We start from the raw sequence: 72,089 nt of genomic DNA on the forward strand, positions 1-72,089 counted from the left end.
TCACTCCCTGACTTCTTGATGAATATTATTTTTGATAGAGTCTCGAAATTCAGAGTGAACTAAGAAGATGATTCAAATAAAGAGATTAGTTTTTCAGTAAAAATAAGCTTGACAGGTATGCCTTTTTGACTATCAAATTTGATATGAGTATATTCAGCATTATATGAGATGGTTACACCATGAATTTCAACTCTTTAAAAAATGCTGCATAGTCTTTAGTAAATAGTTCATTATTATTAAATTTCATGTATTTAGTAGATATTTTATGCATTGGTTTTCTAGGGCGACTTAGGTAGCTTAAAGATCAGAAATTCACTTTCTCACAGTTGAGAAGCCTCAAGTCCAAGATTAAGGTGTTCTCAGGCTTGGTTTCTCCTGAGGCAATACTCCTTGGTTTGCAGATAGCCACCCACTCCCTGTGTCCTCACATGGTCCTTCCTCTGTGTGGACACACTCATGCCCCTGGTGTCTCGCTGTGTGTCCAATTCTCCTCTTCTCAGCTGAAACGTCTACTCCGAAAAGCCTTCCCTGACCTCCTGTCTTTGTCCATTTGCTCACCGTGCCTCCTCCTCCTGCCCACTTGCACCCCAACTCCTCTTTCCCATAGACAGCACTACGAGAGCACAGACATTGTCTGTCTTGTTCACCGTTGTATCTCTGAAGTTTAAAAGCCAAGCGTGATACAGGATAGGTGTTCAGTTTCTATCTGTTGAGTAAATAAACTACAACATTTGTACCATGTAACCTCTGGGACAAAGGGGAAAATGAAAATAGTAAGGGAACGTGCTGATTGCTAATGAATTAGTTTTCAAAGTCTATTTGAGGAAAGGACAAAAATTCCTCTACTCATAATTGGTAAACATTTCCAGTAAAATTCTTCCCAGTGAAGACACAGCATATCCTATTGCCCACATTTCTTGCCCTTAAGTCTCAAGAGGTAAAACCCAATGTTGCTTCCTTTACTCCTGACTGCTCTAAACTGTTATTTTAGTCTTCTTAGGGACTGGGATCAGAAGAAAATCTCCCTTTACCGCATTCCCTTGTGACTAAAGTGAGAAGAGATCAGAGGCCAGGGTGAGAGGTGCATCTCCCTATACTTTTCCACTTTTGGGGAAACAAAGAAATCTCCCAGACAAAAGCCCCACCAGCACTCAAAAAGACCATCCTCAATGCTCAAACTCAACAGTCTTTCAAAAGATGTTTGTTAAATAAATGAGTCAATGACTGAATCTGAAGTCCAGCAAAGTCCATATCTCCATGACAAAGCGTCACAGGAATTCTGGACATGACTCAGTCAAAATTCTCACAATCTTATCATTCCTGGACTCATCCCCATTCAACTTTTTCTACTTAAAACCTTATAATCTCTGAAAATAAGCTGGAGAATGATGGAATGAACTGCGTTCCCTACTTTCTATGAAAGGATGAAGGGCTGATCTTCCTCCTTCTTATAGCATTTTTTCCTTGTGAAGTGATTTATACAATGAACTTAATTTACTCTCTTATTTAAATCATTTGCATTTCTTTTCTGATTTCTTACTACTTTCTCCATAGCTTTATTCATCATGTGCCCTTATGAGGATTTGGCATCACTAACACAGATTCCATTTAGCAGAACAACTTTTTCCTCAAAGTCTTACTCAGGGCAACTTGGACATCTTTGTTTCTCAAACTGTAGATGAAAGGATTCATCATTGGCCCCACAATGGTGTAAAACACTGTGGTCACTTTATCTTGATCCAGAGACCCGGCAGGAAAAGGCTTAAGATACATGAATGCTGATGATCCAAAGAAAAGAGAAACCACAATGATGTGGGAGCTGCAGGTACTGAAGGCTTTGGACCTGCCCTCTGTAGAACGGATGCGGAGGATGCTGGAGAGGATCAAGGTGTAAGAAATGGAGATGGTGAGACTGGGCACTATGACATTAATGCCCACCACGATGAACACCACCAGCTCATTGATGTAGGTGCTGGTGCAGGAGAGCCGAAGGAGAGGAGGTATGTCACACATGTAATGATTGATGATGTTGCCATCACAGAAGGACAGTCTCAGCATGCATCCAGTGTGGGCCGTGGCGCCCACAAGCCCCATCGCATATGAACCCACAGTCAGCAGGAGGCAGACCTGATGGGACATGGTGACCTTGTAAAGCAGGGACTTACAGATGGCCACATATCGGTCATAAGCCATTGATGTCAAAATGCAGCACTCATCAATAACAAAGAAGGAGAAGAAATAGAGCTGAGCCATGCACCCTGCATAAGAGATTACGTGCTGGTTTGCAAAACTCATCAGCATTTTGGGAGTTATGACAGAAGAGTAGCAGAGGTCAATGGAGGAAAGATTGAAAAGAAAGTAATACATGGGAGTGTGCAGGTGAGGATTCAGACCGATCAGAATAATCAAGCCAATGTTTCCCACCACAGTGACCATATATATTCCCAAGAAAATGAAAAAGAGGGGCAGCTGGAGTTCTGGCTCTTGTGTTAAACCCAGCAGGATAAACTCAGTCAGTGAAGAGTCATTCCCTAAGGCCATTCTTTCCTAGGACGTATCTGTGGGAACAGGACAAAGGGTAACATTAAAATGTATCAAAAACACTAACAGGCAAGTTCTGTAGGGACAAGATTCAGTAACTCTGCGACCACTCATAACTACAGCATCTCTGCTCCACTTCTGCTTCGACAGTTTTCCAGGCTCACCGAATGATCAACAGTCATCTCAGCAGAAAGAAGACATGTCACTTCAAGGAGTGCTTGGCTTCCATAAATGAGGTTTAGAAGAATAACAGGACAGATTAAATTCAACACTTACCCTTTTGCATGGGGACCTCAATCCTGCTGGGTTAACTGAGCTCAAAGAAAATAATTTCCATCCTCCCTGAATGTCACACAGAGGTCTTCCACGGGCTCTCAAAAAGTCCCTCTCTGCTAAATGCTGCAGAGACTCAGATCAAAACTCAAATCTGGATCAGTACTGAAAGCTTTCAAATGCCAAAACTGAGGTCAGCTTACCTCATTAACTCTCCTCCACTATTCACACAGACAGGCAAGTGACTGATGAATTTTAGGGGTGAACAATCCAAAACAGAGGTTTTTGTTATTGTTTGTGTTTTGAATGACTAAGGGAGCCAGAGCACAGACTTCAGTATCCCAGGCTCCGGGATGCCATGAGTTACAGATCATGATTTCTGATGGTGGCTATGCCCACAGTGTCCTCTCCAGTCTTGGGGGTAGTAAATACCCTCTACTGGTGCCAAGAGAGCCACCCGCTAATATGACCCATGGGTTTTTATGAGTTGGGAAAGCCTAGAGACCTGATTAAAAGTGGGAAAACATATGTTTTCTTAGTACCTTCCCCAGAGATCAGGTTTTGAGGCAAGAAGAAATTACCCACTTTTCCTATTCAGCTCAGATCATGATAACAACATGGACTTATTGAAGTGTACCATTTTACATACATTTTAATTTCCTACCAAATAAGGCACATCCCCAAATAGAAAAGCAGGATGATCTTTCCTGCATCCACATAGTTTCTTCCTAGCATCTACTATTGTATTAAATACTATACATTTATTTGTTTATTGCATGTTCCTACTACACATAAACACACATTTATGCACCCACATATATTTGAATCTAAGCTTTAAATAGATTGTCTCTTTTCTTCAGTGCAATTTCTGTAGCACCTTAGAGCAATGCTTGGCATATATTAGATACCAAATAAATATGAGCATAATAAAAGAATAAAGGAATGAGGAATTAAGGAATGAGGATCCCTCTATCTTTCTTGGAACCCATACTGGATACTACAACAATACTCTCGCCCTACAGGCAAAGGCTTATGCAGTGCCAACGTTCTTCTTTGTAGACCTGAGAATGGGATGAGGAGAACATCACTAAGGCACGTAAAGGTCACTGATAAACTCTGAGATGCCATCTAAGAGCGATTCAGATCAGTTACTGAGCTCAGAGAAAAGAAGTTAATTTCCATCGTCCCTGAATTTCACACAGAGGATTTTCACAGGCTCTCAAAAAGGTCCCAATGCCTCTTCCTGCAGGACTACAGCATAGACTCAGATAAAAAGACAGATTTGGATCAGTATAGGAAGCTCTCAAATGCCAAAATCAAGGTCAGTGCACTATGGGAGGCCAGTAGGAACCATTCAAGATTTTTATTTCTTTTTTACAGGATTGAAATAATCTACATGCACGCTTGGAAAGATTAATACAGCAAAGGCTGGCAGAATGGACTGGTATAAAAGAGATTGAAGGCAGGGTGAGCTGCAAGAGGTAATTACAATAGTCAATGGATGATAAAAGTGTCCTTAATCAAAAGTGCTACTGTGAGTAATTTCAAGAAATACATAGAAGAGACACTGAAAAGAAAGATTCATCAGAACTTCTCACAAAGTAGACAGAAATAGACCAAAAAAAATTTCCCAAAGATACTAGCCTAGGTGTTTGGTTACATTATGGGGTTACTAAAAACAGAGAACTCAGAAAGAACAGAAATAATCATAAACATTCTGCGTTCAGTTTTGAACATGGTGATCTTGAGTCACCAGCTGAACAACCAAGCAGAAGTACACAATCTAAATAAAGCGAAGTAATGCTCAAGAGGAAGACCCGGGTCTGAGAAAAGATTTGGGGATTATTCCAATAGAAGGCAAAGCCATGGAATCAGGCAGATTCAACGAGAGAAAATAAAAAGAAAAAAGGTAGAGAGTCAAGAGAAATACGTGAGAAATCTTTCATACGGGTTTTACACACAGGATAGTTGAAAATCTAATCGTTACTAAAATGAGTCCCAATTACTATTCTCAGACCCCTCAAAATTAAAAATTACAAGGAAGGGGAGTGGTAGAAAAATACTTGAAGATACAACAGCTGAAGACATTCACCTAAAATAAAACTGTACAGTAAATGCCCCCTGACCATGTAATCTAATTTGAGAAGAAAGTTGACTGAATAAGCCATTTAACAACCTTCACATCTGGTATTGTTGGGCTAGGCTGCTGGATCTAACTACCCACTCAAAACAGCTAAAAATACTGCATAAAATATTCTACCATATTCTATTTTATGAACTGGCTTGTGATTACATAAATTTAGCATTTATTAAACTGCAAATGTATGTTTTATGAACTTTTCAGGGTTATGTTACATTTGCTGGTAGAATCAGAAAAGTTGGTATATTCATTATATACCATTATAATGTAAATTATTTAAACATCAACAATATGTCTTAAATGAGATTTATGATTTTTTATTAAATAATAATCTGAAATAAAATATATTTGTAATTCTCAATGAAAATTTGTACTTGCTTCTGGAATATAATTTCTTTGTAACAGGCTTTGTGCTTGAAATAACTGTTTGCAATTCCTGATCAAGAATTTTTAATGACTATATCTCCAATAGCTGTTGTAATCATCATTAGTGAGAAATTTTGTATGCGTAAGTGATAAGAGTTTAAGTCATTTTTACCACCATTTAAAACTTTACAATTGAAATCATATGTAAGTAATGAGTTTTCTTTTATTTAAAAATTTAATGTTCAATCAATTTAGCACCAGCCTCACTTTTTCATTTCAATTATTTCAAATTAACAAAGAAGCTCTTATTTGCAGAAGGCTTGTGTATTCTTAGAGCAATCACACTGCAACTAGTTTAGATGTCACTAAAAGGATAAATTAGCTGGAGATGAACAGAAGTATCTGAAATGGGGAGACAGAGACTGAGACATCTGCTGGGAGCTATGAACATCAGAATTCCCTGCCTAGCCTGCCAGCACCACAGGTTGAGCACCTGAAACACAAACTCCTCCAGCAGCCCTATGGGACTCCTGTCCACAGTGGGCACTGCACATGGCTGCGGTAGCTGGTGTCCAGGTGGTGGAGGACGTCTTTGGTTGGGCTTTTGAAATAGAGCAGTGGATGCCTCACTTGGATGACCATTCTTGCCTCTGGCCAAAGCATGGTACGTGCCGCCACACTGGACACATCTGCCTCTTGCCCTCCCAAGAACACCTATCTAGGACATGATCTAGGCTCTGTGCCTTTAACATGTGTTCATATGGGAATTTCCCACGGATAAAACAAACTTTTTTCCCAGTTAAAATAGTATTTATGAAGTATATACAGAAGGATAATAAAGTCATATATGACACTACCCATATCTTGAAGAAATTCTCCATTTACGAGCATAATATTTCCAAGTACCCTAAAGTTGACTTGAAAATGCTTATTATATTGAAGTAATTTTTACTTCAAATTCCATAATTATAGTAATTTTTTAAAAAACTACATTTAAGTGTTTAGTCATTTCAGTTTTATGGGAATTGTGATTTTTAATTTCTTATAATGATCACTTTTGCCAGGTTGATCAAAAGAATTTAAAGTCAATTTGTAAAATAAGCCTGTTGATTCACAGACCACTCCAGGCACTATGCTGACTCATACTGCCGCCAGGGTGTGCTGGGGATTTGGATATCACATTGCAGGCACGTGTCATGACTGCAACTATATTTTGCCGAGACAGCATACTCCCAAAAAGTGTGTGAAACTGGTAAGTCAAGAATATACATGGCTTTTTATTTGCTTGGATGGGACCAACCATTCACGGAGGTGTGTCTCTCTTCCCACATTTTGTTTGCTTGGTTCTTCTACATTTTAACCTCAGATGAGCTCTCCTCATGTAGTGAAGATAGGACTTCTAGAATCTCTAGATTTAATCTTACCAATTCAGTAACTTCAATGAGAAGAGAAAAGTTTGTTAAAATAATTTTGGCAGAAAAGACTATAGCAAAATGACTATTTCTGACTAAATCACTGTCATCAGGGTTTGGCATGTGCTGATTAGATGGGATATGCCTTGTGAGATGGGCAAGTCAGCCCAACAATATCACATAAAATGTGTTTCCTGTTTCAAATTCTAGTCAAAAAATAGCTTATTTTGAACTTCCTATAAAGGATATTTAAAAAAGAGAATTGGAGATATATACATAGAAAGGAAAAAAGAGCAAAAGATGAACCAGAGAAAAATATAAAGACAAATGAACTATATAAAATAGCTACCACTCCCAGGACTGATGGAACAGAAAGAAAGAGGAAGAAGCATAACCAGATTCCAGAATCTTGGAGGAGAAACTCTACAGAATTGGTGTTTGGGTTGGTGGAGGGCTTGGAGATGCCCCACAGCTGGTGCTTGGATGCCTGAAATCTACCGAGAGGGTGCAGCGTCCAACATGGAGAGAGACCAAGAGGAAAGCCTGACAAGTGCTTGAGCTACTCAAGGGGCAGAGTCCGGGCAATGCAGTGAGGGAGGATGGTACAGCTGGTATGGGAGTGCTGTCCAGCTACTGACTATACAACTAAGGGGGTGCAGTAAGTTAGGCACATTTCCATGTGCTTGTTGGCCATTTGCACATGTTCCTTTGGGATATGTCTTTCAAATGACATGCCAGTACAAGAAATGGTCTTTTTATCAGAGATACATTTTAACTAAGAATATAGTGTTATATATATATTCTGGAAACTGTATCTTTATCAAATCTATGTATTGCAAATATTCTTCTAGTCTGTAGCTTGCCTATAAATATTTTTTGATAACTAGATGTTCTAATTCAAATGTTCATTTTATTTTTTTCCTTCTTTTAGTGCTTTCTAGAATATGTCTAAGAAATCTGTGCCTATACCAATATACGTTTCTGTTTTCTTCTAGAAGATTTATACTTAAGCATTAAGTGTATGGTTTTGATCTCCATTTAAAATTAATTTTTGTGTATGATGTGAAGTAGAAATCAAAGTTCACTGTTTCCCTCATGAACACATAGTACTTCCAGCATCAATTGCTTAGAAGATTTTTCTTTACCTATAGATTTACTTAGTTGTTCAGTCAAAAATCAATTAACTGTAAAAGTGAGGATCTGTTTCTGAATATTCTGTCTTGCCCCATGGATTTATCTGTCTGTATTTATAACAAAACTAACCAGTCTTGATTACCATATCCTGCAACTAAGTTATAAAATCAGTTAGTGTAAATCCTCTGCATCATTTAGAGTTCCCCAAGAAACAAATGCTAAGAAATGCTTAGATTTCCAAGACATTTATTGCGGTAAGTGTCTGTAAAGGATAAAATGGGAGGAAGTGGAGGTCAGTGGAAAACGCTTCAGACCAGGATGAATGTGTGATACCTACAAAAGGAGAGCGAGAAGGAAGGATTGGGTAAGAAAATCTTAAGACCACAGTGCAGTTCAAAAAGTCTATTAGGATGACAGGAAGTCCCCAGGCAAAGATCACCTATCAGAAGACTCATGTTACACAGAAACTGATGAGTTCCGGTATGACCCACTGTGCTAAGCCACTGGCTGAGGACATCTCAGAGTAAGCATGGGCTCTGCCTGAACACCATGGTGGATCCAAAGGAGTATCAGCTAGAGACAGTCAGTGATGCTCCCACAGCTGGTTCTACTGAAGGGGAGTTAACAGCACCTCTCTATGGCTGCTACATGCCACTCCCCAAAAGAAATTATACCCCAAAGTTCTTTCGGATTATTTGTTATTGCTACTTATTATTATATTTTATTAATCATCCCTTATAACATTAAATGTATTACTACTTTTCAAACAACGGGATCCAATACGAGAAGTTTTTGACCTAACGCTATATTTGATACGCCAAATATACGAATGGGAAATGCACTGGAGAAATGGGGAAATTATAGGGAAGAGCATCTAGGTAAATATATTTATTATCTTATTGGTGAGGCAACTTTTAAGTAATTTCACAAAATGCTGTTGATAGGAATATGGTTTACTGTCTTAACATGCACCTGTTTTTCATGATACATCACTGGAGAAGTAAAACATGGCTAAGATGTTTCTCCTAACCAAATGTGTAGTATTTTCCTTAAGCAATAAAAAACAAAATTTACAATAAGAATTATATGCTTCTTTCAAAACATTTGGTGTCATTTTAGATAGTAATGGATGCAGTTGTATAATAAACCACCCATCATGCTTATTGAGTCCTGAGATATGTATGTATTATTCCTCTAACCACCCTCTCTTAATGCTGTGTTGGCAATAAATGGTGGGCTTTTATGTGTTCTCTTGAATATTAAATGCATTTGGCTGAAAGAGGCTCTCAGAAGCAGGTGTCATGTAAAACAGATTTTGCCATTTTCAAAGGGAGTAAGAAAAGTAAGAATAATAAAAAGTAGTATGAAAAACAGAAAAGACAACATTAGGAGGATCTGAGCCTACTGCAAGCTGTCTACACAATTTGCAATGAAGACATTTCTTTGAATCCTCCTTGTGTATACCAGTAACAATATTGTTTAAAGACATTATAAACCTCTTAGAAGAAAACAGGCAAAACATCATCTGATATAAATCTCAGCAATGTTCTCCTAGGGAAGTCTACCCAGTCAATAGAAATAAAAGCAAAAATAAACAAATGGGACCTAATTATACTTACAAGCTTTTGTACAGCAAAGGAAACCATAAGCAAAACAAAAAGACAATCTACAGAATGGGAAAAATATTTGCAAAAGATGAGACTGACAAGGGCTTAATTTCCAGAATATATAAACAACTCATACAACTATAAAGGAAAAAACAAACACCCCAATCCAAAAATAGGCAGAAGACCTAAACAAGAAATTTTCCAGTGAAGACATACAAATGCCCAATAGGCACATAAAAAAATGCTCAATATTGCTAGTTATCAGAGAAATACAAATCAAAACTACAATGGGGTATCACCTCACACCAGTCAGAATGGCCATCATTCAAAAGTCCACAAAGGATAAATGCTGGAGAGGGTGTGGATAAAAGGGAATCCTCCTACACTGTTTGTGGAAATGTAGTTTGGCAGAGCTGTTATGGAAAACAGTATGGAGATTCCTCAAAAGACTAAAAACAGACTTACCAGATGATCCAGCAATCCCACTCCTGGGCATATATCCAGAGGGAACTTTAATTTGAAAAAATGCATGCACCCCAGTGTTCATAGCAGCATTATTTACAATAGCCAAGACATGGAAACAACCTAAATGTCCATCAACAGATAGTTGGATAAAGAAGTGGTGGTACATTTATACAATGGAATATTACTCAGCCATAAAATATAATAAAGCAATGACATTTGCAGCAACATGGATGGACCTGGAGATTGTCATTCTAAGTGAAGTAGGCCAGAAAAAGAAAGAAAAATACCATATAATACCACTTATATGAGGAATCTTAAAAAAAAACCAGGCAAACGAACTTATCTGCAAAACAGAAACTGACTCACAGACATAGAGAACAAACTTGTGGTTACCAGGGGAGGAGGGGGGTGGGAGGTGATAAATTAGAGTTTCATATTTCTAGATATTAACTGATAAATACAGAGTAAACGAGTTTCTACTTACTGTATAGTGCAGGGAACTATATTTGATATCTTGTAGTAGCTTACAGTGAAAAAGAATATGAAAATGAATATATGTATATTCATGTATGACTGAAGCACTGTGCTGTACACCAGAAATTGACACCACATTGTAAACTGACTATACTTAAATAAAAATACATTTATACCAAAAAAAAAAAAACCACAGAGAGAATTCTTTTCCAGTATTTGGCACTTTTGTATCTAGATCAGCAAGTTCTAATTTTAACTTCATGTACTTACAAAATTCACCATATTTGTCCTGATTAGGAATAGCCCAGGAGACAAAAAAGGAGTATGAAAAAAATCAGTTCATATTTCCTTTTATAAAAATGCTATTAGTATTTAGTAAACTGTTACAAGGTGCAAGAGATAGAGGAAAAAAATGAGACAAGATTGGCTATAAGGGAAATGATGACACAAATCCATTATACCACACATAATACAATCTGTAGAAGCAACATGGTTATGAATGAATTCTCACCTTGAAAATCATTAATAAAAATTAAGTACAAAATTGAATGTCTTTACATTATTGCTGTTTCTAATTAGAACATGTTTCTCCTCTGGATTTTAAACAGGGATTTCTTCAGTGCAACTTTGACATCCCTGTTCCTCAAACTGTAGATCAGGGGATTGAGCATGGGTCCCACATTAGTATAGAAAACAGAAGAAACTTTTCCCTGCTCCATAGATCCAGGAGAAGAATATTTAAGATACATAAATGCTGCTGAACCAAAAAAAAGGGAAAGAGCAATGACGTGGGAGCTACAGGTACTGAAAGCTTTTGATCTTCCTTGAGCAGATCTGATGTGAAGAATGCTAGTGAGGATGAAGAAACCAGGATGTAAGAAACCAGGATGGTGACACTGGGTACCGCAATATTAATACTTACCACAATAAGAACTACTAACTCGTTGACATAAGTGCTGGTGCAAGAGAGCTGGAGGAGTGGGAGGATGTCACACAAGTAATGGTTGATGATATTAACATTGCAGAAGGTTAGTCTGAGCATGCACCCGGTGTGGGCAGAGGCTCCGGCAAATCCCATCACATATGCAGCCAGAGACAGCACCACACAGACCCGACGGGACATGGTGACCTTATACAGCAACGGATTACAGATGGCCACATAGCGATCATAGGCCATTGAGGTCAACATATAACATTCAGAGATGACAAAAAAGAGAAAGAAAAACAGCTGAGTCATGCACCCAACATAGGAGATGATATTCTTCATGGACACAAAGTTCATCAGCATCTTGGGGGTGAAAACAGATGAGTAACAGAGATCAACGAAGGACAAGTTGAAGAGGAAATAGTACATGGGGGTGTGGAGGTGAGAATTCAGACCAATAAGAATGATCAAGCCAAGATTGCCCACCAAGGTGACAATGTAGATCATCAGAAACAAGCAAAAGAGGGGTTGCTGGAGCTCTGGACGGTCTGTTAACCCGGCAAGAATAAATTCAGTCACTAAGGAGTCATTTCTAGCCAGCATTCTCAACTTCGGAAATCTGTGAGAACAGAAGACAACTCCATTAATAGGAACACAGCTCTGTCCTGACAAACTGTCTTTTATATGAGCGTTATGAGAAACAGACTCAGACTGGCAGAAATCACAGAAGTCCTCCTTTGCTTCATAGGGTCTGAAGGTACTGCCACACACACCCCTCAGCACTGAAATCACTGCCTTTGGTTGCGTGAGCTGCGTGTTACAAAGAACTGCTCTATCTTTACCAGAAGACAGAGGGGCGGAGCCGACGAGGAACGAGCCTACCTGATGGTGAGCTTCAGGAGTGGGGATGCATCCCTGTCTCTCCCTCCTGTTCATCTGATCCCTCACTTCCTAGTTCCTGGTCATGTTTCCATTACCCTACGAGATAAACCTAAACCTATCCTGAAAGAAATACTGAAAGGTCTTCTCTAAATAAAAAGCAGGAATCTACAGAGCAGAGAAAACCACAATTGGAAATGCAGTAACTACAATAAACAGCAAGAGAATAAACATGAAGATGCAAAAGGGGACATCAGAATCAAAATGTGGGAGAGGGGAAGCAAGAAAATGGAGATTTTTAAAATTCTTTTTAGCATTTTGAGTCTATATCCTTACCAGCCTAAAGCAAATAAATACAGTAATGGGTTAACATACTTGAAAAACAGGGTATCCATCACCCTACTAGATACCTCAGTTCCCCTGTGATGACCTACAACAAAAGAGAGGATTTCTATGAGGCAGAGACCCATACACATACTTGCTGCCAGGAAGTCTCTCACAGTCTATAAGGTTTTCAGATGCTTAACTACAAGAATCCAGGAAGTCAATGATCAGTAACAGGTACTGAGGTGAACCCTTGGACCCTAAGCTTTGTACTTAATCGTACACTCCAGTGTTTCCTCACATTCTCCTCCTCCCTTCCATCCTAGCTGGACAGAGAATGAATAAAGGAAGGTGGGTGTGCTTTCCTTGGTTTTGTAGGACAGCATGGAAGAGAAACGTAATTAATTTAACTGCTGATTTAGTTAGTTGTTATGTTTGTGGAAATATGCCAAGCTGTACACTTATTACGTATGTCAAGTTTTCTATATGTATATTTCAACTAAGAAATTCTTAGAAACTGATTTCTTCTTCTTCTGACGTTGCTATGTTCTGGGTTTGTCACTTGGAACTGCTACCGTTCTCCTGCTACCAGAATGAGGATGCAGCCAACACAGAGGGTGTGCTGAGAACAATGCAGGCAGTCGCATCAGAGCTCCCGACTTCGGAGTTTCTTGTTTTTCAGTATCAATCCTTTCCCTCATTTTTCAGTAACAGAGAGAGTCAAAAACAGACACTTGGCTAACTCACTCTGTTTGCACTGAGGAGACTCAGTCCTGGCCCTGTCGGCGTGTTTCACCTCCACTGTCCTGGAAGAAGAATGGGCTTTGCAGATATCAAGGCTGAGCAGATGTAGTCACAGAGTCTTCTCCCTTTACTGGTAAAAGAATCATAGCCCAGATACCACGGTCTGAATCATAGCAGTCAGTCTATGGTTCAGAGTAATCTTGTGGTTATAAATTTATTAAGAGACTGTGAAGGGAAACCACAGACTTGGTATCTGAGCCACCGTGTCACACAGCACATGGCATCTGCTAAAGGCTTATAATTCTTCTGGACCTGATTAGAAATCCAGGTGTAGCTGTCCCCCTAGGATCTTCCCCTCATGGTAAGCTTTTCAGGGAAGAGCAGAGGGTGCGCATTTACACTATAATTGTGACAGTAAATGTTAATTTTCCATCAGAGATTATATATCCCCCAGAGCATAGAAGAAAGGATTCTCTCCTGTCCCTCATAAAGATGCAAGTAATTAATGTCATTGAAAATTCACTAATTATAAATCTAGGTTAACATTATTTTTAAGAATTTAAGTTCATAAATATATATGAACATTTCAGAAAAGTTTACTTATTATGGCCCTTTAAAATATTTGAGTCCCTTTAATCAGTTTTTATACAAATTTTACAGACAAAAATCAAAGGATCTTTTTATTTGATTTCAGAGATGATTGCCTAATAAAACATCTACTGGTAGAATAATTCCATGGAAATGGAATTACCTTAGGCCGTTCTGATGCTGTACGTATTTGCTTTTTATAGATTAAAATCAAATCTATAAGAAAAATCACTGTTAATCAGCTTCCATTACAAAGAAACATGACTTTATAATTTCCATGTATGTATTAACTTATAATCACGCTTGTGAGAAGTCGAATTTTTAAAATTTTCAAATTATTATAGATTCACAGGAAATTTCAAAACTTAGGGATAGAGTCCCTTGAAATCCACCCAGCCTCTTACCACGGTGACATGTTCTACAACCGCAGAACAGCAGCAAAACCAGGAATTTGACGTTGGTATAAGGTTAACAGGGTATGGGACTACGGATGTTATTCAGCATTAGGTAATTCTGCACGCAGCATGTGTTTGTGTTGTGTGTATGATCCTTTTAATGTGCTGTTGGATTGGTTTGTGAGATTTCCGTTGAGAATTTTTGCATCTATGTTTATCAGAGATACTGGCCTGTAGTTTTCAGTTCTCACCGTCTTTACCTGACATTGTTGTGAAGGCAATTCTGGTTGTAACTGAGTTTGATGGTGTTCCCTTTCTTCAATTGTTGGAAGCATTTTAGAAGTTTTGGTCTTACTCTTGCTTAAATGTTTGGTACAATTCACAAGTGAACCTTTCTGGTTTCTGGTCCTGGGCTTTTCTTTGCTGGGAGAATTTTTGATTATTGATTCAATCTCCCGAATTGTTATTGGTCTGTTCAGATTTTCTATTTCTTCATAATTCAGTCTTGGTAGATTGTTTCCAGGAACTTATCTGTTTCTTCTAGATTATCCAATTTGTTTGTGCATAGTTGTTCATAGTAGTCTTACGATCTTTGGTACTACTGTGGTATCAGCTGTAATGTTTCCTCTTCATCATATCATTACCGTCTTTGTTTCATGCTATAGCTGTCGAGTTAAAGTTAATTTTGTCTGATATAAGTATAGTTACTGTTACTGTTTTTTGGTTTCCACTTGTATAGAATATCTTTTTCACATCCCCACTTTCAGTCTATGTGCTAAAGCTAAAGTAAGTCTCTTGCGTGCAGCAGGCAACTAGGTCTCTTTTTCGTTCTGTTTTAATCCATTCAGCCACTCTATGCCTTTTGACTGAAGAATTTAAACCAATTACGTTTACAGTGATGATTGATAGGTAACGACTTACTAATGCCATCTTAATTGCTCTCTGGCTGTTTTATAATTCCCTTGTTCTTTTTTTCCTCTCTTGGTGTCTTCTTTTGTGACTTGATGAATTTCTCTAATGTTATGTTCCTATTCTCTTCTCTTTATCTTTTTGTATCTAATGTAGGCTTTTGCTTTGTGATTACCATGAGACTTACATAAAGTATTTCGCAGGTATAACACTATCTTAAGGTGATAACAGCTTAACTGTGATCACATACAAAAATATTACCCTTTTCCTCCCTCATTCTGATGTCACAATTTACCTCATTGCATGTTATGTATCCATTAGCAAATTATTGTAGCTATAGTTATTTTTAATAGTTTTGTCCTTTAACTTTTTCTTGAGTTGAGTGGTTAACACACCACCATCTTACATAGTATTGTATTCTGAAATTGACTAGATTTTTTTACTTACCAGTGTATTGTATATTTTATGTTCCATGTTACTAATTAGTATTCTTTTGTTTCAGCTTGAAGAGCTCCTTTCAGCATCTCTTTTACAGCAGGTCTAGTGCTGATTAATTCCCTCAACTTGTGTTTGTTTGGTAAAGTTTTATCTCACCTTCATTTTTTTTAACACTTTTTATTGAGTTATAATCATTTATTGAGTATATAATCATATAATAATTTTATTGAGTTATAATCATATAATCATTGTCAAATTCCAGTGAAGAGCACTATTTTTCATTTATACATGAACACATTTTTTTCTCTGTGAGCTACCATAAGATCTTGTATATATTTCCCTGTGCTATACATTATAATCTTGTTTATCTATTCCACATTTTGAAATCCCAGTTGTGTCCCTTCCCACCCCCCCGCCCCCTTGGCAACCACAAGTTTGTATTCTATGTCTATGAGTGTGTTTCTGATTTGTATTTATGTTCATCACCTTCATTTCTGAAAGACAACTCTGCTGGTAAAAGTATTTTTGGTTAGCAGGGCAGTTTTTCCCTTCAGCACTTGGAGTATATTATTTCACTCCCTTCCTGGGCTACAAGGTTTCTCCTGAGAAATCTGCTGATAGTCTAGTGGGGGGTTCCCTTGCAACTGAAGATTATTTTTCCTTTGGCTGCTCTTAAATTCTTTGATTTTAGACAGCTTAATTACAGTGTGTCTTGGAGAAGATTGTTTTGAGTTGTGATACTGGGTAACCTTTTAACTTCATGAAGCTGGATTCCAAAAATCTCCCCAGATTTGGGATGTTCTTAGCCATTACTCTTCTAAATAAGCTTTCTGCCCCTTTCTCCATCTTTCTCCTGCTGGGAAATAATGCCTACAATGTTTCTCTTAATGATATCCCATAGTAGGCTTATACATGCTTTTTAAAAAATTTTTTTTCTGGTTCTCTTCTAACTGAATAATTTCAAATGTCCAGTCTTCTACTTCACAGACTCATCCTTCTGCTTGATCTAACCTGATGCCAATGGTCTCTATCACATTTTTTTTTCATTTCATTCATTGTATTCTTTAGCTCCAAATTTCTATTTGGTTCTTTTTTATTTCTCTCTATTAAGCATCTCATTTTGTTTCTGTTTTGTTTTCATGATTTCTTTGAACCATCTTTCTGTGTTTTCTTGTAGCTTGCTGAGCTCCCATAAAATAGCTATTTTAAATTCTTATCAGGCAAATCACAGACCTCCATTTCTTTGGGGTCAGTTTCTGGAAAATTATTGTGTTCCTTTGGTGGTGTCACATTACACTGATTTTTCAAATTCCTTGAAGACTCTGTTGTTGTCTTCGTATCTGAAGAAGTAGTCATTGCCTCTAGTCTTTCTGACTGGCTTCAGGAGAGAATTACCTTCTGTCAGTCCTGCTAGTAATTCTGGCACTTTCTGATCTTCTCTAGGTGACATCTGCTCCACATTTCTTGTTCCAACTTACAGCAGAATTCTTAAGCTTGTATGATTAAGGTATAAGGTCTTTCAATCCTGTGAAATTAACTCAGTTGCTGATAGCTTCCTTTTTGCTTTCCCGAGGGTGGTGTTTCATGCTCAAGCTTGTCATTTCTCCCAGGCCTGCACAGTTGGGCCAGAATTTGACCTGGTCTTACAATTTGTCAAAATTTGATTTGGTCTTATAATTAGTCAAAGACAAGGGGAACACAGGGTATGTCCCACTGCTCCTCTTCATGAAAATGTACCACATCACCATTTGTGTGTGTAGGTGTACATTATGTTTTATTGCTAACACCAAAATATGTAGAGTCACACTTCAGGAGATATCTTATTCAGCAAGATGTGGGAGGATGCAGACAGGAGGCTCCGAGGGCCTTGGCTGAGCTCCCAGTCTTTGGCCTCTCCATGGGCAGTATGTTCCACCACCTGTTAAGATTCTTCCTTAGCAACAAACCTCAAATAGTCTGCTTAGAACAGTGACACACCACCCCATGTGAAAACAAACATGGCAGGAAACGCATTAAGGCCAAGAAACACTCCAGCTCACCCAGCTCCCCAGTGACCTTTTCCACCTGAACAAAAGTCCCTGCTGTCTCCACTCCCTGGGCAATGGCTTTGGTGGACAGAGAGCTGTCAAGGAGCACAAGTTGCCCCCAAGCCCCACCTCTCTCCCTTCTCCAGCTGCTGGGAGTCAGAACTGCTGCCTTTGCTTAGTGGCCTCATTTCTTAAATCCTTTTCCTCTTGGTGTTTCTTATACTTTATATATTTTAAAAAAACTATTTGAAATAGTAGAAAGACTCATTTCACAGTGCTAGCAACTACATTGAGGGGTTTTCTAAGCATTTGGCACCAAAAGGTATCATTCCAAATCAAAATTACTCTCTGGAGGTGAAAAGGACACAAGAAAGGTAAGAGGACAGATTTTGCAGGTAAGTAACAAAAAGGAAAGGCTCTGAGAAAGGGTGGAGTTGGAGTCTGCTGGGCACCTGCAGAGCAAGGACCACTCCCACCTCATGGGGCACGAGGACCCCTGTGAGCGGTGGATTGGGGCCCAGGAGCCACTATACACTCTCCTCTGCCTTCACCTGTTCCAGAAGTGCCCCACACTCAGCCCCTTTCCAGGCATGGCTGAGGGTGGTACCTGTGAAAATGTGTCTATAGGGCATGCCAGGGACTCTTCATGATGCTGGGGCATCATCCACCCAGACCAGGTTTTATCGTGGTGAGCAAAGCCTTGCTCTATCGAGTGAGAGCAAAGCCTAGTGCTCTCACTCCTAACCAGGTGCTGGCCAGAGCCTTGCTGGAGGAGCGGGCCAGGTCTGTTTCAGTTGGCCTGGGCAAGGCAGCCGCTCAGGGACCCTCCGCCCCCTGACTCCTTGCGAGCGGCCTGCCCCATTACACCTCTCAAGAGGCATCCTTTGGTTCTCCACCTCACCTCTACAAACTGCCTGCAACCAGCTCTGCTTCGTCATAACAAAAGGATGGGCCACCGAGAAAGGTGCCTGAAGGCAAGGAGGAAAGGGGAATACCAGCAGGACAAGAAGTGAGTCCCCAGCCACTTGAGATGCAGGTGGGAGAACGGGCCTGGGGAGGTGGGAGGCCCTGACAGAGAAGATGGGGAGGCAAGAGACAGCGAAGAGGCGGCAGAGTGAAGAGGCTGCATAGCCCAGAAGTCGTTAGCAGAGGCGGAACCCTGAGAATATGGAAGCCCCGAGACACCAGGACCCAAGAGAATGGGGTACTTAAGTACAAAAAGGTACCCCCTTCCCCGAAAAACGGGACCTAAAGTGAGTGAAGGTCCAGAGGGACCTAAAGCCCAGAGACAGAGACATAAATGCGCAAGAAGAGGAAGGCTGAGGGCCCAGAGACTAACCTGTGACAAGAGAGTTGGGGAAGGGAGGGCCCAAAGCCCCAAGACAGGAGAGGCGGCGGCGGGGCGAGGGGGCGGCGGGGCGAGGGGGCGGCGGGGCGAGGGGGCGGCGGGGCGAGGGGGCGGCGGGGCGAGGGGGCGGCGGGGCGAGGGGGCGGGACATCCACCAAGCGGAGCCGGAGCTGAGCTCAGCCGGGTCAGGGCTGCTCTGGCACCAGGGCCCCGCCTGCGACAAACTTGGCCCAAGCTGGTGACCAGATCTACTTCTTTGCAACGTACTCAGAATCTTGGGCGTGAACGTACTCACCCTGCTGTCCCTGCTGTCCTCCTCCGCCAGGCCCTCCCGGCCGGGCCGCGGCCGCCCGCCTCCTTTCTGCCGAAACCCTGCGCGTCGGCCTCGTGCGCGCGGCCCGTGCGCATGCTCCCCGCGCTCCACGCGGCGCCTCCGCCCATCAAGTCCTCAGCGCCAGGTGTGCGGCTCAGCCCACCTGGCGTCCTCAGACTGGCCCGGCGTTAGATGGCTGAACATTTGTCCCTGTGGGACGTGCCAGGGGCCAGGCTGCCGTCAGTTGGTGGATGGCCTCGCTCGGGGCCACTGTGGGCCAGGGCTGGGCCCGAGGCAGGAGCTCCACGGTGCTTCTGACGGTGGCTGATCTGCCCCAGGGTGGCTTCCGAGTCACCCCTGTCGAAGTTGCTGCCGAACGAGGTTTGGCCTGAGGGCCCCCATTCGTGTCCTGTGGCAGCCTCCGTGCTGTCACCCCGGCCCAGCGACGCTCACCTTCAGGCCCAGCACCTGCCGAGGTGCAGGGAGCCCGCGCGCAGGACCTCGCTGGGGCCGCCGGCCTCCGCCTCGCCGACTAAGTCTTCAGAGACTCCTCGGAGAAGGTAAGAGTGAGGCTGTCCCTGTGCTCAGGCCCAGGGCAGGGAGGCCGCTGGGCTGCCCGTGAGCCCCGGGCAGGATGCGGTGGGGCCCGCCTGGGCCCGCGCGTGCGGCGGCCGGGCTGTGGGAGGAGCCACGCAGGTGGGGCAGGCCGCTCCCCGCGGCATCATTGGGAATCATTGGGAATCATTAGCAAGTCAGCCAGGAAAAGGCAATTGAGTATAACATTTCCATTATCTACAATTTATTTATCATCCCGACGATCTCGGTACACATATAATGGAGTTTCAGAGTTGCAAACACATACTCCTTTGGGAAACAAATTTAGCAACTAGAGTACAGTATTTGTATACAGTTCTTTTTATCTTTAACCTTAAAATATCTAGTAAAAATTTTGCATTGGGAAGAGCCCTATACAAACTATCACAGACTCCCATTGTTCTTACGTAAAGTTCAACACTTTTCTGAAGCATCAGCATTTCTCAGATTGTTGCGTGCTTTGCTTGATTTCCAATGTGCTGAGTTCATTGTTTTTGCCAATTTTGTCCAAGTTTATAGATGTTATCGTGGAGATTTGCTGACCTTCTTACTCAACCATAGCTGGAAGTTCCAGTGAAAAAGGTCCTTTTGATTTGACATCTTTTTCAAGAAATATAAACTGTGTTTGCAACTTACTTCTGACAATTTTTGGTGGAAAAATCCAAAGTTGTATCAAGTGAGTTTATGTCACATGGAACAGGACTTACTGGGAAAACTAATAATGACTTGGTTTGCCAAAGAGGAAGCTAGAGTCTTCCCTTTTGAGAAGTGAGGTACAAAGATTACACAGATTTTGGTGATGAATTGTGAATTAAAACACCCTGAAATCTTGTACTGCAAAGTTTATTCGTATTTCTAACTTAGAATTTAACCCATTTGACAGATAATGTGTTTTGTCACTTAGTTTCTACTTTGGCTTATGTACGTGGGGGAAATTTACTGTGTCAGGGTTTTTGTGGACAAATAAGAAGTGACTCTAATTCAGTGCTGTCTGTCTGTTATACCTTAATAAAACTGGAGGAAAAATGACTCTAGCGCCTTTAAATAGAAAAGAGTTAAAAGAAAGAAGATTGGGAATTCAGACAATTGGTTTGAGGTTGGAGGACAGGCAGAACAAGGCATCTTACAGGTGTGGATATCAGCTTGGTAGACAGAGGTTCGGCAAGGGTGGGGCAGGCCAAAAGCTCGAGCAGCTGTGGTGCCACCCAGCTCACCCAGGTCTGAGCAGGAGGCAGCACCCACAGCAGGCAGCCCAGTCGTGGCTGTGTCACTCTCCCAGTGTCAGGAGAGCTGAGAGCATCAGTGATTCTACCAGCCTGAGGTTCTGGTTTGTTGTGGCAGAGTTTAAGGAAGTGGACCATCAAGTCAGACTGTCTGAAATGTAAGCCCAGAGGGATTCTCCACTTTCTAATTGTGAGATTTTAGGCAGTTTTTGTAACCTCTTCCACCCTTGGTATCCACATCTGTTAGATGAGAATTATTGTCTCTAAAATGAGAATAAATGTAAAGTAATGGAACACTGCCTGGAACATAGAAAGAGTCCAGTAAGTGTTTGTTCTCCTCCTCATTCATAGTCATCTATGCGTGTAGCTTGAACCTGTTCCCTGCCTGCCTCCTGGACAGTTCTATCTTATGTCTGTGTATGTGCCTCCAGTTAAAGTGCCCCAAACCGCATTTGACAGTTTCTTGTGATTCTCAGCGTTGATTCTCCTCTGGTCATCGTTGTCTAAGCTCTTGTCACTGCCATCTAGGCAGCAAACTAGAAGTAAGCAACTTCTCACTTAACTTCTTCACCCAGTCTCCAAGTCCCAGAGTACCTACCTGCTAGAAATCCTGGTGTGGCCTTCTCTCTCAGTTACACTGATTTTATAAGCTTCTCCTCATCTCATATTTAGATTACTCTAATAGTTTCCAATGTGGTTCCTATGGAATCTTTTTCACCTCCCTCTCATCACACACACGGACACATGGACACACAGACACACACATCTCTCTTGCAATACGGTTATAACTACATTTTTAGGTAAATACTGGCAGTCACATTATCAAACAGTTTTAAACACCATTTACAGATAATATATCAAGTACTATTATTGCTTTCATTTTCTTTTTTGTTTCCCTTGAAGTGAATATTTTAGGTGCTTTCATTTGTTTAATATTCTACAGATTTCTCTGATGTAATCTCTTGCCCATTTGTATAGATCTCCTCTCAGTACATACAGCTGTAGCTCTGTGATGTTAGCTGGTGTTCTAAAAATGTTATCTTCTTTAAGAAGTCTTTCCAAGAAATTTATGATCCGCTCCAGAGTTGATAGGATGCCCTCTCACTTTGCTGAAAATTTAACACCTTTTGATCCCCCTTCACCATCTCTCTGGGGTTCTCTTCATGCCTTATCTATGTTAAGCTCCCTACGGAGAAGGGCCATGGAGTCCCAAGCTAGTCCTGTGGTCTCATTGTAAGGCATTTTCCCCTGAGTTGTACCCCAGCTCTTAGTAAGGCCCATTTTGAAATTTCAGCTAAGATAAGATCAAGCAAAGGAGTGATCTGGTGATAAAGGTGGAGGTACATATTCATGAAGAGCTGAGTTGAGTCTTTGGGTCCACACATGGAGAAAAAGCCATGTAGAACCAAGCATATACAAGCAAATGAAAGAAAAAGACAGACACCACCTCCGTGACCCCTTGGATCCAGTCAAATCTGAAGCAAAATGCAGCCCTGGACTTGCCAGTTAAATGAACTTTTTTGTTTGTCTCAAGTTCATTTCACTTACAGTGAAAAGTAATTATTTTTTACAATGAAAAAGTTTTTAATTAATATGTGTCACTACTGTGCGTTGTACAAACTTCTGTGGCAGTACTTACTCCCTTTTGTCTGCATAACATTGTGAGAGAAATTAACTTTACGTTAATAAAGATCTGTGTTTAAATCTTGGCTCTGCCATAGTTGCTATGACTTTGGCAAAATTTTTTCAACCTCAGCTTTGGTTTCTTCAAATGTGAAACAAATACTTGTCTCAGTCATGAAGATTATTAAGGATAAGTTAATGAAAGAGTTTAGTACTGTGGCTAACACCAGTTATTTATAAACTATGCAATTACTACTTTCTTTTCTTACTTTGATTAGAATGAGAGAACCGAGGGGCAGGATCTGCATCTTATTCCTTTCTGTTCTCAGAGTACCTTGCAACTTAAATCCACTAAGACCATCATTTACCCTAGAGAGAACAGGGTTGTGAAGGAAAAGTAAGCAGCATGGCTTACTGCTTAGATTTGCAGAGCATTTACATCCTTATAATCATGTAAACACTGAATATTAATCTAATTTTAAAAATTAACTTTACTGGGAAGATGAACACATTAGGGAGTATGTTTGTGGTGGTGGCAGGTGAAAATTGACTAGATTTAATTTCCCAAATGTTAAGTCAATTGATGAGGCATACTACTGAAAAATCAAGAAACAACTGCGTGTTATTTAGAAATATAAAGACCAAAACACAAAAGAAGACACAGAAAGGAAGATAGACCTGTTAATAGCAGTATGAATAAAAAGTAAATAAGGGTGACTCTGCACCCTCTCGGATTTTACACATTAAATGAAGGCACCCAGGTAAACTCATTGTATTTAAATGGAAGAAGATAAGTGAGTAAGACTCTTTGGCAGCTTTCTGAGAAGGCACTCTGGGTTCTGGGAATAGAGACAGGAGAAGAGATGAGAGCAGATGTTCTATCAGAAATGATAGCAGGAAAAGTCTTAGAGAGTAAATGGTACCCAAGTGAAGAACAAGGGAGAAGGCATTTCAGGCAGATGAACTGATATAAAGCCAAGAAATCATCAGAACGTGTGAGAGGAATTTCAGGCTCTTCAGTATTACTACAGAGTAAAATTCGAGAAGTAAACCTTGGGAAGGAAGGCCAAAAGTTGGGGAATAGACCCTGAAAGTCTTTCTGTAATAGGCTGAGGGGTTTGCACCTGTATTGAGAGAGAAGCTGAAAGGTTTTAAACAAAGGCATGTTACATTTTCACAAGTAATGCTATATAAAATGTGTGAAGAATAGATTTCCAGGGAAGATAGATGTGGTAGGCAGAATTCTAGAATGCGATCCCTCCCCCGATGACTTTTTCCCTTGTATCATCCCCTCTTACTTGAGTTTGTATAGAGTGATCTACCGCTCTCGGGGTTTTGCTGTTTTATGTAATACAGTTGACCTTAAATTAGGGAGATTTTCAGAGCAGACCCAACCTAATCATGAGCATTTTAAAAGCAGAGAGTTTTTCTCAAGCTAGTGGTGAAAGGGGAGGTCATTGACGTGCTATTTACTGCCGGATTGAAGACAAGAGGGCCTCATGATGAGGAATGCAGGCAGCTCCTTGAAGCTGAGTCACCCCCAGCTGACAGCCAGCAAGGAAATCGAGCTCTCAATTCTGCAACCACAGGGACTGAATTCTTCCAACAACCTCAATGAGTTTGGAAACAGATTTTTCCCCAGAGCCCCCATAAGGGAATGCAGCCCACACCCCAATTTCGACCTGCACAAGGAATCTAGCCATGTCATTCCATACCAGACTTCTAACTTACAGAACTATGCCTAATAAGTGGGTGTTATTTTCAGCCACTAAGTTTATGGTAATTTATTACACATCGATTAAAAAAAGCATTTATAATTGGTGATGGTAGGACTCCAGGTTAAGGACAGAAAACATCTCAGACTTGAGGTAAGAGAGCTTTATCAAAGGCAGTACCATAAGGAGGAAGGATCAGAAACCTGGGATTTTAAGGAGATAGAGTCATGTGAACATTGAAGATTGGATGCTAATGGTTAGTGAGGAGGAGCCCAGAATGACAACCATTCATAGATTAGCTAATGAGGTAGAGGGTGGTGCCATTAACTTAGTAAAGGATGACAGGAGGAGAAACAGTTCTGGCACCACAAGGAGATGCTGAGTTCAATTTGAAGGGGGCTGTCTAGCAAACAGTTAGGTACAAAATTGTGAACTTAGGGAAGAGGACCATGCTATGGATACAGATAAGCATAAAGACAAAGGGGAACGAATACCAGCTCAGCACTTACCATCTGCCAAGCAGTGCTCTAAGTGCTCTAGAGGTTTCTAATCCTCAAAGCAGTCTTAGGAATTAGGAACTATTATTAAACTCATGTGTATGAGGCAAAATGCTCAGAGAGATCAAGTAACTTGTTCAAGATCACATTTGTAGTAAGTGGAAGAATTTAAACTCAAGCTCAGTCAGTCTGCCTCCAGAGCTCAATCTCTTAACATTTCTCTGTTATACTTCTCTATACATGTGAGAGGTACCAAAAGATGGGTGGTATTAAAGCTATGACGTATGCTTTATCAGTCACAGAAAAATGTAAAAAAATCTTGGAAATGGCAAATGATGCTGCCCTCAGCACTCCTTTTTTAGAATTGAGCATGAGCTCTGGGGGATAACTAGGAACATGGTGGAGGCTACTCCCTCCCAGTACAGACAATTGTAAATTCTTGGTGGGAACTGATCCTTGGAGAAGAATATTGAGTCCCAAAGGTATCAATATCAACTTATTGACAAAAGATGTAAACACTGGCTCAGTAATTTCTTCCCTGAGGGACCCAATCAAACTTTGATCTTAAATGAGGCTCATTTCCAAGCTTCCAAACAAGTTGCTGAGCTCCACAGAGAGTAAGGTGCATTCACACTGTTAGCCAGCTGTTGGTTTGGAGAAGCAAAGTTGATGCATTTACCTTGCTTTGAAGACATATGCAAGTCCGCAAACAGAAGGGATGTTGCCTCCTCCATTGTCAGAACCTTTGTCTCCTTCAGGACAGTGAAGGGAAAAGAACGCTTTAGGTCTGGTGAAAGTGAGGTCTTTATCAGTCACAGAAAAATGTAAAAAAATGCTTTATCAGTCACAGAAAAAATGTAAAAAAATCTTGGAAATGGCAAATGATGCTGCCCTCAGCACTCCTTTTTTAGAATTGAGCATGAGCTCTGGGGGATAACTAGGAACATGGTGGAGGCTACTCCCTCCCAGTACAGACAATTGTAAATTCTTGGTGGGAACTGATCCTTGGAGAAGGATCTTTTCTGTTCTGATGTTTTCATTCCCACTGCTGCAGCAGTGGAGAGATGTGGGGAGGGCACCTGCCCTTCTGAAACAATTCATTGTGATTTTGAGGTGAAACTAGATAAAAGGGATGGGTAGGAGGAATGCAGGATCATAGGGGACACTCCCAGCACTTTCATTAAGCCAGGACCTGAGTTTCTGAAAAGTATGAGGGAGACAGTGGGTTGAGCAGTGGGCACAGTGGGGTCACAGTGACCTCTCTGTCTCAAGCTTCAGGAATTTCGACAGAAAGGAGTCCAAGTACTCACTCTGGGCTTCCTTCTTGCTATATGACCTGGGTCAGCCTACTTGTATCTTCAAGATACTGTTTCCTTATCTCGCAAATGTGGACATCACTTTGGGCCCCTGCTGAAAGATTTTATCCTGCATTGTGTCATCCTAAGGTAGGTGAGAACTTGCAGCTGAGATTTGAAAACGTGGGAGGGAAGGACAGATGAGAGAAGAAAGTTAAAAGATAGGAAGTCATTGATCTGGCTCTTCTTCCAGAGCACCATCCCAACAGTCACACTTGAGCCCCCGTGGAACAGGCCCTCAGTCTAGGAGCAAAGGATCTGAGTCCCTTCCTAATGTGACATTCTTCTCTCATTTCCTCACAGATCACACCCCTGCAGATAATGGCTATGAAAAATGACTCTTCGGTAACTGAGTTCATCCTGGTAGGATTTACAGACCATGTGCAACTCCAGTTTCCCCTCTTCTTCCTCTTCTTATTGAACTATACAGTCACAGTGGTGGGGAATTTGATCCTAATTAACCTAATATACCTGAACTCTCACCTTCACACTCCAATGTATTTTTTCATCTTCAACCTGTCCTTCATAGATCTCTGCCACTCCTTGGTCATCACCCCTAAACTGCTGATGAGCTTTGTGTCAGAGAAGAACATCATCTCCTTTGCAGGCTGTATGGCTCAGCTGTTCTTTTTCTGTTTCTTTGTCCATTCTGAGTGCTATGTGTTGACAGCCATGGCCTATGATCGCTGTGTGGCCATCTGTAAGCCCCTGCGGTACACGGTCACTATGTCCCCTCAGGTCTGTTCTCTGCTCATGTCTGGTTCATATGTGATGGGGTTTGCTGGTGCCATGGTCCACACAGGGGACATGATCAGATTGTTCTTCTGTGATTCCAATATCATCAACCATTACATGTGTGACATCTTCCCCCTCCTCCAGCTGTCCTGCAGCAGCACCTATGCCAGTGAGCTGGTAGAATCCATTATTGTGAGCACAGTTGTCATAATATCTAGCTTCATTATTTTTGTTTCTTATGTTCTCATCCTCTCCAATATCCTCCACATCTCATCAGCTCAGGGTTGGTCCAAAGCCTTCAGTACATGTGGCTCCCACATAATAACTGTAGCCCTCTTCTATGGTTCTGGGTTATTCACACACCTCAAGGCCTCTTCTGATGGTTCTGTGGGCCAGGGGAAGTTCTTCTCAGTGTTTTATACCAATATAGTACCCATGTTGAACCCCTTCATCTATAGTCTAAGGAACAAGGATATCAAACTTGCTCTGAAGAAAACCCTGAAGAGAATTATAAACTAAGCAGGATTGTTGGGGTGTGTGTGTTGTGTCTGTATGTTTGTGTATGTGTGAGTGTGTTTTCCTGGAATTTTCTTCAGAATGAAGTTTTTGCTTTAGATGCTTTTTTCTCTCTAAGCATGCCACTTAAACATGCGAAAGTTATTGAATCTCATGGTTATTCTTGGTTCCATGCTTACTCACTGAACTGAACTTTATTCTTAACAGCAGCATTCTTAACTGAACTTTGTTCTTAACAGAACTTTATTCCTACTCCTTTTAGCACCACCTCCCACTTTGCCTCTTTTATGTGCTTCTCATACGTCAGTGTGCATGTGGGATCCGGTCTGATGAGGGCACCCCTCTTTGTTTTCCCTAAAAGCAATCTTAATATGGCCCTTTCTGTTTTTAAGCATTTGAGGAATTTCTGCTGTGTAAGTTACAAATTTTCTAGAATTTCAGCGTTCTTTTAGTTATGGTTTCTATAGTACTGCATTTCCTAACTCAACAAAGCTTCAGTAGTATCTGGGAGATGCTTATGCTTAGTCAACAGGGATCACGAATATTCAAGGCTAAGTATGGGATATGTTAATACCAACTAGGAACTGAGAGGAATACACTTAGTTAATTTAAACTAATTTTGCCTGACGTTATAATAGCATCAGGAATATGATGTAATATATGTGTATGTATATATGTGTGTGTGTGTATATATGTCTGTACATCAGACTATCATAATTTTGTTTACATCTCTGCTTAATCGAATAACCTTGACCACCTAGTGTTCACTTCTTTTTCCTCCTATGCATAGTTAGTCTCAGACTGGAATCTGGCAAAATAAATATTCATGAAATTAATAGCTTGAGCTGTTTGGTATGAGTTTTTCTCTAAAGCGAACTGAAATTTGATATAATTAAAAACTTTCACTTTCTTTCAGAAAATAAGTTTTCTTAAAATTCATGAATTTAAATCTTTGAGACTGAAAAATAGAGTTGGTTTGATACCATTGAAAGACATGCCATTCTTTTTTCAGTTGGAAGTACAACCTTCTGCATTTCTGATAAGGCAGGTCTAGTGGTGGTGGGATTTCCCAGCTTTTGCTTTTTTCTGAGTCTATTGTAACATAGGCATCTTTTAAATTGGCTAATGTTTTGAGTATCCAGCACTACTGTTTGCAAAGTAACATGTTCCTCCTGAAAAACTTGGATCTCCTTTGGAAAAAAAAAAAAAGGAACTGTTATGTTTGGTTACAACATAAATTAAGAAAAGCATGCAGTTTTACCTTCAGAAACTAAAATGAAATAGAGATGTGTTGTACTGCTTATTATGTACATGAAATTAAAAACTGTCTCCAAAATGTAACCTATGCCTGTCAGTAGAAGATAATAAAATCAAGTAACTAAATTAGCTGTGCATGCAAAGTGATTATGGCATTTTTAGAACACAAAAATTCATTATGGTAGGTAAAATCTTGTTTCTTGGGGTGGCAGCAGAGACATAGGAGAGGTGTCCCTGCTATTGTGCAGTCGTGCTGGACTTGAACCAGTAAAACCAGACTGCATTTCAGTTTCCTCACTAGGACTGACAGTTGCCTTGCCCTAAACTTTAGGCTCCTAGAATGCTAGGTGTCAAATACCACACTGAGAAAACTGCCATTCGTGATTTGGTATATTATCTTCAAGACTTCCCTCTTTGCATCTGCAGATATATTTAGGAAGAGATTCGTGTGGTATTATGCATAAAGTTATGCACTATTTTTCCCAGTTTTATTGTGATAAAAATGAACAATAAAAATCGCATGTATTTAAGGTGTACAGCATGATGATTTGATGTATGTCTACATTGTGAAATGATTACCACAATCAAGCTAATTAGCAGATCCCTCAGCTCACACAGTTACCATTTTGTGTATGCAATGAAAACGCTTAAGATTGACTACCTTAGTAAATTTCAAGTATAGGTCCCCAGAACTTATTTATATCATTGGAAATTTGTACCTTTAACTAACATCTCCCCATTTCCTTCACCCTCATAGCCTCTGGCCACCACCATTCTACTCTTTGCTTCTGTGAGTTTGACTTTCTTAGATTCCACAAAAAAGTGAGATCATGCAGTATTTGTCTTTCTGTGTCTGACTTGTTTCACCGAGCGTAATGTCCTCAAGGTCCATCCATGTTGTTGCAAATGGCAAGGTGTTCTTTTATGGCTGAGTAATATTCTGTTGTATATACATAACACATGTTCTTTGCCCATTCATCCAGTGATGGACACTTTAGTTCTTCCCGTATCTTGTCTATTGTAAATAATGTTGCAACGAATATGAAAGTGCAGATACTTCTTCAAAATCCTGCTGTCATTTCCTTTGGAAATGGAAGTGGAATTTCTGGATCATATGGTAATTCTATTTTTAATTTTTTGAGGGGTCTGCATACTCTGTTCCATAATGGCTGTACCAATTTATAGTTCTACCAACAGTGTACATGGATTCCCTTTCTTCACTTTCTTGCTAATACTTGTTGTTGCTTGTTTTTTGATAATAGCCATCCTAACAGGTAACAGATATCTCACTGTAATTTTGATTTGCATTTCCCTCATAGTTAGTGACGTTGAGAACTTTTCATATACCTGTTGGCCACTTGTATGTCTTCTTTGGGAAACGTCTATTCAGGTGCTTTGCCCATTTTTTACTCAGTTATTTCCTGTGTGTGTGTGTTTGCTATGGAGTAGTATGAGTCCCTTATATATTTTGAATATTAACCCCTTATCAGATGTATGGTTTGCAAATATTTTTTCTCATTTCATAGGCTGCCTTTTCAATATGTTGATTGTTTTCTTTGCTCTTACACTCTTTTTTTAATCCCTTGCCGTCATGAGCATTTTCCTATATCGGTGCACATTTCCTTCTCTGAAAGCTCTGTTCCTGAATCCATCCTCTCTCATGCCTCTTAGACTTCTTGCTGCTATTTTTCCTTCTTAGGAAACTATTTCCTCTGGACAGTTTTCTTTTACCACACTCTCTTACCACCATCACCATCTCCACCTAGATTTTTCTCCTTTCCTATGTGTATATATAGAATTAATAATCGCATATGAAGGAAATAGAGCTTCTTAGTATTGGGGTCCTTTTTATTATTTAGTTTTTGAATCCATAATGCATTCACATGGTTCAAAATTCAAAATGTACCAAAAGGGCATACAGTGAAGAGTCTCCGTTACAACCCTGTTCCCAGCCCCCCACCGGACTGTTCTCCCAGAAGGCAGCCAGTCCTGTCAGTTACTACCAGTGCTGTTAGTGACATTTTATTCATATATAATAAAGTTCATATTTGTTATCCCACTGATTTTATACAAATGGTAGCATTCTATACGCGCTGATTTTTTAACTTGCTTTTCATCGTATATGTGCTAGTTCTTGAGAAACAACTAGAGAATGAGTAAGACTTAGGAAAGTGTAGATTCAGAGGAGCAGTGAAGTCCCGGGTTGGCAGCTGTGCAGCTAGCCTGGAAGGGGCCCCCCTAGACTGGAACAGTAGTGCAAGAGAGTCTTTTCCACTTAATAATACATTTTGGAGATTATTTTATATTCATACATATAGATAATCTTAATTTTTAAGGCACCTACATGTTTTTGTACAAATGTTCAAAAATTCATATGATCTCTTTTTGAAAAACCATAACTAGGTTAATCCCAGTCTTTGTTATTACCAAAAAAAAAGTTACAATTAATAAACCAATACATAAATTATTAGAGTGCATTTATTAAGCCTAAGCATATGTGTGTATGTAAATTTGATGAACATTCTCCAGTTGCCCTCATAGAACCTATTTCTTTGATTCACTTACGTTTAAATTGCCTCTCGGTCCAAATCTGCCCTTCTGTACTTTTCTTCATGATATCGGGACTAAGCCTTCGGAGATTACATTTCTCCTTTGCCAGCTGGCTTATTGTTCAGTTCCACCAACGTTTAATGCTGCTGCCAGAGATGAAAAGCATCTTAAAAATATGAAAACAAGTTGAAACAAGTTATAGGATAATGACCTGAACTTTCTTGGCATCCATTTAATCATATCCAAGGGAAAAACAGCAAGTGTTCCACTCCCAAATGTCATATTTGAAATTATGTAAATAAACCAGTTACCAGACTTGAAAATATAAATTCACTCTTTCAATAAGTATGAAAAAAAATGTGTGGGCATGTACCTTTGAGGGATAATCTGCCATTCAGTCTCATATTAATGAGATTCAATGCCGAGCTTCCTACTACAGAATTCATATAGGAGAGAAAACCCTTTCCCCAAGCACATTGACCTGGGGCCAAAACAAGCAGTTCTTCAATGAAGACATACAAATGGCCAATAAGCACATGAAAAAATGCTCAGTATCGCTAATTATCAGAGAAATGCAAATCAAAACTATAATGAGGTGTCCCCTCCCACCAGTCAGAATGGCCATCATTCAAAAGTCCACAAATATTTCTGAACAGTAGGTGCAGCACCTGGGATATAATACAGAACAAAACAGAGTTCCCTACATTCATGGAACTCACACTATGGCAAGGAATTTTAGTTATGACTTAGTGGGGAAATATGCTATTTTCCTAATTTTTGTGATTGAGTATCAGACAGAAGGCAGTCAAAAATATGATTAAGAAAAATCAACCCATGAAGGGAATAATTTGTACAGCTGTACATTTGGGTTCACTCAGAGGAAAATGGTCCTTTTTCATTTCTGATTAATATTGCTCCTTTTTAATGGGGTTACGGTATAGCTCAAATGGTAGAGCACATGCTTAGCATGCATTAGGTCCTGGGCTGAATCCCCAGTACCTCCTCCAAATATAAATAAATAAGTAAACCTAATTACCTTCCCCTCATATATATATATATATATGTGTATATATACACACACACACACACACACACACACACACACACACACATCTCTCTCCTTTTTAAAGGAGAGAATTTTTTTTTGTATCAATCTTTCCCAAATGTCATCAGAATTACAATTGTAATTAACAAAGTTAAAGCACCAAATAATTCATTTCGTTATGAAAGCTAATGATAATAATGGGATTTACTCTGTCTCACAGTCTCCTAGAACCATAGAAGAGGAAGAGTAAACTCTTAGCTAAGATCACCAAGAAAGCCTGCCTGGAAGATTCTGATCTTCACCTGTTTCTGAAACTTTCTCTTCTAAGTAGGATAGATAGAGTTGAGGGTTAAGACCAAAACCCAGTAATGTTAATCTAATTTAGTTGGCTAAAAGAACACAGATTTGGGGAGAATCTTCAGGATCTAGAGCTTGGCATAAAACTTGACATCAAAAGCACAATCATAAAAGGGAAAATTTATAAATTTAGGTTCACTCAAAATTAAATATTTTGGCTCTGTCAAATACCCTGTTAAAAGGATAAAGACAGATAGGGAGAAAATAATTTCAAGCATATATCTGACAAAGGACTAGTATCAAGAATATATAAAGAACTCTCAAAACTTTTTTCTTTTTTCTTAAGTAATAAAAATTTATTAAGAATTCCCAGGGTGGTAGGAGGAACCAACATCAGAAAATCACTGAGAAATCACACACTGTCCCAACACAGGGAGGAAAGTCATTCCTCTGAAAATGGTCAGTCTTTGTAGAATATATAAAGAACTTTCAAAACTTAAAAGCAAAATTAAGTAACAATTAGAAAATGATAAAAAGACATGAATAGATATTTCACGGAACAGGACATGCAGGTGGTAAATAAGCACTTGAAAAGATGTTCAACGTTACTAGGGAAACACAATTAAAACCACAAATAAATAACACTACGTATCTATCAGAAAGGCTAAAATAAAATATAGTGCCAGCACCAAATGCTGACAGTGATACAGAAAAGCTGTGGGGGAATATAAAATATTACAGTCACTCTGGAAAACTGTCTGTTTCTTATAAAATAGTAACCAGCAATTGCACCCTTGGGAATATATCCCAAGCCAAGGAAAACTTATTTTCACACAGAAACTTGTACATAAATGTTTATACCAACTCTATTTGTAATAGCCCCAAACTGGAAACAATCCAGGTATCCTTCAATAAATAAATAAACTGTGTTTATTTATCCACACCATGACATATTATTCAGAAATTTAAAAAGGGAATGGACTATTGATACAGGCAGCAATCTGGATGAATTTCAAGGGAATTATGCAGAATGAAAAGAGCCGATCCCAAAATATTATGTACTGTACTGTTCCATTTATATAATCTTATATAATATGAATTAAATGAAAGAATAATCGAGATAGAGAACAGATTAGTGGTTTAAAGATTAGAGTTTAAGTCTGGGAATTAAGTTTAAGGAGGGAGATAGACAACACAAGTTAAGGATGGCGCAGGGCATCTTAGTGGTGATGAAACTGTCGTGCATAATGACTTTGTTGTTGAATACACACACCTACATATGTGACAAAATGATATAGCACTAAACACACACACAATACATAAAGGAGTAAAAGTTAAAAAATCTGAATAAGATCAATAATTGTATCAGTGTCAACATCCTGGTTGTGATAATATGCTGTAGTCTTAAGATGTTACCATTGGGGGAAATTGAATAAAGGATTCATGGGATTTCTCTGCATTAGTTTTAAAACTGCATGTGAACCAACTACTTTAAAAAGTTTAATTTAAAAAAGATAAAGGATATAGGCTTTTATCTCAGAAACAGAGAAATTGAAGAATTGAAGGGAATTTTAAAATTATATTCTCCTTGAAACAGAAATCTTAAACTATTGCCAATTTGGATTGATTTTATTATTATCTCAAATTTAACTTGAGATGAATAGTATCAGTGTAATCAATGTTGTGTGTACTAGGACAGCTTCCTTAAGCCTTGATGTGTTCTTAATACATATTGTTATGGGGCATCCTGTGTGCACGTTGCTGCTATGACAATAAATTTCCTCAACACACCAAGGGATTTCCAAGGTTCAGAATGGGCCCACTAGAAGTGTGTGTGTGTTAAATGCTTGTTTTGTCTCACCTCAGTACAGATTGGTGAAAATAAAGTTACACTCAAGCAACTTAGGCTCAATATTCAGAACCAAAGAGTTGATCATATGTCCCTAACCCCTATGTGTTTGTCTAACTCATTCCCTTTGCGTGTATGAGGTCACCCACGCCAAACACAGCCAAAATCCACCTTTCTTCCCTGCCCCTTCCACTACGTCTGCCTCCAGATGACTTTTTAGTTATTCTGCATCTGAACTGTGGTTCCACTCATTTCTCTTCTATTCTCTCCATTCCTAAAAACATCCACACTCTTCCTTTCCAGGGAAGACTTCTGCCAGCTTTGTAGCAATTATAACTTCATATAATCCTGAACACAGAGGAGAAAAAGGAAAACTTCAAAATACTGTTTCTGGGCTCCTTAAAGATTTAGGAACTCGCATCATCTCCATTATCTACATTTACATACGCGCGCGTGTGTGTGTAACACATATATATAAACATGGTATGGAAAATCACAATGATTCATGGTGTGTGAGTCACACAAGTGAATCACAGATTTTTGTTTTGTTTCTTACTTATTTTTATTGAAGTATAGTTGATTTACAATGTTGTGTTAGTTTCAAGTGTACAGCAAAGTGATTCAGTTATACATACATACTTTTTCAGATTCTTTTCCATTATAGGTTATTACAAGATATTGAATTTGGTTCCCTGTGCTAACTTGGACTTCTGTTGTTGTCTAGATTAAGCCTACAGTCTCATCTAAAACTCAATAAAAATTGTGTCACTTGCCAAAGCTAGTAAAATCAATAGTTATTGAACAGGAATTCAGGTAAGCCCAAAGAAGATTCATAATGTCTGATAAAGTAGTGGGCTTCATTAATTCATGGTGAGATGATCTGTTTTGTGTCCATATTTATTTGTTGGGATGGATGCTTCATGAGAACTAGGACCATATCTGTATAGTTCAGTGCTGCATCCCCAGTGCCACATGCAGGGCTTGCTACATCACAGATGCTCGTTTAATTGCTTCTTACATGGGTATGTGAAAAAGAAAAAAAGCAATGAAATTGGCCATCAACCAGAGCAGCAAATGTGTGCAGGAGGTGGGAAATGAAGGAAATGGAATTCTGTGTCAGGGGCTAGGAACAGAGCCTCAGAGAATGTGTCTATACTCTGATAGACTGGTCTCAAAGCTCTGGCGAGAGGGCAGCAGGCATATCTGACCGGAACTCAGGGGCCAGCAGCTCTCCGCCTCTGCAGAGCACAAATCCTGCAACTTTGGGGGAGGGGGAGGTCGCAGGAGAGAGTAGTGAGCTGCCAGTGTGACGGCTGCTTCCCGAGCACAAGGAGATCTTTCTGGAGAGTCCCAGAAATTCTTGAGGAAATTTCACAGGAGTTGAATTTCTGCATTAGTGAGTGGAAATACAAGCAGATAAAAACAATCTATTTTAATGAGTCATCAATAGTTTTAAAAATCTTATATTTAGGGGTCATGTAGTAGTGCAACTGCCCTCATCCATGGTGAAATATTTTTTAAAACCTTTCTGGCAAATGATCTTTCAGCTTTTTCCCAAATACTTGTAGTCATGATCATTTGGAGGAAGGGCCATCTCAGATTACAGATATCATGAATCTGACAAAAATCCCAGACTCCATAAAATGGGCATAAATCACCTGTAAAACCCGCAAACTCTTTAAAATGTTGCCAAGAAGTAAAACAATCATTTCTTTTTTTTTTTTTACATTTTTATTGATTTATAATCATTTTACAATGTTGTGTCAAATTCGAGTGTAGAGCACAATTTTCAGTTACACATGAACGTATATATATTCATTGTCACACTTTTTTCTCTGTGAGCTACCGATCATTTCTTTTATTTCACGCAGTATTAAGTTTCTATGAGGAGCAGGATTATAATTTAAAAATTTGTGACACACTTCTTGCCCTCTGGAAATAAATCAATTTTGAGAGGAGACAAATCATCCAATCACATTGATATTAGAGGACCAGTATGTATACAGTTTTGAAATACCTATATTTGTTTTACAAAAGTTGTGTAAATTTTCATTTAAATAGTTATAAATTTCTTAATGTGATTATATATATATAAAAAAAAGCCAGGTCCATACAAGAATGGAGGCATAACTCACAAGAGAAACTTTCGAACACTGAAACAAGTAGTTCATTTTAGCAGCCACCAGGTTGTGCTGGTGACTCAGTGAAGTTGTTTTTTTTTAAAAAAATTATATTTCTCTTAAAATTTATATTTTGCATCTTTCTTAGGCCCCTACATGTATAACCATGGATTTTATATAACTCCTTATGTAAAATATTCACTCCATTATTAAAACACCTAAACTTAAAAAAAGAGAGAGTTTTTGTCATTTCGGATATTCCCTGACAAAGGAATCTGAGCCAGCGTCTCGTTAAGTCATACGTATGCTTTCACCTCTACTCACCCCAGTGCCAATACGGGATGAATGTAAAGAAAGTTATTTTGGGGCGTTAATGCATTTATTTAATAGTTACCCCTTTCTACTCACATCCTTATGGTTCTGATTTATTCCTTATTTTCATTCATTTATACAAATGATAATTCTTCCCTTTATGCACATCAAATTATATTTGTTCTTATTCTTTCTTATTCTCAACTCTTCCTAATATCCCCAGATCCCCACATGCCTGGACCTAGACCTCTGGAGGGCAAGCTTCAGCTAAGTCCAGAGGACTGACCAGCAGTGTTTCAGAATGGCACTGACGCAATTCCAATAAGTGAGTTAATATATGCAAGGTACCAAACAGAGTGTCCAGCCACAGCCTGTATGCTCATTAAAGGTTAAGTATCATTGTCATCATAATCTAGATATAACCCAGGTATCAGATTTTTCTACCTTCAGAGATAGCCTCCCTTTAGCATTTTTGGAGAAGATAGGCTTTATTTCATGTCTCCTCCTTAGTCAGTTCCACGCTACAGGTGGCTTCTCTCTGCTGTTCTCAGCTCCATCGCAGGATGTCTTGTTTCTGGCCGTGACCTGGAACACTTGAACTACCTTTCTTCTCGGTATGATGCGGCCACTTCTGTGATGCTATGACTTCTGCCTCTGAGTATCAGCAGAGAGGTTAATTTGAGGAAGGTCTTGCTTCTCTTTGTTTCCTTGTCTCTCATACCAATACACACTGTGCAACTATCCAATTTGATAGATGAGTTGGAAAAATATAAGAAAAAGGAAATATCAAGCCTGAGTACTTGGTGTGACTCTCCCCATATCCAAAAGAAGAGTACCAGATGCTTTCACACGTGGTCTCCTCATGGACATCCCAAGTTCTGTCCTCTACACAGAGGGTGCCCCATTCTTCCGACCACACCATGAGGCCCCATCCGCCCATCTTTCCATATGGGCTGGTTTGGCCCTACGTCCACCTTCTGCTACACTCAGGGAAGTTCATGAGGGTGTACTCCTCACAATCTGGGCTATTTTAGAATAGCAGAATTTTCCACAGGTTAGTACAGACCAGTCTTTGATACTCAAAACTGGGATCCCTTCCAAGTCTTCCTACAAGTGAATAGTGTAATATGACTCCTCTTTTTTCCTAATTCTCTAATGGTTAACTGTAGTGTATACACACACACACACACACACACACACACACACACACACACACGTTCTCAGAGACAGTAAAATCTGAATCTACTGTAAAGAATAAGAATTGTCCTGGGGTTGGGGGTGGGTTTAGCTCAGTGGTAGAGCACATGCTTAGCATGCATAAGGTCCTGGGTTCAATCCCCAGTACCTCCATTAAAAACAAAGTAGTTAGAAAAAAAATTGTCCTAAATGCCTATGAATATGCACAGTGTCTCCAGGGCAGAATAGGGGTGGCCATTAACATAGTCATGTGAATCCATGGAATTTCTCCTTTGTTCTTTTGCTTTCAGCCTTGGAACCCAGAGCCCAAGAATCTGGCCCAATTATAAGACGACCTAACCCATGGTTACCAATCCAAGGCCTAAGAGTTTTGAAACTTGGAAAGAGATTTTAGTTTGATTTATCTTTACATTTCAGCAGGCCGTGTAAAGAACCCTTGGGTGGGGCCTTCTGTTGTGTGTACGTGGGTGTATATGAAAGAGATGATTTACAGTCTTCCTGGACAAGCAACCTCCCTAGGGGTTGGGAGACTATCTTACCTATGGCCCAAGGTGTATCTACCTTTTATCTTTGGTAAGGATGCTTCCGTAACTGAAGGAAAAAAAAATCACTCTCCTGGACCTTCATACTACCACTTGCCCTGTCTCCTAGCTGGAAAAGTTGCTTGGATAAACCCATTTAGCTCACAAAGAAAAGGATGGAAGGCATAGAGCCTTGAACTCTTGGACCTAGTATAGAGTCCAGTAAACAATAGGCACTTAATAGATGCTAAATTGCATGCAATGAGCCAATTTAAGTAGTATAAACCTCAGAAAGAGTGTAAGTAAGAGATTTGCAATTTTTAAATAGGGAGAAGATGCTACTTAAGAAAAAAGATTAAAATTCCTCCAGCTGTAGATAAAAAGATACTTGAAAACGATGCTCACCAGTAAGTAAGTGATACAAACAGAACTATCAAAAGAGCACTCTGTTCAGAGTCTTCCCCAGTGCAAGTTTAACATCCTTATTCCTCAAACTGTAGATCAAAGGGTTAAGCATGGGAACCACGTTGGTATAGAAGACTGAGGCAAATTTACCCTGGTCCTTAGCTCCAGGAAAAGAGGTTGTTAGATAGGTGAATGCCCCTGACCCAAAAAACAAAGCCACAGCAACTATGTGGGAGCCACACGTGCTGAAGGCTTTGGACCTGCCATGAGCAGAAGGAATGTGGAGGATATTGGAGAGAATTAAAGCGTAAGAGATTAAGATGCCAATACTAGATATTGTGATGACCGCTCCAACAACAGCAGAAAACACCAGCTTATTGACATGGGTGCTTGTGCAGGAGAGCTGCAGGAGGGGGAGGACTTCACACAGATAGTGGTCGATGATGTTGGAATCACAGAAGGTCAGTCTCAGCATGCTTCCAGCATGGGCCATGGCCCCAGCAAACCCCACCACATACGAACCAAACGTCAGCAGAGAGCACACCCGAGGGGACATGGTGACGGTGTAGAGCAGCGGGTTGCAGATGGCCACATAGCGATCATAGGCCATCGACACCAACACGTAGCACTCAGAATTCACAAAGAAACAGAAGAAAAATAATTGAGCCATGCATCCCACGTAAGAGATGATATTTTCTGACACAAAACCATTTAGCATTTTGGGGGTAAACACGCAGGAATAACAGAGATCTATGAAAGACAAGTTGAAGAGGAAAAAGTACATTGGAGTATGAAGGCTGGAATTCAGCCTGATTAAGGTGATCAAGCCCAAGTTGCCCACCACAGTAAACACATAGATCCCTGAGAACAGGAGGAAGAGGGGGAGCCGGAGCTCTGACTGTTCTGATAATCCCACAAGGATAAACTCAGTCACTGAGGAGCTGTTTCTTAGAGGCATTCTCTTCTGGGGAGCTGCTGTGGGAACAAGGGATGAAATACATGAATTGGTTATAGGCACAAGCATAGCTGATGGAAAAAAGGTCTAGAAGATGAGCCAGTGCTTGGATGCCCTCCTTTTTGCCTTTTTCCTCTCATCTGCCTCCTCCCCCCAAGCTACTGACAATGTGTCTATGACTATCTCTTAGCTCCCCTGGGCTGATCGTGACTCCAAGCTAGAGTCTGTTAGTATGGGCAGCAAGAATTCTGTCCCCACTTGGGAGGTGAGGAGATGGAGCACCTGAATTGGCTGCCCAGCGACTTTCAGAAAGACATTCTAAGGGCCAGGAGTCCAACCCGAGACCGCTGACTCAGGCTCTGAGAGACAGGAGGTCTCCTGTCCACCACTGTCTCCATTCATTCTGCCTCTCTGTCCCAACCAGATACAGGGCTCCTGCCCTGGAGAGAAAGCCATGAGTGTCCCTTCTGTCTGCACGTCCTACCTTCCTCCTCTGAGTCCATTCACTACATTTCACACCGGTGTCTGTGTTAAGAGTAGGGCAGGGATCAATATGTACGAGACCCCTTGGTTGTGAATTAAAAATAAAACTATGAGGGAAGATGACAGTCAGACATTCACCTTCCTCTTCCCTGGCCCCCCACAGTCTTAGGTCTTATGCAATCTCTTTTTCCATTAGCCCAAAGGAGAAAGTGGCATAAGGCAGGCAGTCTTAAGTTTTAACTCTTCCGATTCCCTTGCTGCTGAGAATTAGAGCTTTTACAGACCTCAGTCTCCAAGGTGCTCTAGGAATAGACCGAGATTTCTGTTTGTAGATTTTCCCAGATGGCATACATCAACTTCAGGAGAAAAAAAATAGCAACCCTCATTTTCATCAGAACCCCAGCTGGCATGTCGTGAAGAACTTTATGCTACTTGATGAACTCAGGGATCTGATTAGATACAGTTTTAATCCTCTGGGAATTTCTCAGAGATTTGTCCCTATAGGGAAGAAATTGCACTGTCTTTGTTTACAGCCTGAATGATGATGTTTACCTGGCATCTTGGGACTCGGGTGTTGTACTCAAACTTCTCCTCAACTCGAAGGATTTCATGCTATTTAGTGCTGAATTGGGGAGGGGGAGAGGCTCATTTTTCCTCTCTTTCATTAACTTTTGGCACTTACACGTGACTTTAAGGGAGGATGGTCCCAAACTTATTTTAGCCCCTATTTCCAAATTGTCAAAGGGAGTTTTGAGACTGGGACAAAAAAAAAAAAAAGGTCAGACTTGTAGGTGATATGGAAAGCACCTCAGACAAAATGTTTCTAGCACCATAAACTGCTCAGAACAGTGGAGATGCCACACCACCACCACCACAAGCACCACCCACCCTCAGCTCTGCTGAGGGCTATAGACAGGCTCTTACTATATATGAGGAGATTAAAATATCACATCACACATGCAAAGAAGCACACACACACACACACACACACCCCTGCACAAAGTTATTCCACGGATGTGTGCCGGCTAAGGTATTAACAGGAGCTGTACCTACAGGTTTTAATCCCATCATCGTTCAGATAACAAAATTTTTCACCATGTGATCTGCAACATGAATATTCTAAGAAACATTCAAAGGTATGTGAGCAACTACATTTGTAAATTTCCACTGAAGCTGCCTAAAATAACCCCAGATTGCCTGAAATAGACTTGATTTACATCCATTATCCCTGTATAATTATTAATACTAAACCCTCTCACTCTCAAAAGTGTCTGGATTTGGATAACAAATTATATGGTCACCCTACTAAAAAGAGCATAAGGAGCTGTTTAGGTCCTCTGGCCCCTGCTGTCTGCTAAACCCACTGACTTCTGTCCACTTTCTGACTACAGGAGCCTCTCTCTGTCTTTCACCTCGTTGCCCTAAGAGTTCTCCTTCACTGAACCTACTCCTCCTGGCCAACCAGTACTATTTCTTCAGTAGATTTTGGCTTCAAAAATAGAAGGGGTATTAACTGCAAGGTGCTTCTGATTTATACCTAGCCAAAACACCTAAAGCAAATAAATACAAGCCAAAGCTACCTGTCTGAAGTGAAAGGAGAATGAAGGGAGAGGAATTACGTAGGAACAAGGAATAAACACCAGTATAATTATACATTGTAACCATTGATACAATGGTATAACATTGTTATATGTTGCTGTATATGGTACAATAAAGTCTTGGGGCTTTTTTTGCTCCCACTCCATGCCTAGTTCTTCCTTTCATGTGGTTTCGCTGGTCGCTGATGGGAGGGAACCCGGGGAAACTGTTGTGTGAACAGGTATAAGGTGGTGAGAAGGAGACCAGAGGCAACACTTAAGAGTCATCGGCGTTGGGACACAAAACACTGGCCCATTCACAGAAAGCATGTCTCGCTTGAACACAGACAGGTATACAAAGAGCAAACATATAAACGAGTACGTTACAGACATGGATATTCTCCCATTAAATACCTGTTTGCAGCATTACATTAAATACAGCTCATTTCATCTAGCATTTATATCTTCGTTTCAAAGACCGTTTGTCTCTACGTAGAACTGGTTCTGGGGCAGGGAAGGTACGGAGTGAGCCTGATTGTTTTGGCAGAAAGTAATAAAGTGCTCCAAATCTAAGGGAGATAGACTAAAAGGACATAAGAACTAGTGTGAAGAGGGTCACACTAGACAAATCAGGGACAAATTGAGGATCAAAGTAAATAATGACAATAATGAATCATAGCTCAGATAAAATTGGAATGCATGAGTCCACAATGATACACATGCATGAATGAATGAATAAATAAATACAGGAGGAAAAAGAGGCTCTTCCTGACAGAATGAAAACTAAATAACAAGGGTTAATGGAGTTAGAAAATCTCCATTTTACATCCATCAGAGTAATAATTGATTCAGGCAAGAATCATCAATGGATGCGAAAACTAAGATTGAAAAGGAATGTGACATTTCATAGTCTCATGTCTCCCCACATGTAATTACTTTTAATTACAAAGCAAAAAAGTAGTAATCTTCTCCAATAAATTACTAAGGAACTTGCAAAGTTCCAAAAACTCTGCATTATCAAATGTCCCAGAAACAACTGTGAGAGGATGTAGAATGAATACCATTTGTGAGAGTAAAGAAAAAGGAAGCTTTCCTTCGAGGAAGCAGTTTTGTGCCCTGCAAAGTCAGCAAAGAAGAATCAGGCTGTGGTCTTGGTGACTTTTTCCTAAGTATATTTCTCTTTTGAACTCAATCATTCGACCTTATGTTTCCATTACTCTGGGGAAAATGGGAGCTTCATACATGAATGATTCATTTTTCATCGTACAAATTTTTCTTCAGTGTTGCCTCTGGGATGTTGGTTACAATGGGGAGTATGAAATGAATGCCCAGTTGTTGGTATTTTATAAAGTTTCCCTCAAAACCTTATGTTCAATTGGATAGTGATTTAGAGTTTGCTGAAGTTAACCATTTTATGTAACACTATGCATTTTACCGTCAAAAGGAATGGAAGGTGGGAGGTTACAAATCTTAGACAGGGTCCGGTTTCTGCTGCAGACACCTGGCAGCGTGTGCTTAAAACTGAGAATCAGGAATGAACATCGGAAAAATATCATCAAGGCATCAGCAATGGGGTATTAGAAATGAACACGTGTTTATCTGTAATGTGTTGCCGGAAGAGCGAGAACAGGGGAGCCCCTTTAGCTAGTTAGCTGCTAAAACTGCTGGATGCATCCAAGACACATTTGTTAAACCCCAACTCTGCGTGTGCTCGGTGTGGGGGACATATCAGAACGGACCTCAGGGACTCTGCTCACATAAAACTTACAATCTAATTTGTGCTGGGGGCGGATACAGAAGAGTAGGTGGGCAAGGACCCTAACATGGTGACTAGCACTTGACAGGTGAAGTGCAACGTGCCATGAGAACACGGAGCAGGGGTCCTGTAACTCACAGAGGGGTCGGAGGAAGATATTCCAGAAGGGCACCTCGCAGCAGATTATCACAGGAGTAAAGGCTCCAAAGACCTTCCCTTCCTAGGATGAAAAAGCTTACCAGCAGTATGATTAAGCCAAGAAAGCTGTTTAAAAAAAAGAAAAGAAGTATATAAGGAAGGAAAAGAAGGAGGGAGAAGACATTTTCAATTTTCTTCCCTCTTTACTTTTCTTTACCCATCCAGATACCACAAGTAGTTTATGAAATGAAGAAAAACAAAGATAAAAGAGGAGGAGACAGTAATACAAACACCACTACCACCAAAATTAAAGGTAATAAGTTTTCATGAGTGCCACCCTTACCAGTGCAGAATCTGGCCAAAATAGACAGTTCAGATATGTTTATGCTGGTGGTGAGAGCGCAAGTTGGGATAAACTTTCAGGAAGGGATTTTGCAATACAATTCGAGGATTTTGTATAATTCAGTAATTCCCCATCTAGGAATATAATTGGGGGTGGGGTGGGGGCACTCAAAGATTTATTGAATGTGTGTTAATGAAGCACTATTTATAATTTGGAAAAATTAAACTAATTACAGTAGTAGAAAACTGCTCATTAGATATAATACAGCCATATGGTAGAATTTTACAAAATCATGAAAATCAAGTTGAAAATAAAATCTAACTTGTGGAGTAAGTTACAAAGGGCAGAAAGGTGATCTGGAGAAGCAGAGAACACCCCACATGGCCTCTGTCTGGGTACTGTAACAGTCTGTGGCCATTTCCTCTGTGACTGGCCGCCCTGTTGTGCTAACCTGATTACTGGCTTATAACACAAGGTTTTCTATGGTTCTGAAACAGTCTCCAGACCCTTAACTGACTACCCTGAGCTACAGACTTCTCACTCTCGCTTTAAAAGCACGATTAGAAAACAAAGAAATGATTATGTGTGAAGTAATTCCCCAATCCTGTCCTTTGTAGCCTAGACATGTTCTATGAGGTCTTCCAGCCAGCATCACCAAATCCCATAAAGGCCAAGTCCCCAAATCCCCACGCCACTGTCTCAGGAGGGACCATGCTTGCTGCTCTCTGGGTCCTAGCACACTTCCTCCACACTCTGCAAAATTCTTCAAGAATTTATCTGGTCATTTAGCCAAGACCATCTCAACAAAATGTTATACCTCCTACCTTCATGCAAAAATGCGATATTTAAAATTAGCCCTTGAAAAGTTGCCTGAGATTTCTGTAGACAGAACCAGATTTTGATGTCCTAGACCAGCTCACATTTGAAATGAAATCTTCCAGGGCTGAGGGAGGAAGAAAGTGAGCCATAATGGAAAGAAATCAGTGTTAGAGATGAAGAGCTTGGGTTCTAGTCACGGTTTTGCTGCTGAGTACCTGCGTGACCTGGGGGAAGGCATGTAAGCCTGGATCTAGTCTCAGAAACAGGAGAGAACTTAACTAGCTCATCCTTAAGGCCCACTAAATGTGAGTATCCTGTCGTTTTAAGAATCTTCTTAAATCAAAGGACTTTTAAGATGGGAAAGACAAACTTGTTTGAGAAAGAGTTCAGATTTCTTCTGTGTGACCAATGGAAGCTGAATCATCTATGGAAGGAAAAAAGTCCCTTTCCGAAGTATTGCTCGTTTCTCAGGAGAGTGATTTTCTGCTTAAAGTTTTCTTCAGGGCAGCTTTGACATCCTTATTCCTCAGGCTGTAGATTAACGGGTTGAGCATGGGCACCACGATGGTATAGAACAAGGAGGACACTTTCCCCTGGTTCATGGGTAAAAGAGAAGGTGGTTTGAGGTACATGAACGCCCCCGACCCAAAGAAAAGAGAAACTGCGATTACGTGGGAACTGCAGGTGCTAAAGGCTTTGGACCTGCCTTCAGTGGAGCGAATACGGAGGATGCTGGAGAGGATGAGGGCGTAGGAAATGAAGATGGTAACTGTGGGCACGCCAATATCGATGCCCACAATGACAAAAACCACCAGCTCATTTACATACGTGCTGGTGCATGAGCGCTCAAGAAGGGGAAGGATGTCACACATGTAATGGTCAACCAGCCTGTTGGCACAGAAGGTCAGTCTCACCATGCATGCTGTGTGGGCCATGGCCCCAGCAAACCCCATCACGTACACACCCAACAAGAGAAGTAAGCAGGCCTGGGGAGAAATGGTGGCCGTGTACACCAGTGGGTTACAGATGGCGACATAGCGGTCATATGCCATCGCGGACAGGACAAAGGACTCAGAGATGACAAAGAAAAGAAAAAAGAAGAGCTGAGTCATACACCCTGCATAGGAGATGATATTCTTCTTTGAGACAAAACTCATCAGCATTTTGGGAGTGATGACAGTAGAATAGCAGAAATCTATGAAGGACAAGTTATAGAGGAAAAAGTACATGGGGGTGTGCAGATTACAGTTGAGTCCAATCAGCGTTATCAAGCCCAGGTTCCCTGCCACGGTGACCACGTAGAAACCTAGAAACAGGAAGAAGAGGGGCATCTGGAGTTGCGGCTGGTTGGTTAAGCCTGCGAGGATGAACTCTGTCACGGAAGAATTCTCAGGCATCATTGTCACTTAAGGAATTCTGTGGAAACAAGGGGAAACAGTCACTTAGAAGGAGAGAGAGAGAGAGAGACCATGCTGCCCTCCCTGTCACCTCCTTGTTCTTTAGAACTAGATCCACACAGAGATATTTTTGACTTCAGCAGAAAGGCCTTTCTGGAAGCCTGTGGGTCTATTCCCATGACCCCCTAGTCACTCTGCCTCTGGACCTCCATCAGGAGGACCCATCTGCCTCCGAGATGAGGGCAGGTTCTGCTGGGAAGAAGAGACCCAAGGATGAGCTGACGAATCTGGATCTTTATTTTGGTCCATTTATTGTGCCCTTCTACCTCCAGTGTCTGCTCAGGTTTACAATAACTGCAGTCAGTCTCTGGGGAGAGTCCTCTGAGTGGATGGAGCCAGCCCAGCTGTGCCAGACTGGTGGACTCAGACAGACCAGAAAAGTGAGGTGGCCCTTCCCAGAGCCTCTGTGACCTGAGGTTGGGGGGTTAGGCAAAAAGTTCAGCCCAGATACAGTCACTCACCTCCTTCAGCCTGAAGCTTCAGCCGTGTCCCTTTTGGTTCAACTCTTAGCAGACAGACAGACAGATGGCTGCGGTGCTAACACAGATGAAGGAACTAAGAGGACACCCCTTCCCTTAGTCCGTGTTCTGGTTGGGGGATCAGAGCTTGGACAGCCTTAGAATTCTTTCTGAACTAAAAGACGAGACGTCTGATTGAGGCTTCGCCCCAAGGCTTTTTCCCAGCTTGCAGAAGGAAGACGGCATCTTTGTCTGTAATCAGTGCCAGGCAGTGACAAGAGACTGAGCAGTTTTATTCTGGGTTTAGAGATCTGGGGACCTGATTAGAGGTAGAAAAAGCCAGAGGTTCCCCTGGGACCGCAGCCCTAAAAATTAACTTAAAAAAACGGAACTTTTGCTTATACCCTTGGTAATATTTGAGTACAATTTTAGAAACATTTGTTCAGTTAATGTCTCCTCAGTAAAATGCAAAAATAATCATTTACCACTTACTGAACACTCATCATATATGTACACCCCATGCTCTTTCTGTCCCAGCACTAGTATGTGGACCCCAGCATGCCAGCATCCAAAGCATTTTACATATAATACTTTGTTTTAATTCTCCCCCAAATCCTATGAACTAGGTTTTATCACTTCCATGTTAGAGATGAAGTATTTTACGAGATTACGAAGGTAATTTGTAACAAAGGTTAAATCACAAAGGTCATATAAAATCTAGGTCTAACTCCAAATCTGGTTTTCTTAACAATTGAATTTACTATCTCCCTGTGGGAGATAATGCGGTATACAAACTCTCACCCTCGAGGCTCTGACATTCTACTGGAAAAGAGAAGATAGAACGTATCTAACTAAATATGCAAAAAATGTGATAAGATCCAGAAAAAAATGATTTATTAAAAATAAAACACCATGCAAGTTTAGAGGAGGGCATTCCACACACCACTTACATTTCAGTTTATCACAGAAATTGCACAATATCTGGTCCAGGAAAAACAAACCTTCCATCTTGGAATTTGAGCTTGACAGTAAAGAACAATCCCCATCAGTTAAGAAGTTCCCCCCTCCCAAATTGCTAAATTGTTGGAATTCGCCTTAATGTCCCCTGTCTCCATCCTCTCAGCTCTCTTTTGGGGTCCTGGTACCCTCAGACTGACCCTGATGGCTGATCCCTCTTCACTCCACTGAACCCAGTATTTGTTTCCCTATTTTGCTTGCTTTGCTCTTTTCCCAACTTCCCCTCTGTCAAGACAAAAGTTATCCCTTTGTGTCCCAGTTTCTTAGAGCCTTCTTGAGCTTAGTGACAGCTTATTCACGCATTGGGGGCCTCACAGGTTTGAAGCAATACTAAAAATCATCTAATCCTATGGTTCACAAAACTAGATTTACAATTGAATTAGGTATGTATATGCTAATTTAAAAAGTACATACCCTGCTGGTCCAACCTACACATACAAATCAGAATCTCCAGGAGTGGGGCTTTACAATCTGTTTTTCTCTTCTAACTCTCCCCTGGTGATCTGGATATTTATCCAGGTTTGGGAATACACTAACATAATCCTCCTACCCTGTATCTTCCAGACAAAACTAATCACAGAGCTGGTTGCTGGTAGATTATGGAATAAAACATGGGCCTCTAATCTCTGCCGTTGAAGTTTTCCACCTTATCCAGAGGAAGCCCACCTGGTCTTTAGTTTAGCTGAAATGCAGAGTACAAGTAAAGGATGTAATTGGACACCAGATCTGGAACAGCACCCCAGGGTCATACTGGAGAGAGGCTTGACTGTCAGGACAGGAAATGTCTATGCGACGTGAGTCCGCGGAACATTCTGAACAGGAGAATGAATGACATGATCAGATGTGCTGAGAGAGGCCAATTAGTGTAATGAGCTGTTGGGTGTCAGTGACTTGGTGCCACAGACCCTCCAGGCACTGTTTCATCTTGTAATCCAGACAAAATGCCTTAACTCAAAACACAGCAATAAGATAAGGAACAAGGGAGGGACTCTCAGAATAAATCACAAGTAAATGGAGCAAGAGGCCTTTCTAAGTTTTTAGCTCATTGCAAACCAGATAATGTGGGCTTTGCCTTACAGTTGGGCTGTCCTCTACCCTCCACTCTCAACATTTTTACAGGACCCTGAGTTCAGGTGCCATCAGCAAGCTCTCTGTGTTAGACACATTGTATGCCGCATGTCACATTACTCAGGCTATGTTTTCAGCTGGCTGCGTGCAATTGTAGCCAAACAGCAGCTTCTCAGCTGCACCACTTACACACGCCCTGCTTTCTGCTGTAGGATGTCTCTGCCACCACATGTGGAATGTGTGTGGGAATCCGCTCAGCCGTACTATTACATGTGCAAACCTGGAAGTGTAAAAGAGTCAACACACCCTGGGAGCCGGTGGATAAGTGCTCCCCTCTTCTGGGTCTCTAGTGATGCATTCTTCATAGCATCTCAAAAGGCCTGAGATTATTGATCCTAAATTTCCCATTAAAATTAACAGCCCAGTAACCCACCCTTGGGTTGGCTTTCTGTCTTTTCTTGTTTCACTCTTCCTTTTCCCTGAGATCATTTCCAAAAATAAGCTACCTGCACACAGATCCTTGTCTCCAGCATGGCTTTTTGTGGAAACCCCAGATAAAGTACTCCTAAAGCAGAATTTGGAGCAGGTCTGACCAAAATGTTTGTTATTCCACCTGGGAGGAAGCAGCCTTCCCCAAAGCTGTTTGATCCCAGGTCAGGAAACCAAAAATGAATTGTGAAATTCATCAAGTACCTGAAATTCCATGTTGCAGAGAATTTTGAGTAAGTTCTATCAAAATGCCAAGAGGCCAGAAAAAGTAGGACCTCAAATCTCAGATCTGATGGGGATTAGCAAAAAAATCCTATCCTACCTTGTCCTAAGATCTACCGCAGCTCTCCTCACAACATGTCACTGTCTTTGTGAACATCCACATCCTTCCAGTGATTTGGAGGATGGGAACTAGGTCTATTCACTTTTATATCTTTAAACCAACTGTAGAACCTGGCTTGCAGACACTCACAAAATGTTTATTAATATCAAATTCTTAATCTCTTTGTCTATAAAATGGGGATAATGATAATAATTCACAGGGTTGTTGTGAGAGTTAAATTAAATCGTATAAGGGAAAAGCCTGGCAAAGAGGTGGACACATGGAAGAGCCTTGATAAATGTTACAGGAAATATACATAAGACGAATATAAAATGTGTATAATTTAGGGAGGGAATGAGGAAGAGAACAAGCTTGCTAAGAGGTGAGTGACCCTTTCAAGAGGCAAGAGAGAGGCTAATACAGGATGGAAGGAGATGGGAGCTGGTAGGAGCGAGAGGAGCTCTGAAATAATATTTTTTTCTTCAAAACTTGATGTCAGGCCCATCTCTCTGATTCAACTTAATCCGCAGACAGGCTCAAGGCCGTTGAATATTTCACCTTGTCCCTACTTCCTGTCCAAAACCAATGCTCTATTTTTTCAGATAACCCAGACTCTACCACATGACGAAGGCCAAATTACGAAGTCGGGTGAGCTTTCCTTTACAGTCTCCAATCTCTCTGTACCCACTTCTGGTCTTGGTAAAAATCCCTCTTCCCCGAACCCTCATAGTCCTAAAGAGAAAGTCCTTTTCTTTACCTTCAATTTTGTGTCAAAACCAACTCTCAGAAAAGATTTCACAAATTCATCATCAGTCTTTCAAAGCTTGTTGGGGATCATAAACGTTTCACACCCTCTTCCAGGCCTTTTTTTTTTTTTTTTTTTTTTAAATGAAGACAAAATCTTTAACCAGAAAACACAAATCTCTAATGATGAACTTTCAGATGGTATTCAGTGGATGAGAGGGTACATTTTGGTTAGAATGGGGCAGTTGGAGTCATCATGGACTGGGTTTATAATGAGAACCTCACTGGCAGCTGCCTGTTCTCCACTTGGCAAGCTGATTATAACCCCTATAAAGTCCTGGGTGTGTGTGTGGGGGGTGTGTGGGGGGTGTGTGTGGGGTGTGTGTGTGTGTGTGTGTGTGTGTGTGTGTGTGTGTGTGTTGGGTGACATTTGCACATACTCAGTGCTTGCTAATGCTCCATTCCAGGGGGTATATTTTGATCACAGCTCAATAACAAGAGGCCTCAAGCATGAATCTTGCACTTAGAAATTTGCCACTGCCTTGGTGATTACAATAAATCCCCATCTTGGTCTCACCTCCACTATAGTCAACTCACAATTAAAGAAAATAAATCATTATTACAAACCGGAAATGAGCCCCACAGGAAAGGGGCTCCTTGGGGGCACAGAAAGCAAAGACCTAAGCTTCATTAAAAGTTGACTTTTCTCTAGGAGCCTTAGAGGATTCGTGTTTGGATGATAGAACAACCAAGAAAAGTTTCTCTGGATTTATGTCACTTCAGAGCCCGTTGCCATGGGAACTACGTTTCAAAAATCTTCTCAGCTGGGGCTTCACTAAAGTCATGTTCCCTGAAGAGCAGATGCAGCCCAAGCAGGAAGCAGTGTAGGAAGGACTATTCTTAACCGTATTCCTTTTGTTGCAGAACTGCCCTCTTTCCAAAACTTGAAGCTCTATATAGTGCTTCTTTATTTTATTTGTTTCTATTTTTTCTGTCTTTTTTTAAATTACGATCTATTTGTGTCATTCCATGTGTGACACATGAAAATGCAAATACAATATCTCTCATGCACATGCATTAACCCTCAGATTTCTGGTGGCACGAGGTTGGCCCCAAGTGCGGTGACCATCACTGCCCACCTCTGGAGGCCAAGCACAAGGCACAGTTTCATAAGAACAGGTAGGGAACCTGACCGTGGAGAAAGATGACAGCTGACAGATCTTCATTTGAAGTGGCCTCAGTCAGCTCCTAAGAGAACAAATGTCAGGAGTTACGTACTTCTGCATGACGTTGGATCTCAATATACTTTTATTAAACATTTTCAACTCCTTAACATACAAATCTCTACATAAATGATATATGTATTTAACATAGAATCCTAGAATTAGAAGGGAACTTGGAGGTCTGTATTGGGGGTAATGAACATGTATCAGACACTTGTGTACCAAGCACTCTGCTAGTAGTTTTACATACATTATGTCATTTATAGAAAATGAATAATCTACCAGATGCACAGATTTGGCACGCTTAAAAATATCATCCAGTGGATTCAAGAATGCTAATAGTCGTCCTAATATTTCATATTTTTAAATGCTTACGGTGTGCCAACAACTATGCTAAGTGCTTCACACATATTAGAGTGGTTAATTTTTTAAAAAATCCTTTTAAGTAGGTACTATTTTTATCCTATTCAACACAAGAACACTTCCTTGACTCAAAAGGATCAAACTTGGTTATCTCTTAGTTAGGACAGCCTGGTCTCTTTAAGCCTCCAGGTGTTTGTAGTGATGGAAGAATTAACACGTTTGCGAGATTAATGATCGTGGGGGAAAGAATGGAGAGGAAAGATCCAGGATCAAAGATGACTAAGATTTCAATCCCAGGACGATGAAGAAGGAAGTAAAGGTGGCAAATGAAAAGCTAGAATTTAGACCTGACTGTCAAGTGCTGAAAGTACCTCTAAGAGGAATGGTCAGGAAAAGCTGTATGAGATGTGAGCCTGGAGGAGGTCATGGAGACATGCACTGGGAAATCACATAAACAGAGGTGACCACAGGAACCATGAGTCAGGGTTAAGAATAGAACTTTTCATTACAAAAGGAGGAGGAAGTCATTAGTAAATGTGACAGAGAAGGTCACTGTGTTGGCTCTGAGCAGGCTTTGCAGTCAGATGACCTAGGTTCTGATCACATCCCTCACTGGCTGAGTAAGATCATAGTGTTTGCCCCTCAGGGACCCCATCTGTCAGCAGAGAGATTAAAACCTAATGTAAAATTGTTGTGAGGAGCAATTACCGTAATCGTTAATAAGTAATTTTGAATTAATGGAGTATCACAGGGTCCTTATTCTTCCATATCTCTTTTTATCCACTCAGTACAATTCTGCCCTTTACTTTTTTTTTTTCTATTGAAGAATAGTCAGTTTACAGTGTTGTATCAATTTCTGGTGGACAGCATAGTGTTTCAGTCATACATATACATATAAATATTCCTTTTCATATTCTTTTTCATTATAGGTTACTACAAGATATTGAATATAGTTCCCTGTGCTATACAGTATAAACTTGTCATTTATCTATTTTATGTATAGTAGTTAGTATCTGCAAATCTCAAAATCCCAATTTATCCCTTCTTATTCCCTTCCCCTGGCAATCATAAGTTTGTTTTCTAGGTCTGTGAGTCTGTTTCAGCTTTGTAAATAAGTTCATTTGTGTCTTTTGTTTAAGATTCCACATATGAGATACCACAATATCATATGGTATTTTTCTTTCTCCTTCTGGCTTACTTCACTTAGAACGACGATCTCCAGGTCCATCCATGTTGCTGCAAATGGCATTTTATTCTTTTTTATGGCTGAGTAGTATTCCATTGTATAAATGTACCACAATTTCTTCATCTAGTCATCTGTCAGTGATGGACATTTAGGTTGTTTCCATGTCTTTCTGCCTTTTGCTTCTCATCCACTGTTTCAGGATTGAATTTCCCCAATCCCAACTATATCGTAAGTGACTGTAAGGCAAGATCATATGTTGAAGTACTGTTTCACTTACACAGCCAATATTGAACACAATGACAGATTCACCTATTGTTCATGAATACTTACTAAGTTCAGCAGAAAAGAGTGTAAATTTGGTTTAGTAAAAGTCCAGATTTAAAAATTGATAAGTTCAGGGATACATTAATTTTTTTCAAATACTAAAGGAATTTGTTAGACGTTTCCTATAAATAGCTACATGGTAAACCCATTTACAAAAGATAAATAATATAGATTTCACATAACTGGTTTTACTATATTTTGACTTTTTAAATATGCTAATGTTGACACTGAACAGACAGTTACATTACATGCTATGTACCTACTGGGTGTGAGCTCCAGGGTCAAGATATTTACAGAAAAGAAGGAACCTCCCAATATTTTGAGGAATGGCAAAGGAAAGTTACTCAGTGACAGAAAGAGCTGCAAAGTCTTCCCAAGTCAGGAGCTGCCCAGAGCTCAGTTTCATCATAGCCCACAGTTTGGGGCTCTTAAAATAGGAATCCATTTTTAAGTGACATTTATCTCAGGAATATGTTTGCTATAAAAAGCAAGTCACACTAACACTAGCAATGTAAAATATATGATTTAAGGTGTGTTACGGGCACACCATGTTCCAAGATTGTGGCAGAGAGAGAAAATACAAGGACATAGCAAGGCCTTGTATTTAAAGGCAATGTGATGGAAGGGAGGTTATGCTAGGCATTAGTGGGGATGTCTCAATTGAGTTTTTAAAAAATCCTAAAAATGAAGATTCACTAAATTTTGTAGAAAGCAACAGACTTCTCTTGTTGGGCAGAGATGTCTCAGGAATCCTAATTGCAGGATGGTGAAGACGATGCTATTTTTTAACATCTCTACTGGTCAAGGGAAGCCGCAAACCTCTGTAAAACGTTCTTGTACTTTTCAAAGCTTTCTCTAGGGAGCTTTCCTAAAGACTAGTTTTAATCAAGATGCAGCGTGATGTAGTTGAAGGAACCAAGTTTAGGAGTCTAAAGATCTAGCTGTGTGGCCTTGGGAAAGTAAAAATGTTTTCCACTCTGTGATTTCCTCTTCTGCTTCGTCTGCTTCCTGGGATTATCCACAGTACACCAGGTGTTTTGTTCCCTGCTCATCGTGAAGTGAAGGTTCTCAAATTTCCAGCCTCACCTCTCTTATCCCCTCATCCCAAACAATTTCCCAGAATAATTCCATCCACTCCTGTGGTTTAAATATCACCAAACGATGTGTTAACTATGCATTAATTGCTTTGAGTATTCAATTGCTGAAAAGTCTCTCAAGACTCAAACCTTTTATACTCAACAGAACAGCTTCATCACAGGTAAAGGATGCAGCAACAGCAGGAGAAGGGTATGCAATGAAAAGGAGTCCGGGTATGTCTGGCACCGGCTTCCTTGTCCTCCCAAAGTACACAGGTGCACTTTGTCCACCTGCGTACATGGGAAGCTTCTTGGTACCAAGAAGTCCCAAGTCTGCTTCTCTTTTAATGAACTGGTCTTGTAGGCATAGTCTACCTATGTTACCAGCCTGCAGTGTTGAAACCGCCCCTGGCTCTGCCAAACCAGATGCTATTATTATTATTATCATTATTGTTGAATTATTATAATCCAATTAGTATTACCAAACAATGTTGGCAGGCTGGTACATCCTGCCCTAAGACAGTTCAGGGACCCATGGTTACATAGCACTGTTTATCTTTAGTAAACATATTCCATAGCCTTGGCCAATGGTCAGTACCAGTATTTTTTTTTAAGCTCTGAAGATAAACATCCAGTCAGTCCATACTGGCTAAGATGAACCCAGGCTTTCTAGTATCAAGAGGATGAGATGCCCCCTGGTTCCCATAGGAGAAGGTAATTGGCTTATTTGAATACATTCTCAGGCTAACAGGGCACGGAAACTCTTGGATACTCAGGAGTAAGCAGGGGCTGTGCCTGGACCCCATGATAAGGAGGGGTTTGCCTGGGAGATCTCACCAGTGGGACTGGAGTGGGGAGGAGAACTCACGGTCAGACCATTCGAGGCCCTTCTGGTTCCCCTCAGATGTTGAGGCAGCACATAATGCTCGGCCTTATTTTGAGCCTTATACCACATGCACACATTCACAAAAAATCACGTGTTTGCCTTTATGTATTAATGCAAAGTTATGCATGTATGTGTGGGTATATACAGTCGTCCCTCCGTATCTGCTGAGGACTGGTTCCAGGACTCCCCCTACCCCGTGGTTGCCAAAACTCATGGAGCTCAAGTCCCGTATGTAAAATGGAGTATCATTTGCATAAAACCTACACACATCCTCCCGTATACTTTAAATCATCTCTAGATTACTTATGATACCTAATACAATGTAAATACTATGTAAATAGTTGTAAATACAATGTAAATGTTATGTAAATAGTTGCTGGCATGAGGCAAATTCAAGTGTCACTTTTTGGAACTTTCTAGAATTTTTTTCTTTTTGAATATTTTTTGATCGGTGGTTGGTTGAATCCACAGACGCAGAACTGGGGACTTCCCAGATGAAAAGAGAGAGTTGATTTCTGAAGTAAAGTAAATCAGCAAGCTCAACTAATGAAACAGGCTGGTTTTCACCTCTTAAGAGTGCTCATGAGAGTTGCAGCCCCAAACTCCTTAACTCTGGCTGCACAATGGAATCACCTTAAGCTCCTTATAAATTCTGATTCCCAAGCCACACTACCGACCAATTAGATGGGAAGTTTTGAGACGGGCATTGGCAGCAGTATTTTTTTTAAAAGCTCCTCGGGTGATTCCAAAGGCCAGCCAAGGTTGAGGATCACTGCTGCAGGCAGTAAAAGCTCCAAGTCTTGGGCCCCATTTCTTCTCAATGTCCTGATCTCAGAATCAAGAAGATCCTAGTTGGTTTGATCGAGGGAAGTTCCTATAATCAGTTGTCTCATTTCTGCTCAGTATCTTCTGGGTTATCCCTTCCAAAAATGCCTTTAATAATGGTAAAGAAAAATGTATCTCAAACCTGGAAAAATGCAGATAGATGATTGATTAATCATTTGATATCAGGCTAGAGCATTTTCCAAAATACTTATTTGACCATAATCTGATACTCTTGGAGAATATCACAGTGTGTTTAACTAACAAGTCACAACTGATAAAGGGGCAGGCATTTTTATAACCTTGTAAGGTGAGAGTTTTACATGAATTGATGTCATCATAATTTGCATAGTTCAGTAAAGAAGTTAACCCTAAAGGGAATATGATTTTATTACCCTGTAGGACATTAATCAGTCATATATCTAACATGGCAATCTTTCAGTATTTTTTTTCTAACTATCTGCATGTATGTATTTGATTTTATACATCCCTATATAAAATCGTGTGTGTGTGTGTGTGTAAGCTGTTCTTAAAACCAGCTTCTTTGTCTTCTTGTTGGTTGTCTCATTAATAAATAAAATAAAATTTTGACATGTGCTTATTACAAATAAATATTTAAATATTTGAATCGACCTTTTTCAAATTAATAGCAATAATATAGTTGTTTTTTCTTTGATGCTTAATATAAGCCAGACATTGTACTGAGTGTTTATGTACTTTATCTCATTTAACTCTTAACAAAACAGACTATTATACTAATTTTACAAATGAAGAAGTTGAAATTTACAGAAGTTTGTAATTTTCTAGAATTCATAGAAGTGAGAGACCCAGGAAGCTAATTCAAGTTGTCTTACTCTAGTAATGAAATTCTTAGCCAAAGAGAATCCATTTTCTCTGAGCGTGTAATCTCTTTGTACATCAGCCTAATCCTTTTGCATAAACATAACACTTCAAATTTCAATACCTCCCCCAAAATAACTTCTTTAGATCCCCTCCTTCCACTGTCTGTCCTCAACTCCCTCTCTTTAGAGGGAACCTCTTTCATATGAGCAAGAAAGGGATACAATCCTGATCAAATCATCAGCATTTTCCTGCCTCGAAGGATGTATTTCTAATACTTCTGCCCCCACTGTCACCCTGCCTCTCTCTATAAGTTCAAAACCCACATTTAAAGCAGGAGCTGACACATGTACCCCGCTGTACGGTTTAAAACCTACTTCATATCATATTTTAATCAGTCTTTGCAACTCTGGGAGGATGTACGATTTTCCTGTTTTACGAAAAAAATAAAGAGAGCTGGGGCATATATAACTTCTACAACCCCAGTGGGAGTCTTTTGCCTCCAAATTTCAGGTATGATCTTTCTAATATTCTACTCTGTCATTCGTCCCCTAACTTTTCCAGAAGAACTTTGGGTCTAGAAGGAAATTCTAACAGTGAGATTGAAACATTTTAGAAGAAGATCAGGGCCAGGGAGATAACATGTGTACCAAATGCAGGCAGAGCTGGGGGATGAATCAGGACCCAGAGCCAGTGTCCCCGGGACAGAGTGTCCTGGGAGGGGAAGCAGTCTTAGATGAGTTTGAATCTCCAGTCCCATCCCAAACAACAAAATGACAGCCTTCAATGCATTAAAAAAAAAAAAAATCAAACCAAGTCCCACGGCAATTAAATGGACGGCCTGGCCCTACAACATTCCCTTTCCCCTACACACCTCATTAATGAAAGGGCAGCGTAAAACCACAGGGCTCCACCTACTGAGAGGGAGCAGCCTGGCACCAGTCCCAGCTGAAGTCCCAGTCTCTGCATCCTCCACCAGCAGGACCTAGCCCAGGTCAAGCCTCCCTGTAATTACCAGTGTCCTGGCCCACAGCCTGGCATGCTATTTAGGGAAGCGTCTCTTGCTCCTGGCAAAAATACTCCCAGTACTGGAACTGCAGACACTCTGTGCTCAGAGCCAGCTGCCTGAAACCCTCGTGTCCTCACTCTGCCCACTCAGGGACTCCATCCTGACAGCTCTGCAGACCCACACTCAGTAGCATCTCATTGCTCACACAACTGCAGAGCACATGCTTGCTCCCAGGTACCCCACTGCCTCTATAGGGGCCCCACCCTAAGGGATTGTGCCCCGTGCATCCCTTGGATCTGATGGTCACATTCATAGCTGCAGGCTTCCCATTGTTGCTAATATGGCATTTTCTCAAGAATTCTCCAACAGTGAGTTGCTGCTATGGTCCACTTTTGAATTGTAGCCCACAGCTTGAGAAAATTTATCTGAAGCATACATGTCTTTTGGAGACCAAAGAGAAAAGACCAAAGAAATGTAAGATAGTTACATTATCACCTCCATAACTATCATCTCTTAAATTATTATCATCTCCATAATTTCTCAATTAAGGACCTATAAACAAGCTATTTTTATCTTCAGGTTAGTTTTTATTACCTTGAGAAGTAAAATTTCTAATTATGTAGTTCTTACTATTTGGGGCACAATATTTTTCTTCAGGACTTAGAAGCCTCAGTTCTTCGGCAAGACAGTTACCATCTCTGAGCTGCCTTTTTGCTCCTCATCTCCAACACTGTTGGTTAGATTTTGTTAGTGCCTAACACTGCCTGGTGCGTAGTATGTGCTGGATAAATGCGGCTTCTTTTGCTCTCTGCATTTCCTCCCATCTCCTATAAACCCCATCTAAACCATTATTATTCGTACTGTTTGGGCTCTTGATTTATTCAGCCTCTCCACAATCCCTGTTAAAGGCAATGTGGAAGAGCTGGGAGCTGGGAGACCTGACCCCTCTTTTATCTTGTAATGCTGTTTGCTTCTAAATTACCCACAGAGGGGCATCGACCTCACATTGCCTGTTTCTTTACCATAAAGTAGGGGAAAACATCAGTGCCTCTAGTTTCTCTTTCTTGGGGAATAATGAGGGAAAACCAAAGCCAAGGGCTTTCCCACTGTATTCACTTCTTTCCTCCAAGACTGCTCCTAACCTACACCACATCTCTGCATCTAAGCTCGAAACTGAGACTATAAATCCTCTGAAAGATGTCACCCATCCCAGAAAGTAGACGCCAGCATCATGCTGCAGGAGCACCGGTGCCAAAATGCAGAGCAGCAGGCACAGCCAGCCGCTGGATGGAAAGAGAACTCCCAGACCAGAAGCCTGAGGCAGCGCATCCAGCTGGCCTGGGGCCAACACAAGAGTGAGTGCTGTCCCCTTTCCTACCGTGGCACAGCAAGGCCCAACCAGAAAGCTTGGGCACAGGAGATGGACAGTGCCTGCCAAGTGTGACGATCTGGAAGGAGCCTAAGAAGCAGGCCCCAGGGAATTCCCGGTGGGTTGTGTCCCAGCTCTCATCCTCCATCCAGCGGAGGGCAGCGACGAGCATTCCTGTCCCAGGGCTTCCCGTCAGGGCTTCTTTCCCAGTAACTTCAGTAACTGGCAGGGTGCCTTTGCGGTCAGCCCGTATCGGAACTGCCCAGCTTACCACAAATGTGGCAAGACTGGCCGAGACAAGATGACAGGTCCCGCTTTCCTGTGTTAGATTCACAGTCTGCCTCTAGATACCGTGTGTTGTGTGCGACAGCAGTGGCAGCGTCATCGAGTGTCCTCTGTTCACATTATAACCCCTCTTCAAGTGCTGCTTGATCCTCGGCTGTTCTCTTGAAACTAAGAATGTCCTAAGCGTCCTGAGGATGCTCAGTGGGTTGGGGCCACACTTGGAAACAGGAGGACTTCACCCTTCAATGGATCACATGGGCTACTTTCCTGGAGAAGCCCTGACTTCAATATCTACAGATCTTTCCTCATAGGCTGGTCGGTGTCACCAGCAAGGAGACCCCTATCTCCTCACTTAAGAGTGGAGGGAGAGTAGCCTTAATAATGATGCTGCCGGGACTCAGAGAGTTTGGTGATTAAGTCCAAGAATGTAACGTAGTCCCTGTCTTTTCAGTTCAGTCCCCTTCCCCGTACCTGTGCCTGGTGTCCAGAGTCCAAGATCCCTCTGGTTCAAACTCGCCAAAGAGTAAATCTTAAGATTTCTGCCAGCCCAGGGAAGGGCAGAAAAATTGCAAAACTGTACCTGTGAGAGAGGAGGGGAAATAAGAAAAAACATGTAATATTTCAAAATTATTCTGGCATATTAGCTACGAGTATCAAGTTACTTAAAGGCCCTAAACTTCAGTCACTTCATCTGTTAAATGGGGTAATAGGACCAACCTCTCACTGTTGTGCAACTCAGGAAGTGGATCCCGTTTTTGTCTTTATGCAGCGTATAGATTTTCAAGAACAAATTTCACTAAGTTGTATGTGGAATGTGAAACCTCACATTTCCTCTCGAAAGGAAGAAAATCAGAGGGAAAAGGGAAGTTTCTGGCACTATGCAAAATGCTTTCCACAAATTATGTACACTAATGTTAGTAGCAGCCTTATGACACTAGTATTATTTCTATTTTACAGGTAACTAAACTGGGTTTAACGAAGTGAAATAATTGGCTTAAATACACTTGGTTAGTAAAAGACAGAACAGAGCTGCAGACCCGTGCCTGCCGTATCTCTAATGAGTAAAAAAGAGCAAAGCCATATGGTTTACAAGGTTGTAGCTGGATGGAGGCAAACCACAGGGGTAATGCAGGGACTGGTACCACCCAGAGGCCTGGTATGAGGCAAGGAGAGCGGGTGTGAGGGGAGGGCTGCTCACCTGAGTGGGACTCCTGGTGGATGGTGCAGCCCATGGCACTCCCACAGGGAGGGGCAGGAGGAATGAATACCCTGTCCTCACTCTCCCTTTCCCACCTCGTTTGCTGAAGACTGAGGGCAAGAGTCTGCTGCTGCAGCCCGTCGCAGTTAGACTCCCAGAGGACAGAGCAGGATGCACAAGTGCGAAGACTGGATCTGGAAGGACAAAAGGGGGATAATCAGCAGAGGCATAAGCACAGCCCTGGATATGAGACTCAAACGGACAGAAAGAATAAACTGATAAAATGCAGGCTGCTCACATATCCTGGGCAAAGACAGAACGCTGGGAGCAGCAAGAACACATCCACGTTCGCCTGCAAGATTAAGTCTGTAGAATACTGCCAGTTTTTTGTTTTGTTTTTGTTTTTTTGTCAGAATTGGAATAAGGTCAGCATACGTGAAGGAATCAGTTGTTCCAGATCTAAATGCCTTGGGAAAAGCAAAGTTAGCAGAAACCAGGATACCTACCACTAATAGCAAAACAGGTCTGTTGCCTTTCATTATAAAAGGGAGCAACTGATTCCACAACCAAAACCTCACCCAACGTAAGAACCTTAGAACGTAGAGAAGTGCACCAGTAGGTGGAAAAGCTCAAGGGACAAATGGACAATTCAGCTGCAATGTGGTTTTTGTTATTGTTTTTTCACTAACATGACAGCAGAACATAAAAACATTTCTGTCTGCTGGGAAGTGTACTACATACTGTCAGTTCTTCATACTGTCCCTCAGATCCCTTTATCAAATTTTCATGTGTGCCAGCTTCAAGTAAACGTTCACAAAATTCCAGCCCCTATCCCTGCTTCTCTTTGCTGGAGATGCTCGGGATACTGGAGACTTGTTTGCAGGCACAGGAGAGACAGAAGTTCCTGAAAACGTGTGTTGCTTTGAAGGCCACATAGAATGAGTGACTGAGTAGTGTGAAAGCATAACTACTCCAGCTCCCTCAGCATTAATGAAGTCAGCTCAAAAATGTAAGGTAAACTGAGAGTTTATGGCGATGAGAGTTGACAAAAACGTTTAAGTAGAATCTGCACTTCTTACAAAATGCCGCCCTAACAAGGCTAATTTCTGGCAGTGTGCATCACTCTTCGACCAGTGTCACTGAGTTAGGAAAAGATCCTTCTTATCCAGAGTCAGAGGAGGGTGGGAGGCAGCCCGTACCCAGAGGAACTAGCAAGAACAGAGAGCAGCCGCTGAGGGGAAGGTGCACCGTTCACCTCTGTTTTGAAATGCTATGTGTTCTCTTCAAGTGTGACTAAAATCGTAGGTCTGGAAATCAGACACAGCCTTTTGAAAAATAGTCCCCTTGGTCTCCTGGAACCATCATTCTTTCCCCCACTAAACAGTTATTCAGCATCTACTGTGTACCGGTTACTCTCCCCAGCCATGTTGCGATAGCCAGACACCGCAGACACTGCCCTCTTTGAATTTATATTCTTGTGTAAGGATCAGCCCCTACAAATAGGCGACTGCTTTATGGTGCAGGAAATGTGCTAACAGGTTAAGCGAAGGGTGGTGTGGGGGCACATAGTAGAGGCACCTAATCTTAAGAAGGAAAAGGAAGAAATGGGCATTTACATTACAAATCTCTCAAAGATTTATTATAAAGGACAAAGTGTCTTATCTGCTTCACAAAACACTAATTTCTGTCCTCTGATTTCGCAGATGCCAAAAATGTGGTAAAATTAATGAGATCAAGTCTTAGTGCAGAAGGTTTATGTGCCCAGAGAGAAAAATAGGAAGAAAAGGTAGATGTACGATGGCCTTTCTCTGTCATCCTAAGAGAGGCAAGCAGAAAGAAGAGAATAATGTAAAAATGTAAACTGCGTTTAAATAACCAGGGTGGTTACTTTTCATGAGCTATTTATAGCCTTTCTAGTACAGTGTGTCTGGCAAAGAGGAGACATTTCATAAAGGTGTTTATCTACTGTTGGGAGTATCTGGCTAGGAGCTGTGCTGTGCTTACTGTTTGCTATAGCTGTAGGTGTCTGAGGCTTCAGTTTTCTCTAGTGTCCTTTTCTCTCCCCTTAGAAACTCTTTCTTAATTAGAGTCTGAGCCTTGCAGCTCTTTCAGTGGGTTATACCCTGTTATAAAGAAGACTTATTGGGACGGGAAGATTCAAGGGAACAGGAAGATCAGGAGTTCGGTATTTCTCACCTCCAACATAGTTTAGGTTCTAGTAAAGTAATATCCTTGAGGGCAGGCGGAGGACAGAAGGCACTGAGTATGTTTCAGAGTGGTTACTCCACCCCCAACCCCGACCTAAAGCTGAAGGAGATTTTCCCTCAATCTTCACCATGAGAACCTGGTGGTGCTCCTGGAGGTAAAATTCACAAAAGTGTAGTGGCTTCTCTGAGACTGAGTCTCCATGAGCTTTTTATATTTCGAGTTAGTCCATAATCAGCCTCCAGAAACGCATCAATTACCATTTAGGTGTTGCTACCGATGCACAAACGCTAGCTCCAGCAGCTCCTGCTCCAAGTGAGCTGGGATTCTGTATTCTTACCTCTCTCTCCAGTTTTCAGGGAGTCATTTTGTCCTGTAACCTCAATTCTCTGCTGGACCTAAGAAGAGTTGTTGATTTTCAGTTCGTTCAAATTTTTTTCTTATTGTGAGAATGAGTGTGATGACTTACAAGCTCTCTACCTCTTGAAGCTGAAACCAACCCTTGTTTAATTTTAAATAGATAAGTGAGCAAATATATAAATACTGTTGAATTGAAAGTGCTTGCCATTCTGGCACTGTAAGCATTCAATGGCTCTGCCCTCAACAGAGCAACAAGCAAACAAAGGTATAAGTAAATCAAACCATAGGGTGGGGACAGAAAATCAGGAGAATCTAAAATGTTACCAGAGCCGAAGCTACCCTGAGTTTGCCGTGTTGCCTCTTCTTTTCTCTTCTTTCCTACTCACATCCTGTCCCATGGCTCTTCTGGGTTTGATTCCTCTTCTTCCTGCTCAACAATGTCCCCTACTCACTCCTATTTAAACGATTTCTATTGGAAGTTGCATCTTTAAATGCCCTTTTATAGAACTTTAAAACAAAAAGGGGTCTTAGACATAAATATATAGATAGAAATGTAAATAAGTATAAATAAATATAGAGATATGCCTGTATATGCCTACATTATTTCTAGAAATAGGTACACCTAAGGGAAGAATACAGGCATGGGAGAACCAAAGGGAAAAAGAAGGCTTATTTTTCCTACATTCTTTTTTGAACTGTTTAATTTTTTACTATGCACATGTATTTTCTAGAAAAAAATACTAGTTTTTAAATGAAAGTTAATCACCCACTCTTAATCTGATCATTGCTATCTAAAAACAGTCAACAGCAAACATCATATTCAGTAAAAGGCTGAATGCTTTTACCCCAAGGTCAGAAACAAGATAGCGATGTCCATTATTCTTGTTTCTACTCATCACTGTATTGGATGTCTTAGTGCAATGAGGAAAATAAAAGATCATTAAGAAATAATCAATCCTGGTTTTGTTTGCATATGACATGATTGTGTATGTAGAAATACAAAGAGAAATAAGGTTTCCTATTTCCTCTTTTGTTAATTAAAGTAATAACTAGAATCAATAAACAAAATTAGCACGGTTACTGAGTACAAAATCAATATGTAAAATTAATTGTATTTTATATACTGGTAATAAACAATTGAAAATTAAATTTTAAAAATCCATTTAAAACAGCAAAAGATACCAAATTCCTAGGAATAAATATAATGTCCACTTCAAAACAAGACAAGAATTAACAACTCTAGTCAACACTATATAGCTGGCAGAATACAGCACCTCAGCCCCAAGCCAACTTCTCTCCAACTAGTCTCATAAAAACATTGTCACATGGTCATCATATAGATCCATATAAATACAACCAGTACAACTTGAAGAGGAGAGATGGCCTTTCCCATATTATCTTGAAGCAATTTAATATCTTTATGAAAAAAATAAACTTACTATCTCCAGACATGATAGCTAATTTGAAATTGATAAAAAAATATACCTGTCAAAGGAAAAACAATAAAGCTTTCAAAAGAGAACATAGGAATATATTTGTAATTTTGTAATAAGCAAAGATTAAACAGGACACAGCGCTAACAGTATGATAAACTGAACTTCATTAAAATTAAAAGATCTAACACCAAAAAAAAAATCACTAAGAATAGCCATGTGAATGGGCAAGCCACAGGCTGAACAAAACTAAATGCAATGTATATGTATGAAAAAATAACTCAAATTAATAAGAAAAAGACTAACACATTATTTTTAAGTGGACAAAGGAGTTAAACAGGCACTGCACAAAGTTGTTATATAAATTCTAATGAATATATTAAGACGTGGTCAATATCATTATTTTATTAGGGAAATGTAAAAAAAGCCTAAAGTGATAATGCACTATACACCCAAAAGAGTAGTTAAGATGACAAGGAGTGAAAATAACAAATGTTCAGAAGAATGAGGAGCATCCTTACCTGGAAACTGTTCAGAATGCAAATCAATTTAAATCTTTTGGAATACAGTTTACTAGTATTTAAGAAGCCTAGAAGTATGCCTATCCTGAACCCAGTAATCTGCATCTAGCTAGAGACCCAAGAGAAATGAGTGTAAATTCCAAATAAACAGCACGCTCAAGAATGTTCATAGCAGTTTTATTAATGATATGCAGAAACTGAAACATGCCAAATGTCCGTTAAAAGAATAATTGAAAAATAAATTGCTCTATATCCATACAATGGAATACAAAACAGCAGTAATCAAGAACAAAATATTTATGCATGCAATGTTATGGATGAATCTCACACTATACTTTGTGTTGAGAGAAAGAATCCAAATGTTCAAAAAAAAAGTAAATGCAATATTTAACAAAATGAGCAAAATGAATCTGTAATGATAAAAGTAAGAATAGAAGATATTTCCAGAAAGAGAGTGACTAGTAATATTTACCGGGAAGGGGCAGGCAGGAATATTCTGAAATGATATAAAAAAAAAAAAGCACTTCTGTATCTTGGTCTAGGTGGTGGTTACATAGCCTTATGTATACAAAAAACTTCATTGAGCCCTTAAGATGTGTGCACTTTGCTGTATGTAACTTACAGTTCAATTTAAAAGAGAGAAGGGTTGCTTTTTCACTTACCAATATTGTACTGATTCTCCATCACCCCTACTACACCATCAACCCATAAATATCCTGAATTCAGCTATCTTGCCTTCTGCCATATAGTCTAAAGCACAAGCCTCCCCTACACTTTCATTCTTTTTATTACATCCTCACTGAACAACCATGTCAGAGGACAAAACTAAACATTTATCCAAACTTTTCCTTTTTTCTAGTGGAAGAGAACTTCCCTAAGAAAAGTTGGTAAGTCAAAGTATCTTGCAAACAGTTCTCATACTATTACTTCTAATAATGTGTTAAAAAAAATTGTTCTTCTGGGTCTTTTTGTAAAGCTGTACCTTGATTTGCCCAATACTGTGAATATATGACCTGTCCTGAGACCAGCATCTGTTTCCCCTAAGTTCGAGCTACTATTAAAAGATCATAGCTACATGCAATGCCTTAAAATGCAGTGTCCTTCCTGATAACTGGTTGATGCCACTCTAACGGCTCACTTCCACCCAGAGCTATCTATTACTCAGTTACATCATTCAGACCCAAGAAGTGAGGCTCCAGGTTCCATCATATTAGTCTGGAAATAATGAGTAAAGTTTGTATCCAACACCTTTAAGTTCCCTAAATCTGTGTCTCTCTCCATTAGAAGGCCTAATAAGTTAGCCTGTGTCCTTAGAGATCTGTATGCCACCTCAGTGGACAACGTGCTTGATTCTATATGGAACTTTATTTCCTACCCAGAAATATTAAACCATTTTTTTATCATTTTGACAAGACAAAATCACCAAATTTTTTACCTCCAACATTCTTACAAAAATGATTTTCCAAACATTAACCCTTGAAAAGTTGTATGACATCGCTGTAGATAGAATTAGTTTTCTTTAAATGCAGAATTAAAAATAAACACCTTTGAAATGAAATCTTAGAAAGCATGGCTAAAGGAAAGCAGAACAAAGTGGATTCAAATTGAAGGGTCTAGATTCCAATCCCACCTCTGACACCAGATACCTGTGTGTTCCCGGGCCACCTCTGAATGTTTATGAGTCTCCAGCGTGTAAAATGTCATATGAGGGGCTGAATTAAATCATTTCTAGACCTATTTAAGAGTAAGCCTCTATGACTATGGAAACAGTTCTCATAAAACAAAGAATGATTGGAATAGTTGACTGGAGCAAGGAGTAGAGAAAATAGAATGCTTAAGAGTAAGTTAAAAACTTCCTCTAAGTATAGGAGAGCAAGCACTGGCACTTGTTTCCTTCATTGAAAAGAATAAATAAATCAAAGAAACACTGGTAAACAAAGCTTTGAAACCCCTTTCTTAGTCATTTTCAGGAGAAGATTCTTCTGCTCAAGGTTTTCTTCAGAGCAACTTTGACATCCTTGTTCCTCAGGCTATAGATTAATGGGTTTAACATGGGCACCACAGCAGTATAGAATACAGAGGACACTTTCCCCTGGTCAAGGGGTAAAATAGAAGGTGGTTTGAGATACATGAAAGCTCCTGACCCAAAGAAAAGAGATACCACAATTATGTGGGAGCTGCAGGTGCTAAAGGCTTTGGATCGGCCCTCAGTAGAACTAATACGGAGAATGCTAGAAAGAATGAAACCATAAGAGATAAAAATGGTCACGATGGGCACCCCAATGCCAATGGTCACGACAATAAAGACCACCAGCAAATTTATGTGCGAGCTGTGGCAGGACAGCTCAAGGAGGGGAATGATGTCACACATAAAGTGATTGACAAGGTTATCAGCACAAAAGGTCATAAACATTACGTTTCCCATATGGGTCACAGCCCCAAATACTCCCATCCCATAGACACCCAACAAAAGGAATAAACACACCTGAGGAGACATGGTGACCATGTACACCAGTGGCTTACAGATGGCAACATAGCGATCATATGCCATTGCTGACAGGATGTAGGATTCAGAAAACACAAAGAAACAGAAGAAAAAAAACTGAGTCACACACCCTGCGTACGAAATGATGTTCTTCTTTGAGACAAAACCCATCAGCATTTTAGGGGTCAGGGTAGTGGAGTAACTAAAATCTACGAAGGACAAGTTGAAGAGGAAAAAGTACATGGGAATATGAAGGTGAGAATTCAGTCCAATCAAGGTTATCAAGCCCAGGTTCCCCACCACAGTCACCACGTAGAAACTTAGGAACAGGAAGAAGAGGGGGATCTGGAGTTCTGGCTGGTTCGTTAAGCCTGCAAGGATGAACTCTGTCACAGAGGAGGTGTTATCTGCAGCCATTCTTTTCTAGGAGAATCTATGAGGGAAAAAGAAAAGAATCACTGAAAGAAACAGAGGCTATGTATTATGGAAGTTAATGGAAGTTATGGAGTTGAAATGGAGAAGAAAAGAAAATAAACATTTACTAAGCACTAACTACAGAATGGGCATTGTTCTAACTGCTCAGTAACATTTGACAGATGCAGACACTGGGCCTAAGTGACTTGCACAAGTCCCAGTGCTTCTAAATTGCAACAGAAGATGAACTCAAGTTGTCTGGCTCACAGAGTTTGAGCTTTCAACCACTCTGCCACAGGACGGACCAGGTCAGGCAGGCACTCACCCTCCTTCTGTTTGATGTCACAGTTCTGTGCTCTGCTGGCTCTCATCCATCTCTTTCATGGACACTCAAATGGCCCTGGTGAAAAGAGGGTGAAAGCTCAGAGCTCAGAGGCTGCTGCTTCTGTATGTCTACTTTAAGGATCAAAACCTCCAGTTTATCTTGGTTCTCTTGATGAGCAGAACATGATCTCCGATTGTGGCTTTGCCCTGGGCATCTTGTCCAGCTTTGAGAGATGAAACAGTATTCCTTTCCTAATGCCCATGGATAACAGGGAACTAAAGAGTTTTATTCTGGTTTTGAGATCTCAGTGACCTCACTGCAGAGATTCCCTCAGGATCGCTCCTCCAGAGTCCACCTTCCCCAAGGATGAAGACATGTGTGTTTACATCTTTGATAATGTTTAACATGTATTTTAATGACCTATTCCTTTATTCAAGTTACATCTTTTTAAGCACAATTAAGAGCAAAGCAATGTGGGGGAAATAATTCTTGCTATCCTATATATTGGGCACTTACTGTATACCAAACACTGTATGTGACCCAGGAACCTCATAGTGACACCAAGTATCTAAAGGAATGCACAAGTAATTTTATCTTGTTTATTCCTTAAAACAACCTTATGTATTAGACCTATTAATCTGGACTTTAAAAATGGAGGATCACACACAACTAGAAGGTTCCAGAATCTTGAGTCAAAACCTGCTCTGTCCAACTCCAAACTTCTTAGTCTTAATCACTGGGCTACATTACAATGAAATCTCTGAAGCAACATTTTTTACTTTCTAGGATCTCTGAGATTCTTTACTGATTAAAGTACTTACATAACTTTATTGCAATGCAGAAAGTGTTACAGCCAAGATAAAATTAGAGGACTGGACTTCAGAGGAGGATATTTATTATTTCAATCACGTCCAACATATACCAAGAATTGTTTGCACCTTCTTGAACCTTAAAACTAAAGTAACTTTCTCAGGTTTTACTCCATTACTTGATCATGCAATTTAAGCTTGATTATTTAAAACAAATACTTGTCAGATAACTAATAGCAACTTTTATCAAGACCTAAAAGTGGAGAACAGGCTCTGTAGCCAGTCTGTCAGATAAAGAGGGGTTGATGAAAGATTTTGAATAAGAACACTGTCTGTCAACAGGTCCCTATTGAATATACACCCTGTCTCTGAAACCTTTCTAAGAACCTAGTGATCCTTCAGTGAAAAAGAAAAAAAAAAAAAAAAAAAAAAAGGATTTCTGCCCTCATGGAGTGTTCATTCAAATGGAATAAGACAAAAAATATATGAAAGAAAGAGGTAAAACATGTAACATGAAAAGTGTGATGAAGAAAAGGAAAGCATGATTATGATACAGGAATAGAAAAGGCAAAGGTTACATACTTAAACTTTAGAGTAATCTGACATTTGAGCAATGACTTGAAAGACAGCTGAAAAACTTCTCTTGATAAGATCAGTCACTCTGATAAAACATGGCACATTCATGGCTTAATGCAGCACCTTTCCGAGGCATCACGTTTTTGTCCTGCACTTTAAATGCAATACTTTAACCCAAATTACTGGCTGTGAGGGAGAGAACTCTGATGACAGTAACTGGATAGGGAGACAAGGGACCTTGCTGAGGTTTCATAAAGTGATAAATCGCATAATGTAGGTTTACTGAAACTGACACAAAGACTAATAAAATTTTGAGTAGCAATTTGCATTCTACACTCTTTACCAGGAGCTTTTATATATTAAGGATGGCAGATTTTCTATCCACAAAATAAATTTCTATTTGGGGAAATTCAAGTCTCAGTTAGCAGATGAGTTATATATGTTTCTGGTCTGAGTTAAGGGCTGGAGTCCTCTTGGAGAAGTTAGGAAATCAAAACACAAAAGCAGAAGTCCACTTTCCTCCAGCCAAGTCCAACTGAAACACCTAAAAACCACTGTATGTTTATGAGTATGTGCACATACATCAGTAAGGACTTGCTAAGACTCAGCAGTGATGGAGTCTTATCTGTTTACACTGAGAATTGTCCACAGCCCACAGTGACTCAAATGAATCCCCATCCCTATTCTCAATCCCACTACACGTATTTAGGAAATAGAGAAAAATAATCCATTATGAAAAAAAAAAAACTAAAATAAGCACCACAAGTAAGCTCTCCTTAAGACCCAAGGGCAAAGAAGACCTTAGGGGTTCATTAAATCTTCACTTTCCTCTAGGAATTCATGATTCAACACCAGGGAAAATTCTTCTGAGATTTTTGTCTCTTCACAGATGGTTTCCATGGGAATTTTATTTCAAATGCATCAAGGTTTTATTTCAAGTGAACTAGGACTTCTCTAAAGTCATCTTCACTGTTGACTTGCTCCAGTACAAGCAGAGAGAAACATAGAAGTAAATATTCTTGATTAAGTTACTTTTGCCACAGAACTCTTTCCCAAAACTTGAATGTCTGTATAATAGATTCCTTGTCTATTTACTGCTAACACTAAAATATATAATGAAACATGGATTATAACATACTCATGTGGAAAATGTCTGTACAATACAATGTCTATGTATACGTGCCTCATACACATCCATTTAACCCTCAAATGTCTGATAGGCCTTTAAGCAACACCAGAGTGGTGCTAAGGTCAGTACCCTTCACTCCACACAAGAGAAATACAAGAATAAGCCATAATTCCAACCAAAAAAGTCAGAGAGCCTGCACAGAGAGAAGAGATGGCAGCTGAAATGTCATCATTTGATATGATTTCAGTTAGGCTCCAAGGACAGGCATAAAATTAAATCCATCCATCAGAAGTCATATGCTCTGTATTATACTTAATGTTCAATTGGTTTTTGTTTTGTTTTGTTTTTGGTGGAGGACGGAGGAGAGGTGATTATGTTTATTTATTTATTTATTTTTAATGGCGGTGCTGGGGATTGAACCCAGGATCTCGTGCATGCTAGGCATGCAGTCTACCTCTGAGCTATACCTCCCCACCTTTCAGTTGGTTTTTGATGTATATCTTTGGCATATC

General features: G+C 40.4%; 6 protein-coding genes across 6 annotated transcripts in view; 1 reads left to right on the forward strand and 5 right to left on the reverse strand.

The window, feature by feature from the left end:
* Window positions 1-1,608: 1,608 nt before the first annotated feature.
* LOC105074200 (olfactory receptor 8B3-like) lies at window positions 1,609-2,553 on the reverse strand. The gene has a single exon (XM_010961699.3). It carries the CDS (start codon window positions 2,539-2,541, stop codon window positions 1,609-1,611), a length of 933 nt encoding a protein of 310 aa, XP_010960001.3. The 5' UTR covers window positions 2,542-2,553.
* An 8,434-nt stretch (window positions 2,554-10,987) lies between these two features.
* On the reverse strand, window positions 10,988-11,940 carry LOC123618720 (olfactory receptor 8B3). The gene is given in 2 exon segments (XM_045521655.2): window positions 10,988-11,275; window positions 11,278-11,940. Coding segments are annotated over 2 exon segments (951 nt in total).
* A 14,687-nt stretch (window positions 11,941-26,627) lies between these two features.
* On the forward strand, window positions 26,628-27,563 carry LOC105074201 (olfactory receptor 8C8-like). The gene has a single exon (XM_010961700.2). The coding sequence runs from the start codon at window positions 26,631-26,633 to the stop codon at window positions 27,561-27,563; it is 933 nt and encodes a 310-aa protein (XP_010960002.1). The 5' UTR covers window positions 26,628-26,630.
* An 11,578-nt stretch (window positions 27,564-39,141) lies between these two features.
* On the reverse strand, window positions 39,142-40,074 carry OR8B4 (olfactory receptor family 8 subfamily B member 4). The gene has a single exon (XM_010961622.3). It carries the CDS (start codon window positions 40,069-40,071, stop codon window positions 39,142-39,144), a length of 930 nt encoding a protein of 309 aa, XP_010959924.1. The 5' UTR covers window positions 40,072-40,074.
* Window positions 40,075-45,651: 5,577 nt separating this feature from the next.
* Window positions 45,652-46,593, reverse strand: LOC105074149 (olfactory receptor 8B8). The gene has a single exon (XM_010961623.2). It carries the CDS (start codon window positions 46,582-46,584, stop codon window positions 45,652-45,654), a length of 933 nt encoding a protein of 310 aa, XP_010959925.2. The 5' UTR covers window positions 46,585-46,593.
* Window positions 46,594-67,805: 21,212 nt separating this feature from the next.
* The window catches only part of LOC105074151 (olfactory receptor 8B12-like), a 5,175-nt gene continuing 891 nt past the window's right edge, over window positions 67,806-72,089 (reverse strand). The window contains exons 2-3 of the mRNA XM_045521648.2: window positions 69,763-69,775; window positions 67,806-68,747 (exon numbers count right to left, since the gene is read on the reverse strand). Of these exons, the coding sequence (XP_045377604.1) occupies window positions 67,806-68,747; window positions 69,763-69,775 (955 nt within the window). The remainder of the gene's footprint in view (window positions 68,748-69,762; window positions 69,776-72,089) is intronic.

The sequence above is a fragment of the Camelus bactrianus genome, chromosome 33 (assembly GCF_048773025.1).
Source record: "Camelus bactrianus isolate YW-2024 breed Bactrian camel chromosome 33, ASM4877302v1, whole genome shotgun sequence".
Lineage (NCBI taxonomy): Eukaryota > Metazoa > Chordata > Mammalia > Artiodactyla > Camelidae > Camelus > Camelus bactrianus.

What these genes read in the sequence shown, in the direction of transcription:
- LOC105074200 (XM_010961699.3), bottom strand. Translation starts at nt 2,541, where the DNA reads ATGGCCTTAGGGAATGACTCTTCACTGACTGAGTTTATCCTGCTGGGT.
- LOC105074201 (XM_010961700.2), top strand. Translation starts at nt 26,631, where the DNA reads ATGGCTATGAAAAATGACTCTTCGGTAACTGAGTTCATCCTGGTAGGA.
- OR8B4 (XM_010961622.3), bottom strand. Translation starts at nt 40,071, where the DNA reads ATGCCTCTAAGAAACAGCTCCTCAGTGACTGAGTTTATCCTTGTGGGA.
- LOC105074149 (XM_010961623.2), bottom strand. Translation starts at nt 46,584, where the DNA reads ATGATGCCTGAGAATTCTTCCGTGACAGAGTTCATCCTCGCAGGCTTA.